Here is a 60,948-nt window from a genome sequence, read left to right on the forward strand (position 1 = left end):
AATTCATCATCCCAGCTTTAGATCCCTTTTAAAAGAATTTATTATTGCAAAATGCGTACATTGACATGAGGACCTTAATCTCTTTCGGGAAATCGAGATATGATATCTTTATGAGCTGTTACGAGTTTTTTTTTTTTTTTTTTGCTGAATTGCTTTGAAGTACCCTTTTTTTTTTGGTACATGCTTTGAAGTACTTTTGAACTTGTTCATAAAATAAATAGTAAAGATTAATATATATTTTTCATTCTGTGGTTGATATATCTGGATAGTGATAGTGTTATGGAGATGATTAAATTTTGGTCTGGGTCTTGGTTATCATGTTGGATGAAGGATTTGGGGTTCTCTTTGTAGGACTGGTATATATTGGCAATAAAATTCTTAAAATGTATGCAGCATTCTAAGGATGATATATAATGATTCATATAAGAGTTGGCTAATCAACTCACATAGTAGTAAGGATTGTTGATATATAACAGAGGATTGTTGGTATCTGGCCACTAATGGAAATCTAGGACATTTTCTTGGGAGAAGGTTACTGTTTTTTGAGTTGTATATTGTTGGCTTTTGTTATCAGGTCTGGAGAAAACAATTCATATCTATCTGAAAGGTTGAGGTACCCCTTGTACCTATATAAGCATATAATCTTTGTTGGCTGACCAAAAAAAACTGGATCAAATTAACATTCTTAATTTTTAAGTTTATTATGTTGTATATTTAATTTTATGCTGGAAATTGAAAATAAATATTATTTTAAATTTTCCTAAATTGCTCCTCGTTTTCAATATTGAGTAGCCTAAAATGACTGAGGATGATAGTGAAGAAGACAAGCAGAGGGAAGAAAAGTTCACCTTGAAAAAAAAAGAAGTTGAAGGGGAGGAAAAAGAAGGCTAATGTATAAGAATCTGAGAACATGTATGAGAAGATGCAGGTATTTTTTTCACCTGCATTGAACAGAGGATCTTCATCTCTTTTGGCAAATCGATATGTTATAAACAAATTACGTTTAGATTCCTGGAATTATTCTAATTCTATACCCTAGGTTTTCTTGGTGGTAAATGTATGCCTTGAACAGAGGATCTTCATCTTCATCATTGGACATAAATTTTAGTTGAAGTAATCAAAAGTTCAAAATGAGTCGGGGTTTTATATGCTTACAGTTGCCCTTATAATCCTCCTAATATAGTCAATCTGTGATTGGTATCTGCAGTTTTAATTTTGCAATTAATTCTTGTTTATAAGATTTATAAGTCATAAATAACCTAAAAATATATAAGAAAACTATGATTAAGAATTAAAAGGGGAAGTCTTTGAATGACTAAATGGAAAACAGTAGAGAAGCAGAGAGGAAGAAAAGAAGCGAGAAACTAGTGAGGATAAGGAAGTGAAGGAGAAATTCAAGAACAAGGAAAGGAGCTATGATCATCTAAGAGGAAGAAAGTAGGAGTTAATAAGTTAGGTTCCCAAGTTCCATACTCAACCTCATCGAAAAGAGGTGATAATTAACAACCTTAAAAACCCTTTTTTGATTGTTTGATAGCACCGTAATTAGGGCCTTAGGCTCTCCAGTAGTACCCCAAGGTATCCTCACAAGCTTCGGTCCTTTAAACCGGCTATGAGATTAATCTTTGGTCTGGAATTAGCCACAATTAAAGTTCTTTGCCCCTCCCCAAGAGTGTATTCTGCAGGGATAAAACTTAGCTTCTCTCCCACAAACTCAGCATGTGCTGCCAACTAAGGTACACTCATTGGGTCCTTAAAACCCCTTTGGTTAGGAATTAGGAGTGATTCATTGGTTTTTCTTTTGATTCCATTGAGCTATATATATTTGAACTTTTGCATGTTATTCCATCACGGATTTTGTATTCTCTGAGTTTTGAAGAATGCTATTTTGTATTAGTTCCCAAATAGAAAGGTACTCTTGAAACTAGCTTCTCTATCTGCGGTTTGACAGTCTAGTTATTCATACTTTGGTGTAAGGAGTAGCTCCAAATAGTTCAACCAGATTGAACTATACATGTATAATAATTAATAACCATTCTCCATTGGATATACTGAACAAGTATGCAAGTCAATCAAATCAGTTGTATCTTGTCTTGCCAAATATATCAACTTTAATCCAGTGCAAGGAACTTCCTGTTTGCTAATTTTTGTATCTCTTTTGAAAGTCTCCTTACATCACTCATAAAATTATCCTGGGTAAATGTATGTCAGATACACTGATTTAGATATGTGCAATCACTGAGCAAATAATTAGGCATGAAGACATAGGAAATATTGATTAATGGACATGAAATATAATTGTTAGCTAGATATTAGTAACTGACAAAGAAGTGAACCTTCACTGACTATTGTATGGGGCTAATTGCTGAGTTCTGTTAGTAGTAACTAATGGTTGAGAAGAGAGAAGACATTGACTCAAGCAGAGAACCAAAATCAATGATTCATATCCTTACTCCAAATTCAATGTATTGAACATTTTTAAATAAATGTCAAATATCATTTTAATTGCAAAAAGCTCAAGCTACAAGCAAACTAAGTATTCTATGTCTGTGCCTTAAAGTATGATGTCGTTAGGAGCACAACCTCTGAAGTATCCTTCAGAATATGATACCATTGGAGGAAATGTAGTAACACCTACACTGTGGTGTCTGGCAAGTATACTGGTATAATGACTAGGGCTCATTGGAGAAAAAATGCAAGAAGACAGAACAGAGAAAATGACATCATAGTAGATTAGGCTCCAAATGAGACAAAAATGGGAGCACAATGACCATGACTGTAGGGCAAAATAAACTAGCTCATACTCAGGCACTCAGCCTTTTGCCCATACACAATTTGTGAAGGAAAGAAGATAAGGTATGTTCTATGTAGTTCATAGTCAAGGTACAAACAAAATATAGACTATACAATAGGATTTACACATAGTTCTGGTAAAACAATCAAGAAATAATACGAGGAAATTGATACCCGCTTAGGCTGTTTCAAGTGATTGAGATGTAGATTGAATCATAGAAGCTGTTGTCGCCACAAGAGTTCAGTAACTGTAGAGCCTAGTGTGGTGTTCACTTCTGTAGATGACTTAGTCACAAAGGAGTGCTTCTTGCATGACCACTAAATGGGTTTGAGTACAGAGTAAACTATGTAAGCTGTGGTGGATTTCATATCAACGGAGTCCCAAGCCCAAATGCATGGATTGAACAGAGATGAAGTCCAAAGTCAATGGTTCCTTTAAGGTAGTGAAGAACCCATTTTGCAGCTTGCACATGTACCGAGAGAATTTGTTGGCAGAAAACACAATATTTGTCCAAGTAGTTGACAGAATCAACGAATTTTTGGTAGCCAAATTACAGGATGTGGAGAGTGGCTATGGACTTTGCATCAAACTGGAGTATAGTGATAGAAAGAAAAACCAGAGGCAGTGGGAATGATCTCGGTACCCCCAAGAAGCAAGCTGCAACACCATGGTCTTTTAAAGAGATTTATAGGCAAGATCTTAGTTTTCAGAATTGGGCCAGAAATAAAAGATAATCCACATACAGCAAAATATGCCAAAGTGTTACCACGATGATAGATAAATAAGAAACTATAAGCATGGAATGCTTGTTTCAAGCTTTATAAGGTTATGTGCAATTTACAAGCATGGTCAAGATACTACTGGTGTATCAACCCAGCTGGTTGATCATGTAAATGTCTTTTGTTCTTGAGTCATTATGGAAAGCATTATCTACGGCCATTTGGCACAATGACCATCCTTTAGAAGATGGCAAAGAAGATAATGAGCTATATAGTTTGCACCTTGTTGGAAAAGTCACATAAATTGTGGTCACCCGTAGACAAAGAAGGTGTGTTGAAAGTTTCACATGGCGAGTAGCCGTGGACAAATGGGGACATCTTGAAGTCCCACATCGAGTAAAGATACCGTCATGATAAACTATATAAGTGGAAAGCAATCCTTATCTTACAAGCCACTTTTGTAGTGTTGCGTTAGGCTCATAACTCACTTTCTGACACACCTCAGCAAAATGAGCTCTGTATGAAGCCATCAGTTTTGCATTTAGGTCATAAGACCCATTTTTACAAACTGCATTGAAGTGAGGAAGATAGGTGTTGAGTTAGGGTCATAACTCACTTTCTGACACACCTCAACAAAATGTGCTCTGTATTAAGCCATCAGTTTTGCATTTGGGTCATAAGACCCATCTTTTACAAACTGCATTCAAGTGAGGAAGATAGATGGAAAGAGATTAGGTTCTATTACATTGAACTCATGAAACATTTCATTTTTCCACCCAGGTTGCTGTAAAGATTTGGTAAAACATGAAGGCTCCACTGGATTCGGGAGTAAAAATTTAGTGTCTATATGTAGCTGTTTTGGCTTGAAATTGTTGTTCTTAGATCATGTTGCCATATGATAAATGGACCTATAATCCAGTGAGGTCGAGGGAGGATCAACCGCACAGGCAAGAGAGAAGACCTTGTGTACAAGTTGTTGTTAGGATGAGAACTGAGAAGATGATTCAATAATAGTGGACACAGGAGGAGTTGACGTTGGGCAATGAAATGTGAGATAAGAATTGATGGATGGAGAGAAATTAGGAGACAAGTTAGTTGGTGAGGATAAAATTTGAATTGGTGGAATCAGATTGCTTATGATGTGTGATGGAAAGTAGAGTAATGCCTTAAATTTTAAGAAAATTATGTGACTTTTGATATTCACCCCCACTACTAGTATAAGTTTTGATTTTGGCATTTAATTGATTTTCCACCAATGATTTTGAGTTATCTGATTTTAATTTAATAGGGCAAAGCCAAACATGTTTTTGAGAAATGGTCAATCAAAATGGCATCAAATGGTATCAATTTGTTTAAGGAATTGAGGCATGGTCCCATATATCAAAAGACAATTTCTAGCAAAGTACTAGATAGAGTAGACTTATGGAATGGTAATTTATAAGTTTTATTGGACAAACAATCAGAACAAACTGAAGACAACAACTGAACTTGAATTTGACAACTTTGTAATGCATGCTAAAGAATTAGAGATGCTGGGTGACCAACGGGACAGAGTCACAGGGTAGAATAAGAGGAATGAACATGATGAGCTTGAACAGAAGGTCCAAATGTCAATTTGTAGGCATGGTTTTCCTTCTTTCCACGCAGAAGTATCATCCGACCTCAAAATTCCAAGGAAAGAAATCGATTTAAACAAGGTTAGTGTGACATAATTGTGAGACAGAGATAAGATTTTGAGTTAAAGATGTTACATATATGGCATTGATGTGTTTGAAAGGAGTGAAAGATGTAAGTATAGAGGTGGAGCCATCCAAGATCACAAATCAAGCAACCAAGTGGGATCAGAACTGCTATCATGTTGTGACATGATTTGGAAGTGGCCACAACGACCTCAATACTGGCATGCACTGAGTGAGAGACATTACCCCATTGAGTGTTGTTGTTTGGAGGGTCAGAAGAAGTAGAGGAATTGTGACCATGAGGGTTGATTTGGCCATGAGTTGAGGATGTGTGAGAACTATTAGTGAGTTTGTAGTACTGGAGTCTAGGAATGGACTATTGCTGACATTCCTCATGCCGGAGAAAAATCTCTATCAACAAGTTTGTTGAAAAGTTCAGCAAACAACAAGGGAGAATCACATTCTCGAATGGAGGCAGAGAATTCCTGAAATGCAGGGCCAAGTCCCTTTAACCCAATGATGAGTAAATCAAGATCATCAACAAGACGACCAATAAGTGAGAGTTCGTCAGCCAAGGGGAAAATGGATAGCAGACGTTCAGTGACATTTAAGGTGTCTTTTGTTATTGAAGCAAGACTCTCCTTGAGGGACATGATGCGATTATGTGACCTACTAGCATAGTGCTTTTTAAGTCGGTCCCATGCAGCAGCAGAAGTAGCAGACGTCATAGGCTTTGGATAGAAAGTACCCAAGAAGGTCCTTGGCTTCAAGATCTGAGTGTGCTGGATGTGGTGATTATCAGAATTAAGTTTGGTGGGAAGGGATGACACTGTAGTTAGCTCAATGAGTGGATCGGTGGAAGCAGTCGCAGCAGCCATAGGAAGAAAAAGAAGGAACAATTCAAGCATTGAAGCTACTAGCTATATGATATTATGAAGTGAGATTAATGAAGATAACTGTTGTAAATATGTAATTAATTTAGGACAGAATGGTTTCCCAGAATTAACACTGATTAAGAACAGAGATTGATTACCAGAAAATTAGGAGATTTTATTTCCCTATTTTCAGTTATTCTTGATTATCAATGGCCTATATAAGCATAGTAGCAGACTCATGATTGTATTTCAATGTCAAGCAATAATATTCAAATTATTCCCTTTAATGTTTCCTTTTCAACTATAACATATGTTCTATATTTGTCAAAGTCATGGTACTAACAATATATAGGCTGGCTGTACATTAGGATTTACACATAATTCTGGTACAAGTACAACAATCAAGAGAGAGAATACAAGGAAACAGAATATGATAAGATTGTTATTCACTTAGGTTGTTTTAAGTGATTGAGAAGTTGACTCATGAACACAATTCATGCCATCAGAGGAGAGAATTTTTTTATGTGAACCCCATCACCAAGAGATTCTCCCCTTATAGTCATTGCTTTTTCAAAGTGTACTATTTATTTCCTATATCACTCTCCCCTAATTCCCTTTTCCTTAGTTCAGTCCATCCAAACAAAGTGCAAGTGCTTAGCAGTGAGTTCTAGTAGCCTGACTGGTAATTGAAAATTTCTAGACAATCTTATACTATCTATAATGTCCATAAGCAGTGAGAACCTAGTGGCGCAAGTGGTGACATGATAGCAAGCCAAATTTGATATATTTCAGGATTATTTGTTTTCTACATGTTCAAGTCCTAAGTTAAACTTATGCAAAGTATGATAGAAAAGTTACTCTCTTTGATATTAGATAGACTTGGGTTACCAATTTTATTTTTTATTTTTTTGTTGAAAATGGTCTTCAGAATTTGTGATAGCTAGAACATCATTACTAGATGTTACCCTTGTGTAGAGCTGGACCTCATACTAGGTTTGCCATATGGGGTGTTATTACCCTTTTGATCCAAGAAGATGAGGGTAATCTTCAGGTCCTTATTAAGATCTAATTCCAGTTCTAAGGCAAAGAGTGATGCCTGTGATGATTGGGAAATGAAGGGCCAAGAAGTATGGTCTTGGTCTTGGTCTTGGTAGATTGTGAAGGGATCCTTTCAATGAGGCATTTCTGGGTAGTTAATGGATTGTTAACATATGAATTAGATCTGAGATGGATCTATATGCAGATAAATAACGTGGATGAAGAAGAGCAATTGACATTATAATAGAATAGCATTTCTTTGAAGAAGTTCATACAAAATTTAGCCTTTTAAAACAACTTCTCAATGAACAGTTTAAATTATACAAGGGCAGAATTAATTTTGAAGCAAGATTTTAATGACACTGAACATGAATGATTAACACCACAATTTCATTCATGTAATAGAAGAACAATATAGATCATGAATTAAAGTAACAATTAGAAATTTCACACGCAAATTTTGGAGTAGAAAATTAGTGACTGTAGGATTGAAAAGGAGTCATAGTTGTTCCTCTCAAGTGCAAGGATTCAAGTGTATGTTTGGATAACAACCATAGTTATGAACCATTGTTTAGTAGTCCTTGGTGTTCAACTGGGTGAATAAACCTGTAACACTTCACCTGTGTTTGATGGTGTTTTTTTTTTTTTTGGATTACCATGCTATTTGTGTGAAGAATCATACTGTACTACAAGTTATCAAGCTATATATAGCTACATGACCATACCAGAGTGAAAAGGCAAAAAATCTTGAGACTTAATTAATCTTTTAGTCCCTAAAAATATTATGATTTTCTTGTTTTTGTCCTTTTTATGTTTATTGCTAGCATTAATGATTAAGGTAATGAAATGAATCGTTGTGTGCATAATCTATTTATGCACTTAGATATCCATTGTGGGTATTTCTATGGCTTGTTGCAGTTGAAAGTTCTCACAAATTTTTTATTCTATCATATTATCATATGAAATTTTTAATTTTCATTATCTATTTGACACTTGCAAGTAAAGGCGTACATTTGGATGAACATCGTAAGAGTGAACTTGTTTAGTATTTATGTCGTGTGGTCAACCTAGACAATGCTATGTTAGACCAATGATAGATGTGGTACTGTTTTAGAACTTTTATGATGTAATAACAAATTATGGTTTGACATTATGATTAATTAATGACTAAAATATAGTTCTGGTCTCCCATTTATTTATTTTTTGTTTTAGTTAAGTGCCCTAAATTTAGAAAGTTTTATTTTCATCCTTTCAAGTGTTTTTTTTTATTAAATAGGTCTTTCTATCAAATTTTTTTAGTACTAATAGTGTTAATTTTGGCTAACATGGCAAATGTCATATGACGTTGCATATATCTCATAGTGTAACAAACTGACACAAACTGACTGGAAAGACAAGTTAGTCTAACAAATGTTTTAAGAGACCAAAGTTAAATTTTAAAGACTTAAGGTACAGAACTAAAACAGAAAAATATTCACATGATTGAATAAAGTTATATTAGGCTTATATAATCTATTTCATCAAGACCATGTGAATGAGTGCTCGAGAGCCTGAAACTGATATTCAAACATAAATAATAAAATATTAAAATTGAAAGTGTATTATAATAATTGATTATTGAATCCTATTAATGAATTTTTAAAATGTGTCATAGAATAAAAATTTTGAAGATACAATTCTTTTTTTTACAGAATTGATTATTTTATTAAGAAATAAAAAATTGAATTTTTTTTGTATAAACAACAAATTTAACATTTTTTAAGTTAAACCATTATGAATTAAGCAACAGAAACAGAGGCTGATAATGCCAATACATCATGGTTTACTAAGGATTGGATTTGAGTTGGAACATCCTCATTTCAAACTGAATCAAAAGAAGAAAATGCTAGTCTTACTTTTGCTTGTTGAATTACCTTTTTATTTATCCAGTATTTCATTCTAGAGAACAAGACGAGGATGTCAAAAGTTTGATCCCACATTTACGTTCATATCAGTGAGTAAAATAATGATCGATCATTACTCATTAGTTAAGCACTTAAAAAGATAAAATAGTAAGAAAAAGGATCAAATTATATGAGAATAATTTTGAAAATTTTCTTATAACTTTAAGGATAATATTTTTTTAAAACTCATTGTTAGTTTCAAAAGTTAGTTTCTCATCAATAATATATGTAAAATTTTATATTAATTCAAAATCATTTGATATCCCGTACATATAAATTAAAATTAATGTAATATAAACATTTTAAAATATATCATTTGATTATATTTTTATTGTTATTTAATTTTAATAAAATTTGACGTAAATTATCTTCTTGAGAACACATATATATCATTCAATGATTAAATCAATAAAAATTACATTTTATATCAAATTATAAGATTCCTCCACACATAGTAAATATAGATACATGTGCTAAGAAATAATTAATAATATTTTTTTATAATAATAAATTGAGATAATTTTATAAAAAATAAGTCCATATATTTTTTCAACTATGATATTGGTCTGGAATTATTTTTACCAAAAACAATAATAATTTTTTTTTCATCAAAGCACACAAAATAAATATTCTTCTTCTAAATAATATAGAAATTGAACAACTATTTAATATAGACACAATTAAATTTTTTATTCATACTAAATTTAGAAATTATAAACTTAACTTACTCACATAAATTTAAAAATTATAAACTTAATTTTTAAAAAAATAAGAATAACATACATTAAAATATTGAATCACTTTCAATAGGATCGAGATTCATCATAAATTTTGAAATTATACACTTAATTTTAAAAATAAGAATAACACTCCATTCTTCAGAATGCATTAAAATACCGACTCACTTTGATTATGATTGGAAATGCATATGTTTAAAAAAATAAACATATTTCATTATTTATCTAATTATATATGCATATTAATGTGTGTAATTTCTTGTCTAAGATAAATTAAAGATAAACAATTTTAATCTAACTATAGTTTATATCTATTTAAAGACATTTATTTCTTATACATTTTAATTATTTAAAAACAAATAATATTTATGCTATGGCTAAAATCCTCGTTTAACTATAATTAATATATATATATATATATAATTACCTCAGCTGATGAGTTTAGGATTCAACAATATAGAATTGAGTTTTATAACTGTTTATCAATTAGTTGTAATTTAAAAAAAATGAAATGTCAACTAAATAATTATGTTACACCCCTACATACAGTCATACAGACACGTATAATTGTATAATAATATTAATATAATTTCCATTTTCATGACATATAAATTTAGTAATAATTGAAATTTATTTCATTAAGTGACAGTAAAATAAATTAAAATTGGCCAAAATATAACTAAATTATGTATTTTTTTTAGGGGTGGAAACGAAATTGTTATTTAAGCCTTATTTATTTAATTTAAATATTTATAAATCGTTGTTTGTTGTTCTGTAAACTTTCTAATGTTAGTTGTTCTGTAACGCATGCAAGCAAAACCCACGAAGATTTAGGGTTTCGCATTGCTACTTCGCGTTCGTTCATCTCTCTCACGCCTCGTAATCTTCTTTTGCTTTGTTTTTCGTTCCCTCTTTACTTTCCTGAATCCGAGTCCATTCCGTTTAGATTCTTCTGCGTGGAATTGCGAGCTAATTTTGTGTCGTGTTCTTTTTGTTGCAATTTAAAAAAAAAATTAGGTTTTAAAATTGGCTATTGTTGTTATTGTTGGTTTTGGTGGTGCAGAAGATGTTCAAGAACACATTCCAATCTGGATTTCTTTCCATTTTGTACAGCCTTGGGTATGCTCTGTTTTGGCGTGTTTGTTTCATATTTCTGTTTCTCATGTTTGCTGTGATGAAGGTACTGAAATTTCTCATTATTTGTTAATTTTATATAGGAGTAAACCTTTGCAAATATGGGACAAAGAAGGTACGTGCTTTCTTGTTTCCAGTTACATCAAGTGGTAATATTTTGGTATTTGAATGCTTCAGAGTGAGGGATTGTGATAAGGAACATGCACATGTATAACATAGTATGAAGTTATTACAATCTTAATTATTCATTTTCCAACCAATGATTGGACTTTATTGTCTGAAATGCACCCCTTGTGAGATCAAATCTTCTGAGCTTGTTTTAAAATTTAAATTCAATACTCTGCCTTGCATTGTCTGAAATTATGACCGAATGATGCTTAATTCTTGTTTTCAGAATTTTATTTATGGTTTTTGTCGTGAAGTATTAAGATTCCCACCGTGTGGCTGACTGATAGCAGACCTATAGTTAAACCAATGATTGGACTTTATTTTGAGCTTGTTTTAAATTCAATACTCTACCTTGCATTGTCTGAAATTACAACCAAATGATACTTAATTCTCGTTTTCAGAATTTTATGGTTTATGTCTTGAAGTAGTAAGATTCCCACCATGTGGCTGACTGATAGCAGACCTATAGTTAAACAGGTCAATGTTAGGAAGAGGAGTAAGCCAATTGTAAACATAAGTTAGTTGGGGTTGGTTAGGAGGTTTGCTATGGTCAGTTAAGGGGGCTATCCTATGTACCAGATGGTGGGAATTAATTGTCTTGTGGCTGAGAATTGTAAGACTAAAATCATGAGGGTTGCATGGTTGGGATTTAGGATCGGAGGCTGAGGTGTGGGTGATTGTCGAATGAGTGGGTTGAGGTTGAATATTTTGGATTAAAATCTAAAGTCTAAAGCACTTCTTACCCTTCATAAACTCCCCCTACCAAGGGCCAAAACGATACCATTTTTGTGGTGTCTCTTTTCACACAGTTATGGCCGTGAAAGGCAGAAAAAAGTTGTGTATTGGTGCAATTTCACACAGTTATGCCGTGAAAGGCAGCACAACCACTGACAGCAAGGCGTGACACCACCTTCAGGAGTGGGGATGCTTGCTCTCACAGCGTGACATGCTATTGATAACTATGGCTGGCACCCACAATCACCAATTTTTGTATGAAATTAGTTAGACAAAACACATGCTAGCCTTATAATGATTGGAGTTTGGCTGCTCCTAGGTCTTAGAAAATACGACACACTGGGAGTATCAAGTTACCTCAATTTCCGAACATCAATCTCCAGCCAATTTATTTTCTAAAAATTTATGGACACAATGAGACTGCTGGTTCTCTTACTTTTTCTTCCTAACATATTGCATATATATTTCAATGGCTTATTTTTCCCAATCTATATATTAATTCTTGGGTTCTTTCTCATGTGGTTTGCAAAAAGATTTCTACATCCAGATATAGTTTCTATTTATGATTATATCTTTCTCTGGGATGAGGATTTAGGGGTGGAACATTTTTCTCCATCAAGGTATGACTGATGGTTTTGCTGCACTTCTCCGCTGGTGGTATACTTTGATATTTGATGGCCTGGTGGGCCGGTCCAGGCTTGTAAAATAGTGGCCTAAAATGAACCAGGCCAATTGGCCTGGCTTAGTGGGCCAAACGGGCCAGGCTGGTCCCAAAAAATGTAAAAGCACTGGGCCTATTTGGTCCATTTTTTCTTAAAATTCATATAAATATAAATTGAAAAAAATAGACAGATCAATTTTGGCCCAGCCAGGCCAAGAAATACATAGCCTGTAGGAGATTCGGGTCGGGCTGGGCCTATTTGGTCCATTTTTTCTTAAAATTCATATAAATATAAATTGAAAAAATAGACAGATCAATTTTGGCCCAGCCAGGCCAAGAAATACATAGCCTGTAGGAGATTCGGGTCGGGCTGGGAACATTTCTGTTCTCATGAGTATTGGGAACATTTCTGTTTCTCATGTTTGCTGTGATGAAGGTACTGAAATTTCTCATTATTTTTTAATTTTATATAGGAGTAAACCTTTGCAAATATGGGACAAAGAAGGTACGTGCTTTCTTGTTTCCAGTTACATCAAGTGGTAATATTTTGGGATTTGAATGCTTCAGAGTGAGGGATTGTGATAAGAAACATGCACATGTATAACATAGTATGAAGTTATTACAATCTTAATTATTCATTTTCCAACCAATGATTGGACTTTATTGTCTGAAATACACCCCTTGTGAGATCAAATCTTCTGAGCTTGTTTTAAATTCAATACTCTGCCTTGCATTGTCTGAAATTATGACCGAATGATACTTAATTCTTGTTTTCAGAATTTTATTTATGGTTTTTTTGTCGTGAAGTATTAAGATTCCCACCGTGTGGCTGACTGATAGCAGACCTATAGTTAAACCAATGATTGGACTTTATTTTGAGCTTGTTTTAAATTCAATACTCTACCTTGCATTGTCTGAAATTACAACCAAATGATACTTAATTCTCGTTTTCAGAATTTTATGGTTTATGTCTTGAAGTAGTAAGATTCCCACCATGTGGCTGACTGGTAGCAGACCTATAGTTAAACAGGTCAATGCTAGGAAGAGAAGGAGTAAGCCAATTGTAAACATAACTTAGTTGGGGTTGGTTAAGAGGTTTGCTATGGTCAGTTAAGGGGGCTATCCTATGTACCAGATGGTGGGAATTAATTGTCTTGTGGCTGAGAATTGTAAGACTAAAATCATGAGGGTTGCATGGTTAGGATTTAGGATCGGAGGCTGAGGTGTGGGTGATTGTTGAATGAGTGGGTTGAGGTTGAATATTGTGGATTAAAATCTAAAGTCTAAAGCAATTCTTACCCTTCATAAACTTCCCCCCCCCCCCCCCCCTCCCAAGGGCCAAAATGATTCCACTTTTGTGGTGTCTCTTTTCACACAGTTGTGGCCGTGAAAGGCAGAAAAAGTTGTGTATTGGTGCAATTTCACACAGTTATTGCCGTGAAAGGTAGCACAACCACTGACAGCAAGGCGTGAGCGTGACACCACCTTCAGGAGTGGGGATGCTTGCTCTCACCATATTGATAACTATGGCTGACACCCACAATCACCAATTTTTGTACGAAATTATTTAGACAAAACACATGCTAGCCTTATAATGATTGGAGTTTGGCTGATCCTAGGTCTTAGAAAATACGAAACACTGGGAGTATCAAGTTACCTCAATTTCCGAACATCAATATCCAGCCAATTTATTTTCTAAAAATTTATGGAACATAATAACCACTTAAATTCGATCAAACTCTCTTTCTGCACCATCACTCTCCACATCCAAGATCTCTTAATCACTATTCACCTCAGTGATTGTCTTTTCCTCTGCAATCTCTTCAATGACTTTGGATTGTTCTTCATTTTGTGACTTATCTGTAGCAACCGTTGTCTATGATCATTTCAGACTCATCGTCAAACTTAGGTTCTATTCCAGATGGCATCCTAGTGAGTAGCGACGAGTGAACTGCACCATTTAGTGGAACACCAAGGTAAGAAACCAGTGTGTTACTATATGAGTGTTATTTAATTAAAAAGACTTGGACTGCAGCTTTTACAAGCAGAAAATGGAAACAAGTAACAACCCGAGATGAATCTCCTTGACACATTCTACCAAAGCTAATGCTCATCAATAAAAAGAATCCCTGTGGAAAGTCTAACCAAAATTCCACACTATCATGCTAACTTTGCCCCTATATCTTGCTATAACATGTCAACTCAGCTCCTCCTCACCCTCCTAGAACCCCCTTCCTTTTAGTATAGAATCCAATAGCAATAGGAGCAAAGGTCCTATCAGTTACACAAATCACTCAATTCCCCTTGCTTGTTCTCATGCACTCTGTTACATTAAGCATTTGATTCTCCTTGATTGCCTCTCTGCATTCTTTCCTAATCCTAATATAAACCATAGTGATAGGTGGTCACCTGACAATACTTTCCCCAGAAGCCTTCAACTTGTCTTCAAGGTAAAATGTAGGAAACTATTCTTGCAGTCTTGTGTAGATGTTCCCAAGAATTTTCAAAGTCAGGAAGGTCCTGTCATTTAATTAGGACCTTGGTGAGATCCTCTGTATTGATTCTGTAATCCAGCACCTTTGCTGCGTCAGGCTGTATCTCAAGCTCCCATTCATCACTCATCAGATAGAAAGGTAAGCAATGCTTGAATATCAACAGGAGTAGACAGCTGCTAGCAGGCAACATCAATTACATAGAACCTAGGACCTAGCTTTTCATTAACCTGCCTAACTAAATCTCCACATTGGTAGTATACATCCCCTTCTATGCTTGTCACCTTATGATTTCATTGTATTTTTGGCCAACATCAAGTTATGCTCGAGATCATCAACATCTGATCCTGTTCTGTCATTAAATGGTTAACCCACTCATCAGTTGATGGAGTTGTGGGACTTCTAAATAGTATAGAAGGGATTTAGGACCCACCCCTTTTTAGACTGGGTTAGATCTGTAAACAAATTACTCAAGAACGTATAGAATGACAGGGGGAAAAAAGAATGGAAAAGAATGAATCGTCTGTATTATAAATTAAGGGAAAAAGAAACCAGGTACATGCAGTGGTGCCATGATTATTGGTGTTATACCAATACTCAGCCCAACTGAGACAGTTGGCCATTGCTTACGCTTTGAACTTGTTAAACATTGCAAATACATCTCTATGCATCTATTGACAACCTTAGTTTGGCCATCAGCTTGAGGGTGGTAAGCCAAACTAAAATTGAGTTTGGTACCTTCCATCTTGAATAACTAAGTCCAAAATCAGCTGATAAGAAAGAGCTTGTCCCTGTCTGAGACTATTGATGATGAGCAGCCATACAGTTTGAAAGCTTCTTTAGTAAAACTTCGGACACTTCCTTAGCTGAGTAAGGGTGACTTAAAACCACAAAATGGGCATATTTAGTGAATCTATACACTATAACCATGATAGTGTCCACTACATTGGACTTAGTTAACCCTCCAATAGTCCAATGAAATCCATAAAAATGTCTGGCCAAACCCGAATGGGTACTGGTAGTGGCTGTAATAGCCCGGCAGGAGATAGGGTTTGGTACTTGTTTCTTTGGCAGGTGTCTCATGCTGCTACATAATTGTGTATTACCATTTTGAATGCCTTCAGATAAAAACAACTGAGTAATCCTCTTATAAATTCTGAAAAACCCAAATGCCCTCCTATGGAAAAATCATGAAAGCTGGCCTCATAGTTAGCATATTTGTGGCTTGTTTGATTATAAGAACAATCTTTTTCATGTTCAAGGTAAATATTATGTGACTGATTTTTCTTGAACTTTGTTTAGTTGTGAATGGCCATGTTAAACGACCACAGGATGAAGACATACAATCCAATGTACTGGAAATAATTGGATCAAATATTCAGTCCACATACATTACGTGCCCAGCTGACCCAGCTGCAACACTTGGTATAAAACTTCCATTCTTGGTTTTGATTGTCAAGAATCTAATGAAGTATTTCACATTTGAGATTCAAGTTTTGGATGATAAGAATGTCAGACGACGATTTCGAGCCTCAAATTTTTAGTGTGTAAGTCTGCCCATGTTTTTGTGTCTAATGGGTTTACCCACAACTTGCAGAATTTTAATTTCTTCCATATGTATTTTGTGCATGACTGCTTGCTTGTACCTAATATTATAGAGAACTTTGGTTTTCTAAATAGTAATGCTTTGGCATGATTCTATTTTTGGATCATTGTATTTTTTAGTTAGAAAGTCTTAGAAGAAGAATCTTGGTTATGTTCCTCGAGTCTGGTGAAATTCACATTTTTTTACTGCATCTACATTCGATTAGTTTGTATGTGCAGAATTGCATTGAGATTAAGTACAATCTTTCATTTTTAAATCACCGTAAGACTGGGGAATATTAGTGTTAAAATAGTTCTTATTATCATCCAATGTCATTCTTTAGGTATACTGTGATGTTTATAAAAATAAAAAGATTAGGAAAATTATAACAAACATTTTTGCTAAAACAATCTTGATATGGTTTCTGAAATACATGGATCCCATTTCTTTTTGAAATACTGTCAAATATGGATTACAAATGATTTCATGTTCTCTTATTTTCATGTCATAATAGGCTGTCACTCGGGTAAAGCCCTACATGTGCACTATGCCACTGAGAATGGATGAGGGGTGGAATCAAATCCAGTTTAAACTGGCTGATTTCACCAAGAGAGCATATGGTACTAATTATGTGGAGACACTGCGAGTTCAGGTACATGCAAACTGTCAACTGAGAAGGATTTACTTCTCTGACCGCCTCTACTCTGAAGAGGAACTCCCTCCAGAGTTCAAATTGTACCTTCCAATGCAGGTTAGACTTTAGAGATGCCCTCATTTGGAAGACTAGTTCTTTTTATGTTTATCTTTTTTTGTAAAGTGTATGTTATGAGTCTCTCTGTTTTGTTTTTTTTTTTGGTAAAATCTCACCTTGTGCTTATCATCATGCAGAAATCATGAAAAAATGGGAGTTTGGAGTTGTAGCCTGGAGAAATTGATGTGATTTTATATCCGTACTACATATAGTTCTACTAGTTGACTTTATTCTAAACTTTGTATCTATGTTGTGCTAGATTAATATTGCTCGTTCAAGTAACATTAAGTTGTGTAGGGTGTTCTGATGCTTGTCTAATATTCGAAGTTGACTTTGATGATGATTGGTGTCTTTGTATGTTAGTTTCTAACCAAAGAAAGGATGATAGTGTTATAAATGCATTGCATTAATAATAGATATGCCTAATATCTGGTTATCTTAAGAATAAAAAAAATAAATTCAAATAGAATAAACATTGAATATAAGTGGGTAGCGGGAATCAATAACAAAATACAAAATACGCTCTTGTTTAACTTAATGTAATGTTTTTGCAAAGTTCTTATTTTGAGTTTTCCTTCATTAAAGAGAAGTTGGGATAAAAACAATTTTATGTTTTTAATAATTAAAGCTAATTATTACATTTTAAGAGTATAGAAGTGAAGAAAATAAAAATTAAAGACTATTTACAAACAAATGAAAAAAAAAGTAAAATAGTTAATTTGGTGATTTTTGTTTAAACTTCAGCTACAAAAAAGTTGCTGTTTTTTTATACTAACCATTTATGTAAAGGGCCAAAACAAAAAGAAATAATATAACAAGAGAGCCAAGGCAATGTATTGTGCACTTTCATCATTATTGCATCGTATACTTCTTACTGCATTTTGTAATGGGCTTTCCTGGATGCGATGGAATGGTGGAAGTGCAGAAAATAAATGCCAAGAGACAATGATGTTTCTAAGTTCCACGGTGAAGGCTAAAAAAAATAGTGCTACAAAAGTTGAGATATAGTTAGTCATGTGGTATTGAGAATCAAAATGATTAAATGAAAGAAATATCAAGGATTTCAATTGACGTAAGATTAACGCATTAAGTTCGAGACTGCAAAGATAAAGAGTGATTGACTACATGCAGCCAATAGTTCTTTTGGTTTGATTCATTAACTAAATGACATCATGCAAATTAATGAAATGCATTTCTGTTTAGTTTTAAGTTTTAAACTTTTATAATGCAACAAATTAAATTGCTTATTGCTCGTGGAGCTCTTCTAGTTAGATTTAATTTAGGGCCTAAAATCGCATTTAACAATTTCAAAGCTTTGCAATAAAAGAAAAATGAAATAAACACTTTTTTAGACGACAATTCTTTATAAAAAAAATTGGGAACAAAATTCATCTGTTAAATATCTTATCTGACAAATAATTCAGACGTCTACACCCATGAATAAAATTTGGGTTTAGAAAATAATTATAGAGTATTTACATGGATTCAGATAGCTGAAGAGAGCCCCAAAGAAGTTAGAAGTATCATGAATTCACGATCATTAGTTTTAGAAGAAAACAAATTTGAAATTTTAGAAATGTACTTGCATGATGTAAGCTCTGGAATTAATAAGTCAGTGAATTCCTGATAAAAGCAATGCCCATAATCCTGTTACAAATTTAGCTGTACATAAACTAATGTTTAAAACAATTTAGAATAAGCATGCATCTCCCAGGATAGCAAGTAGCTAATCTGCATCTCATTAAACACCTGCACTCAAGGACTTTCAAAGGCACCAGTAGGACATTGGTCATCGTGCAATGTATCTTTTCCATGGACACAAGAAAATTTGAGTTTGACGACCTTCACCAATTTCCTAGTTTCCTGGTAATCAGCAAACATGACCAGTAAATAAAACAATGTATTTTGACAGAATTCAACTACAAGGTGGAGCACAATGATGTTTGAAATTGTTGCACGTAAAAAGGAATAGACAAAAGTAGTTAGTTTGTGAAAGAAAGTGTATGCATACATATGCAAAAGTAAATCTTATTGTATTAATCTGTTAATGCTTGGGATATAACATCTATTAGACTTCTGTAGATTTTTACTCAAAGTCATCCCTGATCTGTGTAAGTTAAGCCATCCTCCCCCATTAATATTAGTTGTCACTTATGCTGCAATTAGATGCTATCTAGAGAGTAAAAATGTAAAACATTTCCAATAAACAAGATTGCAGTATAGGGATGAGTAACTATATGTAACAAGTAACTATTTGATTAGAAACAAGTAACTATATGTACCAGAGTACATACCTTATTCAAAGCTAGAATATTTGGAGGCATTCAGTGGCTGGAATTTCTGATGATACTTTTGACGTACAAACTATTACTCCCCCAATATTGATTAATCTTCAATGTACAAACCAATTTGGAAATCCTGTACTAACATAGCTCCTGGTTGACAGCTCTTTCAATCTGATATCATAAATGCATTTCAATAATTAGATGAGAAGAATGGACATTAGTAGATTTTAAGAATCTAAGATGAATAAAACAAAAGATAAAATGTTGCTTCATTTAAGATTCTTTATAGTTTCTTCGAAGTTAAGGAAACATTTGAAAACAGAAAGCTACACAATATGTTATTAGGTTAAATTATGCAGTGGGTTCCTAAATTATTTTGGAATTTTCAAGTCCCTAAACTAAAATAGTAGGTGCCTCTGGTTATTAATCTCGCAGATTGAAACTGCCAGAAAATGACAGTTTATGGTAATTTTAAAAATCTTAGGGACTCGATTTAAAAACTTACATGATCAGGGAGCTAATTATTATTTTTTTAGTTTAGAAACCTACCTGAAAATTTTAAAATAAGATAGGGACCCACTGAATAATTTAACCATGTAATTAACAGAAAAACCGATACGTGGAAAAGTAACATGAGAACATCAAGAAAAAAAAGATGACAAGAGACAGAAAATGAAGCCCAACCCACATCATAGGAAGCTCTGCAAAGCAAGACTGAGTTTTCAATGCATAGTATGATTTTTGAATGCCTTTTCATATTTAATATAAGCAATATCATATTTCAAAAGCTACAAAGATACCGCCGAGAATTAGCACCTGATGAATAGCTACAAAGTTATTATTTTAAAATTATCATTTTTTTATCTCTCTACCTATTTTGACTCTCATTAATGTTTATAGAAAAAATAATTAAGTAAAAATATACAGAAAAAAATAATTAATACATCTAAAAATTAAAAAATAATCTTATAAAAAAAGACAAATAAATTGTTATAAATAATCTTATAATTCGAATCTGAGGAAGTATTAGATATAAAAGAAAAAAAAAAGCTGATGCGTTAAGAAGCATGTAGAAGTTTGACGATAATTCTTAAACATCAACATCATTACCTGATAACCACAGGCGTTTAATGTGAGCAATCTTTGGCCAGTCTTCGCCTTCGGGTTGCCGGCAACGTTGTTTGAGCAACTGACAGTCCCCCCAAATCCACAAAGATGAAATGGATTTGGGCAGACCCTCCTCTGGTAAGCATTGGAGCCTGGGGCACTCATAAAGAGTCAATTCCTTGAGAGAGGAGAGGTGGCAGATACCTTTGTAGTCCAGTCTTTTTAGATCTCCACACTTCCTGATCTCTAGAGAAACAAGAGAGTGTGGCAGTACACCTTCGTCAGGAAGACACTCAACATCCACTCCTCCAATCTCTAACCTTTCTAGAGAGTGATTGCCTCCCAAGGCACTTTTCAATAAGGAGATAAGTTTGTAACTACCACAGAGACGCATACTTTTTAAATTTAATGGCAAACCTCCTTCCGGAAACATTTGAACTTTTGGACAATCCTCTATCCACAGATCATCAAGAGATGGAAGGAGGACATGCATTCCTTCTGGCAATGATTCTAATTGGGGGCACTCTCCCATACTCAGACGCTGGAGATGATTATGAGCCTGCCCCTGTGAAATCCTCTGTAGATTAGGACACTTCGAGATATCAAGCTTCCTGAGTATTGGGAACATATCTAGCGGAAAGGTCGTTAGAGAGTCGCAGCCACCATTGATGTCCAAGCTTAGAAGGAAATCATAGCAACTGTGCATGGGAATATTGTTATTTGAACAAGAGTAATTGCGCCCAATCTGTTCGAGTAAGGCTGCCTCCACGTTGTGACCTTCAATGGTAAGCTCTTTCAAAGTTGTCCCATGATCAATTTGCAGCTTTCCACAGTCTCCTAGGGATAATTGATGAATATCAGGGGCACTGAGAGCAGAAGGTACAAGTTGTTGGCACCCATAAATCTTTAGATCATTTAAATGACATAGTTGCTCTGGCAAGTGCCCTTTCAGATTGGGACAACGCACTATAGAAAGACGTTGAAGACGTGGAAAAGCACCTGTCACACCTTTACATTCCCATTCTTCCCATTCCTTCATATCGAAGAACTCCAAAGATTCCAAGGATGTAAATGAACAAGAGCTACTCCCGAAAAAATCAGCATTAATACTCACAATCCCATCAAGCCATCTAATTGAAAGCTCCTTCAGAAATGGCAAAAGTCCAAGGGGAGGCAAACCTTTCAGCTTGGGACAACGCTCTATAGAAAGACGTTGAAGACGTGGAAAAGCACCTGTCACACCTTTACATTCCCATTCTTCCCATTCCCTCATATCGGAGAACTCCAAAGATTCCAAGGATGTAAATGAACAAGAGCTACTCCCCAAAAAATCAGCATTAATACTCACAATCCCAACAAGCCCTTCAATTGAAAGCTCCTTCAGAAATGGCAAAAGTCCAAGGGGAGGCAAACATAGGCAATATATACAGTACTCCAAGGTTAAGGACACCACATTCAATAATGAATTGTTGAATAACCACCTTGGAAATTGTTTACCCCTATAGTTCCTGATCTTCAACTTCTCCAAGTGTTTGGAAGGCTGTAGATTCTCGATTACAATTTCATCCCTTTCTTTTGTTGAATCATCAGGGTTCCTGTCTAATTCCCATTCCAACGTTACCTCCAGAAGGTGTGTTTTATTTTTTAAATCCACTGCCAATGCATCTGAGGGATTCTCAACATTCCGCAGGTCCTCAATTGATAGACTTCCATGAAGATTGAGTTCTCCTAGCTGCTGGATACCGAACTCCCTACTTTTGCCAACCACAAACGGACTCATTAATACTTGAAGATACTCCAGTTTTCCCAAATGTGCTGGTACCTTGCTCACTCCAGTATACATTAATTCAAGGCGATGCAAATCAGTGAGTTTATCCAAATTTGAGGGCAGCTCCTTCAAATGTCTACAACGATTTAGCTTCAGTATTTGCAAGTTGTAGAGTGAACATATTGATTCAGGTAGTTTTTCTATTTCAGTATCGGATAAGTCTAAGGAACGGAGATATTTGAGATTACCCACAGAGTCAGGCACCTCTCTTAGGTCATGACAATCAGACAGAGATAAGACACGTAAGTAATTAAACTTGGAGAACAATTCATGTATTGACATCTCGCAATCCCAATATTTGTTTCTTGTTCGCATATAAGTACGTAACTTTTTTGTGTCACATAGAGTTCCAAACCCATCAAAACATTTAACGTCAATTAAAAAATGACGGGTTGCTTTTGGTGTACCTTTTGTTTGATTCCCATCCAATCTGAAACAAATGTCCCCACAAATAAATCTTGCCAAATCGTTGAGAAGGTCATGCATGACAAAATGTGTTCTCTTTGTGTTGCTTGATTGTTGAAAGAAGCACCTTGATAATAGATAATTGAAGTATTGTTCACCAACTTCTTCTGGACTCTTACCCTGTTGAGAACATTGTAGAAATTTTTCAGCCATCCACAATTGTATTAAGCACTCCTTATCAAACTCATAATCTTTGGGGAATAAGGCACAATAAGCAAAACATCTCTTCAGATGAGAAGGAAGATGGTGATAGCTTAGTGCTAAAGCAGGTACAATATCACTACGCTCTGTGGAAAATTCCCATATCTCGCTCTGCAATATGCTTTTCCATTCCGTAACAGATGACTTGTTGTGTAATAGACTTCCCATTGTTTTCAAGGCCAGAGGAAGTCCTTTACATTTTTCAACTATCTTCATACCAATCTTCTTGCAATCTGGATTTGGTTGAATATTATCATCTTGGAATGCATGTTTAGCAAACAACTTCCAGCAATGATCTTCTTGTAATTGCTCCAGGAGGTGTTCTTCTGACCTCATGGTAGAAGCAACTTCCTTACTACGTGTGGTGGCAATAATTCTACTCCCCTGAGCCCCAAAAACAAGATGTTTTAGCACAGCTTCCCATTTAAGTCGGTTTTCGTTCCAAACGTCATCCAAAACAAGAAGAAATCTCTTCCCCGTCAATTTTTCTTTCAATCTTCCGTGAACCATCTCTAGGTCTCTACTATCATCAGTCGATTTAGTGATGGCCTCAAGAATTGTTCTTGTTACCCTGAAAGCATCAAAATCATCTGAAACACAGACCCAAGCTTTGACATCAAATCTAGCCTTCTCGATCCTAGGGTCATTGAATACATGTTGAGCAAGTGTGGTCTTACCCATCCCACCCATGCCCACAATAGAAAGTATCGATGGCTGGTTAGGATTGCCGTTGTCAGATGTCAGCCAATCAAAAATCATTTTTTTGTCTTTATCTCTGCCATAAATATCACTTTCAACAACTGAAGATGTTGATTGTGATATCTGTGGTACTGCACTACCCAATTCTGATCCAACGCCAACACCACTAGCATTTTTCAAGCCTAGATCATCCTTTTGGCTTGAGAGAAGTTCTAATCTATCAAGGATTTCTTCCATCCTGGATTTAATTTCCCTGTTAAAGGAACTAGCAGGAGAAGATTTGAAGAAATTTGGTACCTTGCAAGTGCAGGTTTGAGACTCAGCTTCAGCTTCAGCTTCGACCTGGCATTTGGAGATCTCATGTTGTATTTCATCCAAGATATCCTCTGCGTCAAACACAGCATCTTTGACCTTAAGAAGCCAGTTTCTGACAAGTGGATCTCTGAACTGCTTTAGTTCTGCATCATTAGCCAGAGCCTGTATGGAGTTCAGCTTGATTTCCAAGTTGTTGAGCAGCTTTTCATCAAGCTTTCTTCCACGAAAGAAGTCCCGAACTAGATGAGAAGCAAGCTTCTCAAATGCAACCTGAAGGAAAGCATTAAGAAGAGCACCACCAACCAATTCTAGTGCCATGGTAGGAAAGGGAGTTGAGTGGATGAATGGAAATGAGTAATTTGAAGTGCAGTGCAGGGTTCATGAACTGATCAAATCAGTGATAGGCAATTTTATGAAGGATGGCTTTAATTAAGATTGAGTCAACCAATAACTGTTGAGTCTTCCCAACAAGACAAACTTTGACAGCTGTATTCCATGAATTAATGCGTGGCTATGATTCTGCTGAGGCTAGCTCGTGGGATATTAACCAACACTTGTTAGTTTTAATTTTATGAGTAAAAATAGTAAAAAAAAATAAAAATTATTATTTATTAAAAATTAAATATTTAAATAATTATAAAGGAAGAAATTAAAATACTTAATTCTTGTTTTCAGAAATTAAATATTTAAATAGTTTTTATTTTAAATAAGGAAATCACAAAGTATATATAATTCTCGTGTGTTGCTTTTTTTGTTTACTTTAAGTTGTTTATCTTCTTCGTGTATATATATTTTGCGATTTCCTTATTTGTTATTTGGTATGTTGCGTTTTTGGATTATGCTATGATTTTGAAGTCAAAAACTGCATGACTACGGTTTTTGGTGTCTTGGTTTGTTTACTTTACATTGTTTTATGTATTTTTTTTGTTGATTCGCTTACTTGATGCGAGACCATTTGGCTACATTTTTTTTGTTGTGTTTCCGAAACATTTATGGTTATATCTTTGTGTCACAGTTGTGTCTTCGGATATTCACTTTACGGTATTTTTCTTCTTTGTGCGCAATTTTGAAGTCCAAAAAACTGCATGTGTAGTCATGTAAAATTTGTAGGGTCATTTGTTCGATATTATTTTTTCCTTTTATATTTGTAAATACTACACTAATATTAAAATAAAATTAATTAATATAAAATTAACTACCATTTACTTGGAGGAGGTTGAAAAATCACATTCTATATTCAACAAAATTGTCGTTCTTATTACAGTAATGTATATTCAATCCATATCTACGACCATTCACATTTCTGAAAATGATGTCATTGAAATTTGTGTGTGCTCAGTTACCATTGATATTAGTATTTTTTATTATATTATTTGTGTTATTATTAGGTTATAATTTCGGTAAATATTACATATTATAGTAGATATTAGATTAGATATTAAAGGATATATAACTAATAGACTAGGTGTCACATGTACAACAATTTCCATATGCCCAATAACTGTGTGCCAGTTACATCAAGGATCATATTGGGAGTCTAAAAGACATGTAGTTATACAAATAATGTATAATATATTACAACATAATTATCGGCAAACTAAATCATAAATCAATAAATTTTATGGAGAAAGTACAAGTCATTTAATTAATATGCATATTATAACAAATTGTAATTTAATTACTATTATCGGGAAATTAAAAGAATGTATTTAATGTACTAATTGTAATTATTATTACCAAGTTAGGTTACTAAATAGTTAAGTAATTAAAGAATGCCTATTAATTAATAAATAATAAATAACAAAGATTACGGAAATAGTAAAAGTCATGCATTTAATGTACCAATTGTACTTATTATTAGCAAGTTAGGTTACTACCTATTGATAAATTTAGTAGTATGCATTTCTGGGATGCGATGTGTATCAGAATCTTTGGTAAGACTGTCAAAGAATGTCGCCATGAGTTTATTGCAGTATATTCTCTAACTTACACTCATCGATTAAATTACATTGTATATTTATAATGCATTTAAATTGTTCTTTAATTCGTAGGGTGGTGACAAGATCAAGGTGTTTTCTCCATGTGTGGATGAAATGTTGGGTAAGACCTGGGTTGTCAAGTTCAAGTAGTGTTTGTAGATGCAACAATCATTTGTGTTGAATGTTAGGAAAGAGGACCATCATATCCACACGTTGACATCCACACTTGGTTTATAGGTAATAATCAATTAACCCTATGAGTGTATCACCTAAGGGAAGTCAGGAGTTGTTGGTACTAAAACTTCATCACATGATTACCATCCTACGGTGGGTATTTTTTTACGACATATTTTTAAGTATGCAATCAAAAAATTACTTTAAATGACATTCGTGTTTGCTAATAATATTTTTAATGGTTACACAGCCTTCATTGTCACGGTCAGCTGATTACGATCCTGAAAAGATTGTCTTTGTCACTCCTGCCAAAAGAATGAGTGGTGAATTAGATTATGATGAATACACACAATATGAGCTATCAACGAACTAGCATGTGAAAGCTAAGTAATCAACTGTTATTTTATTGTTATATTGTAATTGTTTTAATTGTCTATGTTTTCTTTTACATGTGGTTTATCATTTTCAATGTACCATATAGGTCCAAATGATCATGTGTTTTGTGATCTAGAACAACATCAATTACCCATGATCTATGAACACTCAATTGTATCAATAGTAATTGGTACCCTTAAAATCAATTACATTAATGTTTCCATCTAATAACTATAGTTTATATCATTAAGATGATAATGCACAATATAATAATGACAAAAACATTATTTTAGAATTGGAAACAGATAAGATATAAATAAAATTTACCAAGCATGACCAAACTTTACTGTCTTTTTTAATTTAAAATCAAAGCACAAAGAACAATGTTTTTTATCATTTGTTTTTAAGGTAATTATTTATTATTTATGCATGTTTCGGAAACGTGCATTCTATTTACATTTTTGTAATCGAGTCAAATTTGTGGGGACAATTTGTTCAATGCAATTTATGTCTTTTTATAATCTTACGGAACTTGCTTGGACCATTAATTTTAAATTAATTTGTCACAAATATTTTTCAAAAAAAAAAACTCTTACACTTTACGGAAGAACTTCTTCTATAAAAAGAAAAAAACTCTTACGGAAGAACTTCTTCCGCAAATTTTTACAAAAGACCTTTTTTGTAAGATTCTTACGGGAGAGGTTCTTTCATAAAAAAAAAACCTTATGGAAGAACCTCTTCTGTAAGAATCTTACGAAACGTAAAAAAAAACTTTTACCGAAAAACTTTTTCTATAAAATTCTTATGGAAGAATTTCTTCCATAAGAGTTACGAAACTCTTACGGAGTTCTTTCATAAAAAAAAAAAACCTCTTCTATAAGAATTTTACGAAAGAGATTCTTTCATAAAAAAAAAATTCTTATCGAAAAACTTTTTCTATAAGATTCTTATGGAAGAATTTTTTCCATAAGAGTTACGAAACTCTTACGGAAGAAATTTTTCCTTAAGAGTGAAGGACAAAATTTAAAAAATGAGAAATTGTAAGATACACCAGTAATATTGTTGAGTGCACCTAACAACACCCTTCATAGACTAAGGTTACTTCAAAGTACATGTTGCATCTCTTATTAAATTTTGAAAAGTCTAATCCCTAGAATGTAATGAGAGATGTCGAATGTAATTTTAAGATTAATTATTTATTATAACTATTAAATTTTAAGAAAATAAATAATGAAAATGTACAGTAATTCTATGAAATAACAGTGTTTAATTCGTCGTGTTGCTAAGAATGGAAACCCTATTAAAAGTTCACGCTCTTAGGATTAGAATTCAAAAGCTACTAGGGCCACATGATAAGGGGGAAATATCTTCAATATGCCTTATAAGATAATTTTATTGTCTCTGAACGTAACTCAAGACCCTGACCAGACATAAACAGAGCAAGAAAGAAAGAGACCGATTATGGGTCTGATTAAAATTTGCAATAATATAAACAAACCACCCGAGAATCATTTATACAAACGAAAGTTTCAGTTAAAGTGGAGCTTTGAGAAAATGGGAAAGTTGTTGTGTGTGTGTCAAATATGTAAATAAGAAAAAGCAGCAAACTAGCTAACGGTTTCAGTTAAATTGTGCATATAATTTTAGGAATCTTAACTATTGTATCTCTCCACCATAGAAAAGAGTTTGAGATATTTTCTTTGTTTGATCTTTCTATTAAGAAATCACTTGAACAAGCAAACTTGATCATATCTTATTAACAACTTAACAACCTCCAACGAATTAACAATTTTTTAAGATTAATCACTCTCTGTGGCAGGTTTTCAGGCAACATTATACCTCCCATTAGCTGAACTACCCTCACTAATCACCGGCCAATTATATGTTGTTGATTAAAAAGCATTTGCTACACTTTGTTTTTCTGTGACAGAAATCTTTGCTACACTAATCTGACGCAAATGAATAATTGAGGTAGCTACATACGCAAGTCATAAATCTAAATTTTGAGCAATTAATTAATAGAAACAAAAAAGAATGAAAAGAAGTCAAACCTAAAACTTACATATGCACTTAAATAGCTATTTATATTTGAGTTTAATGGTCAAATGTTATCATTCAATCACAAATCTTCATTGATATAGCTTTTAAAAAATTTATCCTAAAAATCAATAAATATATGATAGATAATAAGTTATGATTAAATAATAATAAAAATTATTTTACATTTCAGTCTAACATATATTTTTTTTAATTGTTTGTCTAATGAAATCATTTGAATTATATTGTTCTTTTAGTATTTCGTGTCTATACATTCGCTTAATTAAACAATCTAGTTCCGGAGTGCATGCAATTTATTTATTTTGATCAAATAGACCACGAATGAAATAACCAAGGAAAGCATGGTCTGCGTATTATATAATAATCGCCATGTTTTAGTTGTTAGCATTCCCGAAATCACGGGGTGTTGGTTTGGAGATGGACAAACAAGTTGTTATTATAATAGGCACACGTTCACATGTTCACATTACAATTATACTAAGCACTATACTTGCGACCAATAGACAGTAGTGAGTGAATGTCGTACTTTAACGAAGTGATTGTGCAGACATGACTTATTATTGCTTGAGATTAAAGGTTGAATTATTGGAATACTAGTTTGATTCTTAATAAAATAATTATTTATTTATTTTTAAATTTTGAATTAATCAAATTCTTTTTTATGAATTGAATAATTAAGATAAAAAATACCTAGTTATTAACTACAAGATAGTAACAATTAAAATGATTAAAAGGAAAAAAGAATAGAGGAAAATATACTCACACCTTTTTTCTCATATTACACTTCATTATTTTTCTTCTTCTTCTATTAACGTTTAACTAACGTCAATTGAAATATGTAAACAGATGAAATTGTCTTAACATTTTTGTTACACTTGCATCTCCTTTTTTTTTCTTTCAAATTACATCCAATATTCCTCTCTTTTTTACATTTTTTTTACCCCTTTTGTTAACGTTGTTGACTAACGTCAATTGAAATGTGAGTAGATGAAAATGTCTTAACGTCTTTATTAAATACTCAATAATAAATTAACAATTGATCATCTAAATGGATATTTCTTAAGACAATATCAGTTTTTTCTTTTAATATTTAATTTTTACTTTATTGTTGCTAACACTTGAAGAATATGTAACTTTTGATTGAGACATTATATCAAACACTTAGTCATCAAAAATAAATATTTCAAAGAAAAGAGTTAAAAACACAAATATATGAACAAAACACTAAAATTTGAAGCAAAAGACCATATTCAATCCACATCGTTGCTTTATTAAAAAATGACTTAGAAAATGCAGCTTACTACATCGGTGCATACATCAGCACCGATGTAGACAATAAGGGATCAACAACGTTTCTTAATTAAAAAATGATGTAGAAACTAGTCTTACTACATCGGTGCCTACGTTAGCACCGATGTAGAAAATAGGGGATCAACAACGTTTCTTATTCAAAAAACGATGTAGAAACTAGTCTTACTACAATATTTCTTAATTAAAAAGGATGTAGAAACTAGTCTTACTACAATGTTTCTTAATTAAAAAACGATGTAGAAACTAAGCTTGTTGACTTAGAAACTAGTCTTACTACAACATTTCTTAATTAAAAAAGGATGTAGAAACTAGTCTTACTACAACGTTTCTTAATTAAAAAACGATGTAGAAACTAGTCTTACTACAATATTTCTTAATTAAAAAATGATGTAGAAACTAAGCTTGTTAACTTCAACGGCGTATTTCTGACTAAGGTTTCTACATCGGTCAATAATATAGCACCGATTTAGGAAAAAAAAAACAGCGTACTACAACGTTTGTTTATGGACCGTTGTTAAAATTTTTAAGTTTCAATATTATTATAATAAAAAACGATCAAGTACCGTTGTTGAATCACGATTTTGACCAATGTAGAATACGCATTTTCTAGTAGTGACACGTCTAACAAAAACATAACAACCAAACAACTCAACATGTACTAAAAAAAATTGAACTTAAAAAAAGAAAAATAAGAAAAAAGAATATTAACACATGCATACCAATAAAATGAATTTACGTCTAAAAAGAAAAAAATTGAGTTCACTAATATAAATATAAAGTGTAATTTACTCAAAACACTAATATAAGGAAGGGTACAGCTGAGGATAATTTAGCAGCCGCCGATAGCTAAAGACAACTAAGTATTTATTTTGCAAATTGCTATAATACTACACTTCAATGTTGTGATCTTGTAATAAATGCAACTATTTCTATTAAGATGGTTAAAAAATTATATAAGATGGTGTTAAACATTTGTATATTACTATAACTTATAATTTTTATTTTAAATAAGGAGATGTTTACACATAGATTAACAATACTTATTAATTAGCATCAATTAGGGTTCTTTTAGGAAAAAAAATCAATGAATTTTAAGTATATTGTTTCCGTTTTATCTTTTTTATTGTCTTAGATTAGGTAAATTAGAATAGCCATAATTTTAGCTTTGTAACAATTTCAGTGATGAAACTTAATAACCACTTTAGGTGCATGGGATAGAGAATCTAGTAATTTAAAATTAACTGAATACTATTAGTAATAAATATCAACTCTAGACAAGAGGCAGGAGTAGTGTGAGTGCAAGACTCAAATATTGAGTGCTATTTGGGACACTTGTTATATAAGTTGTTCAGTGTCTGCTTGTTAAATTTTAGTATAACTATTTCAATGAAATTGATTTTAATCCATTAATTAAATAATAAAATTTAGACGTGTCTAAAATAATCTATTAGATGTAGATTTTATATCAAGATGTGTTATGAGATGATATAGCACAGGACATAATTAACACGACTACTGTCACATTCACTCATTACAGTCTCGTTGATGCTCCAAATTAAAGATGAAAATATTGGTCAAATGGGCATCGCACATAAACAAAGGTTCAACACTGCACTGTGTGCTGCGCATGGTGGTCCGGGGATAGTAATAGTGCATTGTTTTTAGGCCCGAGGTATCTCAAGATAGGTGGTTTTCCTTTTACTCTTTTTTCTTTTTGCTAAAATATATACATCATCCCCTAATTGATTTTTTAATTCTAAATTAATGCTCTAACATTTTAAAGTTATAAAATGATTCCCTTATTTAATTAATGACATGTTAATTCTTTTAAAAAGTTTGTCATTTTTTATTTTAAGACATGATTTTAAACCTTTTATTAGATAAATCAAGATATTAAATTTGTCTCATTAAATTTGTCTACAAAACAACTTTGAAACAAAAAGAGTCATAAACTTAGTAGAAATTACATGAAAAGTAAGTTTCATCAGCAATAAAAAAACAAATGATATTATATATATTTTTTCAATTATTCATGGGATCTATTTTTCATGTAATTTTTATCTTATTTAGGTTCCTTTATGGTTGTTACATTAGTTGGTTCTCATAATTTTCATGTTAATAAATTTAATGAGATAAGTTTAATGTTTTGAATCAATAAAAAAAGTTTAAAAATCAAAATTATACCCAAAAATTACAAACAATAGGTTTTTTGAAAGGACTAACATGTGAGGGAATCATTTAAAAACTTTAAAAAATTATAAAAAAAACAAATTAAGGGATCATTAATATATTTTAACCTTATTTTTGTTTTAATAGAGATTTATGTTTCAAATGTAATGCCATCATTTGAATTACTATTGAAATTATGTTAGAGAAAGTAACTTTGTATACATATAATGCTAAGATATATGAATGGTCCTTATGCAGTAAATCTTTTTTCATTTTCTATTAAAAAAAACTAAATTTAAATTTTGAGACTTACTTCATCTTCTTGACATAGTCTTCATTTTTTAGAATTTTAATTTAATCATTTTAGAATTTGACATATTCTAAGCTTATTTAAAAAGATACTTTATAGTAAGATATTTTCAATGGACAAAAATATAAATTTTAAATAGATTAATGAAAATGATTTTTTAATAAATTAACAAGTATATAACTTCAAAATAGTGTAAGCAAAAATTACAAAATAATATTATTATTATCATTATTATTGTTATTATTATTAAATTGTTGATATTTTATAAAGTAGTCAATATTTATGTAAGCAAATATCAGTTTATTGGATAAGATATTGGAACAATATCGATTAAGGAAAGGATTATCAATATTTGCTCGTATTAAATATGTATGAAGAAATATTAGAGTGATAGCCATTTATGAAAAATAGATAATGTGATTTGAACATGTATTAAAAATGTCATTGAAAATACTAATAAAAAAGTAAATTGTATGAATTTTAATTTGTAAGAAAAAAACCAAAAACAAGACATTAGGAAAAATCATTAAAAGATATCTCATAATAAATAATATATTTAAAAATAAATTTAGCCTTCAATTCATTCAATAGTATTGTCATGTTATGTGATTCATGTAAACCTAGCATAAATCTTTTGTTGTTATTATACTTAAATAAGTCAGTATGTTAAATTTTAAAAAAATCTAAAATATAATATTTTTAACTAAATGAGTTTAGATAAGTAATCTAAAATTCTATTATATTAATATGAATAAGGATGATTTATTTAATAAGAGAATATGTGTTTGATTTTTATTATATATAAAATTTTCTTGAACGAAATTAATTCCAATGAATTGGGAAAATAAAGATAGGTAAAATTAGGTCTAACTCAAATGAAGTTATAGGCTTGCGGCGTGCATACAGATTACAGACATGCACGTCCACATAAACTAATCATTATATTAGATTAAGTATTAGTTTTAACTTTTAAGTAAAATAAATCCCCTGAGGATTCCCTCTCCTTTACACGACATATTATAAACCCTGCACCACAGCCATTCACAATACTATAATATGATTTGGTTCTGCCTCCAAAATCCCAATATGCATAGCAACTGGATCAATTGAAGGAGATGTTCAGAAAATTTAACTATAAGAAGTTAAGAAGTGAGCTTTCCTTTTTCATAAAAACAAAAACAAAAAACTGATCTTTCCTAATAGCAAAAATAACGGTGTTTGCTTCCACTTGTACGAATTGCTACTCATACATTTTATATTTTTAATACTTCTTTTACCTTTTTATTTATTTATGGAAACAGGGATAAAGTTGTTCTAAGTTACCTTACATATCTGTCATTCTTTAAAATTATGTCAGTTGCAATAATTAATACATTTAGTAATTTTATAATTTACCCATATATTTTCTTTCATACAGCACTCAATTGTGAACATAAAAAAAAATGTTTAATTTGATATTTTCCTCTTTTTTTATAATGCATTTTCTTGTTTTTTTACTGATTTTTTTTTATAAACTCCTTAAAAGAAAAAAGGAAAATAGAATTGCATTATGTATGATGGTGCTTACTTTTGAATTCTTCATTGCGATCATGCATGTGTGGATCACGAACACTTCACATGATTATGTGAGTGTGTTTAAACCATACGTTGACAATTTGTTAATTGACAATTGTGACTAAGATAAAGATCCAATATCATATATATATATAGGGTCAATTTCTAGCCGTTACTATATTATGCAAAAAAGAAAAAAAAAAGGAAGTAGAATAGCTTGAGAACTTGGAAGAGAAACAAAGAAAGAAATAAGAAAAGGAATCCCTGTTTAATAGCCTCCATTGAAGAAGAATAAGATGATCATATTTTTTTCTAATGATAAGCAAAGGGAAAATTTTTCTACTTTGATAAATCAGACTGGACAATTTTATTGGTAAGCTGGGTTCTGATTAAATTTCAGTATCGGAGGTAATATGATATTTGTATGAATAAAAATGAAAAAAAAAATAAAAAAAAAATGCTTATTCACAGAAAATAATATATTTTTGGTTATACACATTAAAAAAATATATGAAAAAGGAAAATGACAATAAACAATATTTATTGGCATAAAAATAATATAACTTAAATATTTTTTACAAAATAGTATAATTTAATTAAATATTAAATGAGTAAATTACTATATTGATACTTAAAATTATGGGATGTTATTGTCATAATAGTCCTTAAATTAAAAAAAAGTCAAATAAATTATTGAAATTAAAATTATTGTTATTTTAGTCCCTCACATGTTATAACTTTTTTTTACAGAACTATAATTATAACTCTTAAGTTTTATAATTTACTATTATTAAAGTTCCTAACAGAACTGACAGCAAAGACTAATGACTAATAAATTTTAATTTCAAAATTTTATTTTATATTTTTCTAATTTCAAATACTATTATAATAATGCTTCAAAATTCCAGAATATAAACTAATAACAAATTGTCTCGATATTAAAATCAAAAGAAAGTGCTCCTCTGCAATAATATAATACGTGCGTGTATTTATGAAACATCGTCCAGGATTGAAATTGGATCCTAAAACAAAGACCTTGACACAGACATAGTTGTAATTTTGTAATCTTGTCTTTCTTCATTAACTTAAGCAGAACAGTGTTTGTTGATCCCTTGAATTTAGCATCCTGTGGACTATAGTGGACGCCACCTCATATTTTGACCAACTAGAGGAAGGAATTAAGTTTTTTTTAATTATCATACTTAAGATTTTTGACTTACCAATTAACTTAAAGTATTATCCCAAGCTTTTTGATCATTTGAATTAATTATATGTTGGTTTGAATTTTAGTTATTCTCAAAAATTTTCGCTCATTCTTAGGAATGTATTTTACGATAATCGAAAAAAAAACCTGTTTATGGAGCACAACATATTGGTAGTGTTGGGACGTGGCTTGCACGCAACTAAACCAACTATCATCCTATGAACGTAGCAATCATGGTTGGAAATTGGTGCATATATGCTGGCCAGATAGTATTATACAATAAACAACTTTAAACCTTCATCAAATGTTTACTAGTAGCATTTTTATAACGTATTAAAATAATTTATTGACTAGGTGGCAGCAATTCATTGAACAAAGATTTTCTCCACAGCACCTAACCCAATGCTCATAAACTTTTTAAGATTCGTATTCTCTCTCTCTCTCCATGGCAAATGCTTAATTATGAATTTTGATGACTCAAACAATTGCCACTTGTCAATGCGCATTGTACTAGTATTTCTTAAGACACCAAGCATGTGTCTCAATGGAGACAATGGACCACACGTTAGTGCTCTACAAAATTTTAAGAACTTAGGATAGTCAAAGAGGATATCACATCATATTATATTGTTAGAAGGATTTGCCTGGTAGGTTAACATAATTATCGATAGTGATGAAAAAATAATCCGTCGCCACGAATATTTATATATAAAATTTTTCATAAGTAAATGATGAATACTTTAAATGAATATTTATATTTATTATTTATGGGTATATGTATTTTTTTACTCACTTATTAATTAATGAGTAAGATATAGATATTATAATACTTTATTTATAAATTTTTATTATTGGTAAAGTTATAAAAATATCATTATATATATATATAATTTATTTGTTAAACTTATGTTTTGAAATATTGTAATTTTATTTATCCTTATATTTATTTTTATGTATGCTTAAGATATACTTATTTTATGTTTAATTCTATTGTTTTAATGTTTTTTTTATTTTTGATTTTTAATTCATTAGTTTTACATGATTTTGAAAATCAATTTTTTTTATAATTTGAAATGTTCAAGATTTTTCATGAATACATGCGAATATAAAGATATTTATGAATATTTTTCAAAAGAATAACTAATGGATAAAGAACACAATTTTTCTCTAACCAACAAATAGAGTTAATCCCTATTCATGCCTGGTCCTATCCGGTCATTAACATTCCTAATTATGATTTTCATTTGTTTTAAGCAGTTTTTTTTTTTAGGAAAGTCTATTTTTCAATCACACGTTTCTAATTGTTTGAATTTTTATGCTCAAACTTTCGAAGCAATGGAGTTTTTACTTTTTAAGTAACCATGCATATATTTTTTTGAAAGGCATGACTAACCATGCTTATGAATGCTTTTATTTTATGAATTTTAATTCATTTGTATTATGCTTAATCAAATAAGTAAAATTATTCTTCATCTTATTTTTTCCTCGTGTAAGGATATTGATGCGGACCTGCTATTACGTACATGCTACGACATAAAAGCAGCTTCAACTTATTCTTAATTTTTGGAATCAGCTGGAAATTTATAGAAACATTGTCAATATTTATTTTCTTTACTATTATTCTCGTTTTCCACGCAGCATGAGAAGAAAAAATATTTTTGTACATTTTTCTTATATGTACAAATAAAAAATATTGTGAAAAAATTATAATAATTCACATATCTTACTTTATCAATTAATTATTATTTTTAATTTTTTTACAAAAGTTTGAATGCCTTTCTATTAAAATAATTAAATAATTTATAACTTTATTTTCAGTTGTAAACTTTTTAATTTGTTTATTGTTTTACATTTAATCTAATAATGACAGCACATATTCTTTTGGTTAAAAAAAACACAGCATATATTCCTAGCTTAACGATGAAAAAACAACTCTTAATTTATTTCTAAGATCTACCAACCACTACTAATAAATTTGAATTTTTATTCTTAAACTTTTTGTTTACTTTGAATCTTGATACATTATATCAAATAAAGATATATTTTTTCAATATTATTTCAATTTTAATCAATACTAATTTAATTATTTTGTGATATTATTCCAATAAAAATGATGTGTCTTAATTAAATGATCTATTTATATAATTATTTATTTTAAAAGTTTTCTATTTTTAATTTTTAAAATATAATATTCTTTTTAATAATAATATATTTTTTCTTTATAAATTTTAAGTAAATTTAAAATGGAAAACTTAGTAGCTAATAAGTATCCAATTCAAATCTTATATTAGGAGTGTTATATGTTTAATTTTTAAATAATAATTCGCTAAACTTGAGAAAATTATAAATAAATAAAAATAAAGGAAAATGTAATTGGCAAAATCAATAATAAAACACAGAGTCAATGCATTTAAGTGATAGAAATACGTAATTCCATTTATTTGAGTCACATAAATTGAAAAAATAATTTAATATTCAAACATTGACATTGTAAAATTTTTATTAAACAATAAAAAATATTATTATTGATATATTTTTATGGTAATTATTATAAAAATTAATAAATTTATTAAATATGACAATTTATAATTAGATAATATTATAATTTTTTTATATTATCAATGTATATACTACTATTATTTACAGAAAAATATTTCTTAAAAATTATTTCATTAAATAACTCCATCCGACTGAATTAATCATTGGCTTTAATTAGAATAAATAACAATAATGCTAGTACTAGTATCAAAAAAGAGAAAGCAGGGGAAGGAAAGAGAAAGGAAAATGGATGCAAAAAGTACAAGAAGAGAAATGAGGGTGTGATGGGCACCATGACACAAAAACATTTCTTATTTTAAGTGATATTACTTAATATTTCCATCATTGATATTTATAAGATCTGAATTATTAAATTTGTTTGTTTATATTTTTATTGATTGTCTTATGTATTAATTAATTTTAAAATAAAAAGCTTATCAATCATAATAACTACTTTTTTTTATTAATCTTTTGATGAATTAAATAATTAAATCTAATATAATTTAATGATATAGTAGTATTATTATGTCCCCGTGACCTATGCTGATGTAATTTTTAAGGTTTCACTTTCACAACAGTCTTTAGTTTCCTCAAAACCAAGGTTGGTACTTGCTAGCTAGCTTCCAATAATACCCCAAAATGCGAAAGCCCCTAACCCCACGCATGCATATAATCATACTTTTCTAACACTGTTCTGTTCCAACGTGCCCTTTCCTCACTCTTCCATCTTTCTCGCTCTCACCTTACTCCTCTCTCTGTTTCCCCTCTTCATTTCGATTCTTCTGCATCTGGGTATGTCCCGTGATCTTCAAAGTTTCGTCCTTTTCCACTTTTCTTGCACACCCTTTTGTTTTTCCCAGGTTCTTGTCCACCCCCATTGCCCCTTTCCTTCCTCTGTTTCGTACATTTTCTCTGCTGGGTCCAGTGATTTGATTCAGGGGAAGATCTTGAAATGTTAGAAATTTTTTCACTTTGTCTTGTCTCGGGAAAATGATGTTTCGATTTGTGACGCCAATGAAATGAAGGTTTTTGCGGTCTTTTTTATTTTATTTTATTTTGGGGTGGAAGTAAAACTTTACTCTTCTTTATGTGGCGATGCTGAATGAAAGTTTAGATGGGTTAGATCTAATTGAAAAGCTTAAGGGGTTGTTTTCTCTGTTATTTTATATGAAGATGTTAAAGAATGAGTCAATTTCTTCTTTTCACCGAAAAAGTATTTATCTTGTTTTAATATAGCAATTGGACTTTGCTTGAGAAGAATGGAGTTTTGGTTGTTTTGGCTAGCTATGGATTTCCCCCTGTTTTTTCATTGTCTTTTTCATGCGATCCTCGTGTCGGTTAAACCCAATGCATGCAGCTCTGTTTTCGTGTTCCATGAGGTGCTTATGTGTTGTATCATGTAATGCCAGTTTTGGAATTTCTTTGATATGTGTCTTTTGTTTCTGTTTTATGAGGAGGTTTGGGTGGTGCTGAAAAGTGTGTGTGGATTAAGCAACTTGTGATCATTGCCAATACTCTAAGCATGTTTCTCAAATTCACATGTATTAGCTCTTTCTTGTCACACTGCTGCATGTGCATCAATATCTCACTACCCCTTTTGTTAGTCCTCAATCTCCTACACAAAAGTGACTGTAATTATGTATATGGCATTTAGTTCTGTGCATTTTTTCTCTGTTTTGGACCTTCGGGGTTGAGTTGGCCAGTGATTAAGCTCAAGAGTCAAAAGCAATCCTTTTCCCTTTACTCCCGTGTGTTTTGTACGATGAAATGATTTCTGATACTTTCTATTGCAGCAAGCAGTTTGTGATGAAGATTGAGTAAGAAATTCATTTTTTCTATGAGGTCAATCAAATCATGGAGGTGGCCCACGAGAAAAAGGAGTTTCTTGCCTAATGGTTTGTCTTGGTTTCTTTGAAGTCATTACTTTTGATATTTCTAAGCAGAGTATCTTGTAACTAGATTTTTGTTAAGGAGTTCTGTTTGTAACTTCACTCTTTCATTGTGGATTTTCTTGGACCAGGGAAAATCAAGTTTGAAGATGACACAACTGCCTTTTATGGCGGTTGTTTGTATAGTAATGTTGTTTGTTGTGTATAGGACTCTAAAGTATCAAAGTTACCAAGAACAGGTAAGAGATTACATGTCATAACTTTTTGGGCCAAAAATGTTGATTAAATTTCTGTTCTGCATTTGGTTAGGGATCATTTACTGCTGTAGTGCTGCTTTATCCAGAGTAGTATAACAATATCCCTATTCTGGTTAGGAAATTTGTGTAGTGGTTTTGAAAAACAATAAACGATCAAACTCTTTGTTGTCATTAAGTGATATTGAAAAAGTATATCAGCATAAAACCCTATAGCCTTGTTTGAAACTTTTTTCCAGCTCCTAGTATGGACTATGGTGTACATTCAAAAGCCACTTTTTTTGGCAGGTGGGGGCTACATGGCTCAAGTTTACCTTTCTTATAAAGCACCAGTTCATGACTTTGTATTCTTGTTCTTCCTGTTCTAATTTGAAATTTACTTTGTTTTCATTTTTTATTTTCAGATAGACAAACAGTGGAATATCAGGGAAGAGGAAAAGGTATACTCTGATGCTAATCAGTTTTCTTACTCTTTCTAAATTTAAGCTTTGGTGCATTTAGAACAAAAGCTTTGCGGGTTATAGTGAATGATGGCTATGGTTGCTTGAAAATTTTGACGCACCTGCCTACTTTACAATATTAATTTGATAATGTAATTTGGATACATATTCTTTTTCATGTGGGTGCTTTTGATGCCACTGTGCAGGCATATACCGAAACTTCTGGAAACCTGAAGGGCTTACCACAAGGTATAATACAAGCTACTTCAGATCTTGAGTTAAGGCGTTTATGGTCGCCAAGTAATTTGAGGTCAAAGGTCAGCATCTTTGCAATTTTGTTTATTTTACATTGTATAGTTCTATTTAAACCGATAGATGATGGCCGGATTTGTAAACTGCAAGGGGCACACCATCAGTTATCAAAGCTGCTTCACCTGAGCTAGCTAATTTATTGCTTGCTTGCTTGGTGGTAATTATTTGATTGCAGGCTAGTGTTTACTCCAATCGCAACTTACTGGCAGTTGCAGTTGGTATTAAACAAAAGCATAATGTAGATGTGATGGTGCAAAAGGTATTTTTGATGATTCATTGGGTTATCAAAATTGTTTGAATCAGCACTCCTAATCTAATTTCATTGATTTCAGTTTCTTCCAGATAATTTCACAATTATTTTATTTCATTATGATGCCAATCTGGATGGGTGGTGGGATCTTAGTTGGAGTAGCAAGGCCATACATATAACTGCTCAAAACCAAACAAAGTGGTACATATCTAGACTGACCATATAGACTCTTTTTTCTGCCTGAAAAGCTTATATTGTTTATTGTATGTTAATTGAATGGAGTTTGCTTTAAATCTTCTCTTAAAACTAGGAATATATGGAGCATGTCATGTCTATATCACTGAAAGGATTTATTGAAAATCAAAATATCTTATGGACTTTATTGAGTCAATTAAGCTATGCAAACATCTTTAGAAGTTGGGAGAAAATTTTAGTTTCTCGCTGTCAATGTATTGAAATCAAGCTCTTTATTTAGTTTCCTTTTTCTTTTTGGGAACAGCCACTCAAATTGAATAAACATCACAGAAAAACATAACACCTCATTGAAACCATGTGAATCTTCTAGTTGTAGATGAGTTGGGTAATATGCCACTGCATGACCATGGCTGTTACGATTGCTTGGTTATGTATCCCTTTTTGGTCTGTACTGTAGTGTTTCTGTGGATACCAGACTGCTGGTTCTCTTACTTTTTGTTCCTAACATATTACATATATGTTTTTATTTAAATAATTGTGAATGTATATATTTCAAGGGCTTATTTTTTCCCAATCTATATATTAATTCCGGGGTTCTTTCTCAGGTGGTTTGCAAAAAGATTTCTACATCCAGATATAGTTTCTATTTATGATTATATCTTTCTCTGGGATGAGGATTTAGGGGTGGAACATTTTTCTCCATCAAGGTATGACTGATGGTTTTGCTGCACTTCTCTGCTGATGGTATACTTTGATATTTGATGGCCTGGTGGGCCGGTCCAGGCTTGTAAAATAGTGGCCTAAAATGAACCAGGCCAATTTGGCCTGGCTTAGCGGGCCAGGCTGGTCCTGAAAAATGTAAAAGCACTGGGCCTATTTGGTCCATTTTTTCTTAAAATTCATATAAATATAAATTGAAAAAATAGACAGATCAATTTTGGCCCAGCCAGGCCAAGAAATACATAGCCTGTAGGAGATTCGGGTCGGGCTGGGCCAGCCCATTTGACAGCTCTCACGCACAATAAGCTCTATATCATCCTTACTAAGGTCACATTTGATTACTAAGTAATCTTTGTTTGTCTGGAAAGGTAGAAAAAGTGGTAATTGGTTTGATTTATATTCATTATCTTGTTCTTCTCTTAAAGACAAGTCAATCACCTCATGACAGACTTGTGCTCTCAACAAAGAGAATGAGTTAACATGGGCACCTGTTTTTTTCTTCCAGATACATTGAAATTGTGAAGGAAGAAGGATTGGAGATATCTCAACCAGCCCTTGACCCAAATTCGACAGAGATACATCATAGAATTACAGTTAGAGCTAGGACTAAGAAAGTTCATAGGTGACTTATCATTAGAGGCAATTGATATGTACTTGCTAATCAATTTCATACTTAAGCTTTGAGTTTTTGTACATGCAGGAGAGTCTATGAACTCAGAGGCAATACTAAGTGTTCAGACGCAAGTAAAGGGCCTCCATGCACTGGGTAACTGTTACTTTCCTTGGATCTGGTTGTGCTGTGTATTTTTTCAAGATGTTGTTCATTTTGGATCTTATTCACGTGGTGTTATCATCCTTTTTTCTGCCATCTATAAGGCCGATGTTTAAATTTAACCAGTCAATGTATTGAAAATGGAACTTGACAAAATCAATTAACAGTTGCTGTTTTGGAGTTTTATGATATTTTTTTTTTGGTTGTATCTATATTCCTGTTATAAATGACACTGAAATTTCAATACAACTTGGCAGGTTTGTGGAAGGTATGGCTCCTGTTTTCTCTCGATCTGCCTGGTATTGTACTTGGCATCTTATACAGGTAATTTTCATGGTCCATACGAATTGTAAAAATTCTAACTACAGACTTTGCCTGAAATTCGTTCAAAATTATTTAAAGTTTTGTCTCCTTTAAAAAACAATTGTGTTATCTACTGTGGTGTAATGCTATAAACTGAGAGATTGATTGATAGTAAGGTAGGAGACTAGATAAAAATATGAAAGTATATTCTGTATAACTATCTCCAGATCTGGAAAATTCTTGGAATTCAAGAACTGAGAAGGAGAATCACATAAGAAGAAATAAGTAAATTACAGAATTGAGCTCCCAGCCTTAAGAGAGGCTTCTCCTCACTCGGAACCACTCTTTACAATTTTATCTTCTCTCTACTCTTTTGTGTTGTTCTTTTAATCTTTCACTACAATTACGTTAGGCTCCTCCCTCTCTCTTCCTTCCAACCTGTCGTTACTTCTTTTTCCCACTGATTAATCCCTTCATGTCCCTTGATCAGCTCTTGTTTCGACCCTTCAACGATGATGAATACTACTACTCTGCCCTGCTCCTTATTTCCATTAAAATATAATGTATTGCTTAAGCATTCTAGAATTAACTTTGGTCATGGACCTAAAATATACTTTTTTTTTGTTTTAATGAAATTCATTATTTAATATATTCAACCATTTAGTTTGTCAATGTTTTAGAATGCTTGCAAATAGGTTTTTGGAGATGAGGTTGCGGATTAACTTTCTGCCCTTTTCTAGTAATTAAAAATTAAAACTATTCTGATTCTTTGGATTTTAATATTTTATTTTGGTTGATGTCCTTGTGGAGTTTAACTTTGTCTCTTTTGTAATTTCAGTATTCAATTTGTTTTTTATTGGATTAGTTATAGATCAAAATAGTCCATAATTTTGATAACATCATTATCCTTTTCATTTTCTCAGAATGACCTTGTCCATGGATGGGGATTGGATATGAAAGTAGGATATTGTGCACAGGTGAGATTTATAAATTTTCTGGACAAGATTTTTAATTATTCATAGTTCTGGAATGCTTCATGATTTTAATTCAACTTGTATATCAATAGTTGGCTGTCATTATGCTAACTGATTTGCACTTCTTTCTTCCTCTCTTTTTAAATTCATTTACTACATGATAAGTATCATTAACAGTGAAATCAATGTCATTTTCCAGGGAGAACGCACTCAAAATGTGGGAGTTGTTGATAGTGAATTTGTTGTTCACAAGGGAATACAAACTCTGGGTGGTAGCGACGATCCAACTAAAGTATTTTGCTTCTTTCTCTCCTGTTTGAATTAATTTTGTATCCATTTGCTTCCTTGCATACAAACTGTCTTTGCTCCCCAGAAAGAGCATTAGTTTGCAAACTTCATTAAAATTTGTATATATATATTCAATGGTCACAAGCAATCCTGTATTTTTGGCCAAATCCCCATGATTATACATAGGAACAGCCCTTAGGAGCGAGCATTGTTAAGGACACATTTTTTTAACTTCCAGTTGTTTTTCAAAAGATGTTTCTGTTGCTCTATATTCATTTTGTCTGGTGAAATTTATTGGTCTGATCTCAAGCTCCACTAAAACTTGTGTCAATACTCAATAGCATGAACACATTGAGTTGATCATTAGAATATATTCAATGGCTGCAAACACTCCTATAACAACACCCTCTCCCCCCTCCCCCCTCCCTCTTCTTTCAATCATTAGCTTTGATTTTTAAGAATCTTAACCACTTCAAGCTTCCACTTTGATAAGTGATAATATATCATTATCAACAAACAACTAGGGAACACAAGAATTAACTTAATAGGATAAGTTGAATAGCAACTGGACGTCAAGAATCTGCAACAATAATTTTTCTTTTTGGTCTTTCTTTTTGCAGGTTTCAAGTCAGAAAAGGAAAACTCCGGTACAGTTTTAAATGTAATCCTGTTTCCTTTACTAACACACTCAATCCTAACTTCATTTTCTTGCATTTTGTATACCAATCAGAGACACGGTGCAGCGGCCTTTGATCAACGAGTTGAGGTGAGACTTTTTAACCGCCTTTGAATCCAAGCCTTGTATTTGATCACAAGTAACTTGCAAATGACCTTGCTACATATTTAGCTGCTTTTGAAACCAAGTATTGTAGTTATTTGTTTTGATTGCAAATGACATTGTTTACATTGCAACATGGACTAATCAGATACGAAGACAATCAACATGGGAACTTGAAGTCTTCAATGAGCGGTGGAATAGAGCTATTGCTGAGGACAAAAACTGGGTTAATCCATTCAAGAGTGATAAAAAACGCATTAGACAAAGGCAGAAAACCAACCGGTTCTCTTAACCACTTATTTTTGTCTAACCTGGTTTCATATGTTAGCCCTTCTTCATTCATAGGGCATTAGTTTTTTCATTTTTTTTTATATATAGGCTTAATTTAGTTTTTGTAGCTGAATGAATTCTCAATTCATTCAATTTTGGAACCTCAACATATTTCTTTATATTCTTTTGTTCTTTTCTTCATGTCACAAATGCTTCCCTTTCTCTTTTTTCTTTTTGCCATACGAGTCCTCTGATATTTTTTATTTGGATGTAATTATCATATTATATGCATCCTTAGTTTTATCATAAAATATATAATGAAGAAGCTTCCATTCTTGTAGTGTTTTGGTTTTGGTGGTTTAAGTTTATTAGCTAAACCATACTCACCAATGTAAATTGCTTCTTATTTTCAACAGAAGCCGAGTTGATCAAATTTTTCAAACTCTAGGTGGAATTTTGTGAGAAGACAAGCAAATTATATTGCTCAAATTCTTGTAAGGACATTAAGATTTAATGCTTGTAACCATGATTTTTATTATATCCCATCATGTATTCACTCTTTTTATATGCAATGAAATGACAGTCTTATTTCCCCTTAAATAAAATGAAAAAAAAAACAAACTGAGGCCGAGTTTGATGTTATTGCCAGTGTAGCAGCCAATTGACATTTTCTTAGACGATAAAATTGGAGATATATAATAATATTTTACAATTTGAATTCATCATTAAAAAATAATTAATGAAAAAAAATTCCATGCAAATTAAATTGGAGATATGTAATACTATTTAATCATTAATTACTTTAAAATTTTCTTTGCATGAATTTTTTTTCATTAGTTATTTTTTTACCTCAAGTTTTAAAATTTCATCATTTTATAATTAATTAATTCTTATTTTGTTTCATACTAACACTCTTTTTCTTTTAAGCTTAATTATTTATATTTATAATTTTTACTTTTTAATTTTTTTTCTTAACAATATAAGTTGTTTATATTTTTCCTCTTAAATGAAAAATATCCTTGTAATAACAGAATACGAAAGGCCGTAATCGATACGTTTGTGAGCCCGTCAGTCAAGGTTAGTGAGTGATCTATTCAAAAACAACCTGCAAATGTCTACTCTAATCTCTCAAACAACCAATTGATCCGACCGATATTATATTTGATTTTAAGATTTTGAGTTTGAGTTTTATGAAAAATATATATAATTGAGAAGATGATATTTTTATCCTGTAAAAGTGATTGATTTTCGGATGAAAACTAGCCATCAATAATGTCAGTAAATATTTTGTATTAATAACATAATTAAAAAAAATATATGATATATGATGTAGTATGTTTTTATTTCCAAGTGTTACTAGAATTCTTTGTAATGAATTTTCTCTTTTATAGAAAGTACGAAAAAGGATAACATTTTTATCCCCCTAATAAGCTCTTATATGTTATCAGGTTGCAACAAGCAACATTACCATCCCACCTAGAAAATGACATGATTTTGAATTAAAGTTCTGTTCTGGAGGATCTGAGCGAACCCAAATTTGAAATTTTGGCTTCCTCTAACAGCAAATGCCAAATACACAATTTGAAAATTTTGGCCAGTTTTCAACAACAAATACACAAGTCCTATTTGGAAAAAAAAAGATTGATTACCTTTTTCATTTTACCACGGGTAAGATACAATTGCTTAAAAAAAATAAAAAACACTTGATTACCTGCCTTTGTCGTGAAATGCGGTTCTGTTTTTAGGATGATATTACCTGCCAAATATAAATGAACCACAACACCAACCACTAATCCATCCAATTAATATTTGAATTTTCTATTATCAAATATAAATGTAAAAAATAACAATATCAATAACTTGGAGCAGCTCCTATCCAATTCTATTATTAATAGTTGAATTTTCTTATAATTGAGTTAGTTGGAATACTATTAGAACAAATGAGTTCTTAAAAAAATTGCTTATGTAAGCAATTTAAAAATAAAATCCACTAAAAATAAGTTTAAAATTCAAGTTAGATTCTATTATTAGAATGAAAATGGCAAATATTCTGAAATCTTATATGACACCAAATATCCATTAAAAAAGATTAAAACCTCAAATTGAGTTCATGTATTAAAAATAGTCATACATACTATTGCATATTTTTTATATTATATTAAAAAATATTATGAGTTTAATTTAATACTTTATAAGTATATATTCTTATATTGTAAAAAATAATAATTTAAATATATATTTTAATTAATTATTATAAAAACAGTAAATTTATCATACATAAAACTATCTAATTAAGTGAATAGTTTTTTATGCTATAATTATATTTTAGTTATCTGTCAAAAAAATATACTCTAATTAAATTTAAATCTTCTATAATGTCACATTAACAAAAAATTATACTTTTTTTCTTATTTTTTTTCCGAATATCAAACCCTCCAATTATATTTATAGTTTAATTCCTATTTGTTTTTTCAAATATCAAATCCTCCAATTATATTTTTAGTTTAATGTGTGGGAAAGCAAAGTTGAAAGCAGAGTCAATGTCTTTAAATTTTCTTCTGTATTAAGCTGACCAAAGACAAATCCTTTTTGTATCTGTAGCTGGAATTTTCTTCCTTCTTACTTTACCTTCGATTGTCACCTTCTAATTCTGCAACAAGTTCCAAACCTTCAAATCTCACTGCCCCAAAAATCCTTTCTTTTTTAAATAGCCATTTGACTTCAGCCTCTACAGCAGAGTCCCAGATCTCTGCATTCCAATTCCCATGGCAGGTCGCTATGACAGTAACCCCTTCGATGAGGAAGAAGTTAACCCCTTCTATGTAAGTCCTTCTTTTGTTGCTGCTTTTTTTTTTTTTTTTTTTGAGATTTTGTGAACTGGGTATGCTCAAAGTTGAGATTTTGTGAACTGGTTATGCTCGAAGTTGGGATTTTGTGAACTGGGTATGCAATTTTTTGTTGAACTTGATTTGATCCTGTTTTGGGGTGTTTCAGCATGCTATTTTGGTCAAATTATTGTTTTTGAAATTTTGTTGTTGTTGATTTTCGGTTGACTTGTTTGATACTATAATTGGATGTGGTCGAGGAAACCGGATTCTTTGGGTAGTTAGTTATAGATTTTGTTCTCTCTGCTTCTTCATGTAGGGTTTGGTGTTTTTTAAAGATGTTTTGGCCTTAAGAACTTACCTTTAGAATTCAGCTCAATATTTCTGGCCTTTAAAAAAAAAGCTCAATATTTCTGGACGAATCTCTTGCATGTCCTTGAGATTTGCTTGCAGATGCAGATACTAGTATTGTGTTTCCTAACTTTAGAGTGTCTAATAACTTTTAGTGAATTGACATGAAGTATTTGTCCCTTCAGGGTTGATGGAATTCTATAAGTTTTTAAATCCATTCTTTATTTAAAGAAAAAAAAATGTGAAACTCCTGACCACATAGGATTAAATATTAACTAAAGACTGAAATTCCTGGTAATGGTTTATTTGAAAGAGATACTGAGAGACAACTCCCCTTTGATGGAGGATAAATTGTGGTGTGTGTGTGTGTAACTATGATTGGAAAATATACGGGTTATATTAAGTAATTCCATATGTTACTGTGTGAGAGGGTGTGTGTGTGTACAAGGTACAAACACACACATATTCTATTAATTGGACTTTGGCTGGCTATGCAAATCAACACTGAAAAGTAGAATTTGATTAGAAACAAAGGCATAGCAAATCAGGAGCAGCTTAAAATATCCTCAATGGATGGAACATGATATAATTACAAAAAACAGAAACTAAAATGCATGACCATATACCTCTAATCCTGTTAGATACCAGACAATGTATTTCCTTAAAGCAACCATCTGTAAGGGGAAAAGCATCAAGCCAGTCAAACTTCAGTGGGGTGCGTTTTACACCGCAGTGAGTTTATTAATCAAGCATCAGTGAATAATAATTATTTAAGTCAATCAAATTGGTTTTTGATGATTTAAAAAGTCCCATAGGGCCATAGCCTGTGATCAGTGGTGTGTGTAGGACTGAAGGATAGATGGCACACAGCTTTTATGCAAGTGTGTGAACACTGAATAATATTCACTTTTTTTAGAATATTCTAAATTTATGATTCAGAATTTTAAAATTGTATATAGTTTTAATGACTGACATTGCATAAAGAAAAAGTATTGTCAAATATATCTTAACTTTTTTATTTGTTACATATTAGTTTTGCAAATGCAAAGATTTAGGAAGTAATATAAGCCCACAAAATATTACCAAAGGTCTCTAAAGATCACAAAATAACTAAAAATGCAATAATGCTATTCAAAGCTATGCTGTGTGACGTTTTATAGGTGTATGATTGTGATATTGACATTTTTCCTTTACATGAAATGGACTGATAGATGAGAGAAGAAAATTTAGATATTGTGATTACTAGTGAAACATTTGGAGAGCAAAAATTGAGGAAAAGGAAGAGGTGAGTTGGGAGCACTTGCCCTGCTGGTGCCTCCTCCCACATTTAAAAAAAAAAAGGAAATTTTGAGTTTTCAGTTTTCACTACCTTGTCATGGCAACATCCTTATTGTAGTTGAACTCTAGGGTCTATGTTCATGACTAGCTTTATTTATTTATTTTTTACAATGTACATTACATATCAGATGCTGATAAAATGCTATAAATCTTTTGCAACTTACTTAATGTCTTGTAATGTTTTTAAAATGTTAGAATCCTGGAAGTGTTCCCGCTGCCACTAATTCAAGGCTTTCACCTCTGAAGCCAGAACCTGTTGATTATAATTATGGCTTTGGTGCGACAGTTGATATACCTCTTGATTCATCAACGGTATGTATATAATTGAGGTTGTTAAAATCCTCAGGTTTTTTTTTCTATTTATATTGTGCTGTTGCAGTATTGAGTGTGGTTTTGCTAATTCATTTCAACATTAGGATTTGAAAAAGAAGGAGAAGGAACTTCAAGCCAAGGAAACTGAATTGAGAAAAAGGGAACAGGTATATGATGGTATTTCTTGTTGTCTCTATGTTAGTTGAGAGTTCCCTTAGTTGATATTTACTGAGATGGGAACATTTTCCCCTTGGAGAGGTCTTCTTTCCCCTCTTTCAAGAGTTCTGTTCTCATTTCTTCTCATCCCCTTCAATTTCCAACTTCTATGTTTGAGATGTCTTCTTGTCCTCCATGATATAATCTTGGTTCTCTTGCATTATCCCTTTGAAAAAATGTACTAACAGTTGAAAATACATATGTTTGGTAGAGTTACAATTTGAAAAGTCTTGGAGAAAGCATTTCCAGTTTAGGAACAATTTACTGGATGAGTGGTTAGTTGGTATTGCATAAAACAATACAACAACAACAACAACGCCTTATCCCACTAGGTGGGGTCGGCTAAATAAACTACCTATTCTGTTAGCTATTCTTATATATATATATATATATATTCCTTTTACTAACTTTTTATGGACATCAAATTTTATCAATTTAATGGTTTGATTAAAAATTCTTAAAAAGATCAAATATATAAAATGTTATACAATTTTAAAACTAGTTGATACTTAATCAAAAAGCTTTTTTTTAATGTATCATATGCTTTTTAAAATATAAGTATCGGCTAAAAGATTACTTACCTATAAATGTTCAATTAATCTAAAATTTGGTGTGCATGATTATCGATACAATATCATATGATTTAATGGTTTGATTTGTTGAATTTGTATTTTATAAAAATATATTGAGTGGAGTAGGTGTCTAACACTTACTCCCAGGGTAAGTGAATCATTTCCCATATTACCTGAGTCTACAAACATCAAGAATTTGAACTGAATCTGATTGATTATATTACCTGACTTTGGATATGAATATCTGTCAACTGCAAATGCCTGAAAATTCACATGTATTTTTGTTTCTTTTTATTTATCAAATCCAGGAAGTGAGACGGAGAGAAGAAGCTGCTTCACGAGGTGATTTACATTTCCTGATTCTGTATTTGAAGTTTTTTACTAGTTTTTTTTTTTTTGGTTCTTTTGGGGAGGGGGGGGGGGTGATTTTTGTTTGGGTTGGCATTCAATTGCATAGAGGAAGTGTCTTGGAATTATATGCACTAATTTAGGTTCTGCTTTAGTACTACTAGTAGGTATTTATATTTTTGTTTTGCAGCTGGAATTGTTCTTGAGGAGAAGAATTGGCCGCCTTTTTTCCCAATAATCCATCACGACATTGCTAATGAAATTCCAATTCATCTTCAAAAATTGCAATATGTTGCATTTACTACACTGTTAGGTATGTTATCTGATATATATATATATATATATATTATTTATTTATTTATTTTTGGGGGGGGGGGAGGAGGAACTTGGTTCCTATTATGGCATTGTTTCAGCATTCATGCACATTTATTGTCAGTTCTTTCATTTATTTTTCAATTTTTTCTTTAGTCAATTCTATTTCAAGGATCCTTTTCTTAATTATCTTTTAATTGGCATCAATGTCAAAAGCTTTACACCTTATATTAAAAAGTTGCAATTTGGAAACTTTATTCTTTTCTACTCCCAAATTTTTTTCTGATAAAACATTAAATAATTTTAGGCCTTGAAGAGAGGAGAGATACTCTGAATAACTAGTTTTGTCTGAAATTGATTGATTTGAAACCATTAACCTGGATGCTTCGAACTAATCTGTTTTATTGAGTAAGATAATGGCCTGATAAATACATTCTCTATTTATTTGTTCGTAGCATGATCTCATGTTTTGATTAATTATGGTCACAATAAATGTATCTATCAGGATTCATGAGTGATTTGTAAGTCATGTAATTTTATACCCAAAATCAATGCAAGTATGAGATTGGTTCACTGTCATTGATAAATAGTTCTATCATGCAGGATTAGTGTTGTGCCTTTTTTGGAATGTTATAGCTGTTACTGCAGCTTGGATTAAGGGTGAAGGTGAGTTTAGATACAGAGTATTTTCTTAGGTTATTTTACAGCTCAAATTACAAATCTGACATTTCCAAATTCCATGCATTTGGAACTTGGCCTTGTTTGTTGCAGGTGTAAAAATATGGTTTCTTGCCATTATCTACTTCATAGCAGGGGTTCCTGGAGCATATGTTCTGTGGTATCGCCCATTATATCGTGCTTTTAGGTAAAAAAGATAATTCTTATGTGCATTTATTTGTTTTATTTTTTCTAATGTATTATGCAACTTCAATTTGTGAGCATTTATTTTATAACTTGTATACTAAGACTAAAAATTGTTTTCGAGAACAGATGCATGTTTGGGTTTTAGTGATTCAACCTCGGGGCTTTATGAGTGTTATCATGTTTTATCACATTTGGTTGTGTCCATAATTAATGTAAACAGTAGAAGTTTTGAATTCTTGAAGTAAATAAATATTAGAATTTGGGCAGAGGGCTTAACTCCAAATAATTGGCTTATAAGGTGAGGTCTGCCTAAGCTTTATAAGGATTACATTGGCTATATCTCTAGTTAATGTGGGATCTCTACACTTGAGAGCCAATGATCTGGCGGCTGCACTCTATGACGTTTCACTCAACCTTTCTAGTCATTCTCTCCATAGGTAACCTTTTTCGAGATACTGGAGCCATCTCTGCTAAGCCGTAATAATGGCGGGATGTAACCACAAATAAGGCAGCTTTCCAACAATAAATTTAATGTAGTTGAACCTTTTTCTTCCATTTATTTTTCCTTCTATCTTTTAATTCAATAATGGGTTATTCTTCCAAGTGTGAGACATTGCTGTTGACAATTTATTATGAGAGACATCAAGTACAGAAAATTCTGCCTTATGCTTTGAAGCATTCATGAGAACAATAGGCAACTATGCATGCATTTCCTACAACATGGACTAGCCATGGCTGATGGATTGAGGGCTAAAAGATGGAAGTGGTGGTGGTGGATAGCTGTCACGTGGACTATTTGGCAGCAATGAAATAAGCTGATATTCTCCAATGATGTTTTTGACAGCAACAAACTCATGGATGATGCAGTCTTCTTACTTTGGACATGGTTGCGGAATTTAGAGAAGGATTTTTCCATGCATTTTAACCAATGGTCTAGTAACATTACAGCAGGGTTCATGTAACAGTAATATTTAGACTAATTCTAGCTTGCTCAAATCTGGGGTAGCCCGACTGTGGTTCAACTCCCGACTCCATTTTAGTCTACTTTGGAACCATTGGCATGGGCAATCCAATATCTGTAATTTAGTACCTCTGGTACTCAATTAATATATAATATTTATTTTTGCTGAGCAAAAAAAAAAAAAATTGGTCTTACTGTTGATCTTGAATATGCTGTTCTTTTTTGCAGGAATGAAAGTGCTTTGAAATTTGGATGGTTTTTCATGTTTTATCTGGTAAATGGATTGTACTTTTTAATGTGCATAAGCTATGCTTAAAAACTGTAAGAAATCTAATCATCTTCATTTCTTCTGCTTACAGCTTCACATAGGATTCTGCATCTTAGCTGCAGTTGCTCCTCCTATAGTTTTCAAAGGCAAATCCCTGACGTACGGCAATTTCATATATGTTCTCTATTTAACATGCTAATATTACTCATATAGCTTTATTTTTGTCACAAGAAGACTAAGCTTTCAAATTCATTTTCTTTGCACAAGATAGGTTTCTTTTTTTTCTTTCCCTTTTCAAAAGTAGAAGTAAATGACAAATCTATTAGTCATTGATATTAGTTGGTTGGGCTGACATTGAGAGGAATTAAGGCATATTACCTATAAATAAGAGGAGAGATTGAGAGAGAGGGGATCATGCCATTTGTGAGGAAATCAGGGGCATTGGGAGGTGTTGACCCTCAAAGATATGTAGTGTTGTAATCAAGTAACGGGTTTCTATTAAAATCTAAGTTGGCATGTTGGTGAGTATGGTATAATTTGGATTTTAAGGGTTGTTTCATATCTTCAAGATGCTTAAGTTATTCCCATTTTTTAACCTAGTGATGGACACTGTCTACTCATTGATACAGGGGCATTCTGGCTGCCATAGATGTGCTGGGCGACCATGCTTTGATTGGGGTAAGAGTGTCTATCATGAATTATTTCTTATTCCTACATACTATTTAATTGTCAATGCCGTAGCAATTTGATACATGTTAAGTCATATGTTAATATAAGACTTTCTGCATGGCCCATAATGCCTCATCCTTTTGCAAATACTACAGAATGCAACCTAAGCAATATTCTGCTTCTGAATGATTGATCTTTTATTATGATTTTCTCCATTTGCCTTGTAGATCTTCTACTTCATTGGATTTGGATTGTTCTGCGTTGAAACTTTGATCAGCATTTGGGTTATTCAGGTTTGACTACACTTCTTGAACTTTCCAATCATCTTAAGCACATGCACCAGCATTTTGAATGCCATGATTTCCTTATCAATTACCACATACCAACTCACTATTTCTTTGGTTTGCTATACAGCAAGTATACATGTACTTCCGCGGCAGTGGGAAGGCCGCTGAGATGAAACGGGAGGCCGCAAGGGGAGCACTGAGGGCTGCAATATGATTCATCAGTCTTGTGGAGAAGGAAGTGTGGATAACTTGTGTATGGATCAATGTTGTATATTAGAAGCCACACACAGAAATTGTGAACAAAAATATTTCACTGAGCATGATTTTTGTTTACAGCTGTTATTTGTTTATTTATTTTTCTGTTTAGCATGCTACCTATTAATGTGGTTTGTTAGTGTATATCGAAAGCTGAGAGCTTGGACATACTAGTGGCTGGTAGAAACATGCTATAATTTATGGAAATTAATCCTCTATATAGTTAAGGTTCACTTGTCTTGTTCCAAAAGCTAGTTCTATCAATCTATCTTGAATGACCAATATCAGACTTCAATGCCCATCTTACTTTGGGGATAAGAAATTGGCTTAATTGCATTTTTTTTTACCATTGGCTCTTTAATTTTTAGCAAATTTTACCCCAATAAATCAAGATTGAGTTAAGGTTATTTAGTGAAACTTGCATGAAATTCAACAACAATAAAATAAGGAGTGCTAACAACATACTCTTTCCAACACACTTTCTTTTATTAATTAAATTTTATTTAAAAAAATACAAAATTATGACTGAGGTTTATCAAATGAGTGAAATTTACACAATTTTGTGAATTTTATCAAGATGATGAATCTTGATTTAACAAAGTGAAGTTGTGACTGATGATTGATTGATTATGGGTTCAAATTTGGAAACAGTCTCTTTATAAATGTAAGAGTAAGGTTGCGTATACTAATCCTTTTCATACCTTCACATAGTGAGGAACGTTCTAATATTGGGATACATTAGTTTTTCTGTAAATTTACCAAATTTTAGTAAATTCTAGCCTAATAAAAAATGTGTTGAGTTTTTTAAATTCTAGCCTAATAAAAAATGTGTTAAAGAGTATATTGTTAACATTTTTTATAAGATTATGTTTTGAAGAGGGTTTTGAAAGGAATGTGTTGCTGCAAACACTCCTCTTTGGGTCAATAGGTGTTGATTACACTTGATATTTAAATGTCTAGCATTCACTAGCATATAGTAGTATATATATATATATATATATATATATATATATATATATATATATATATATATATATATATATATATATATTTTGCTAAATGTCATATAGTAGTATAGTTAGACATATAGTTGTACGATAAAATATGTCTTTGAGTTTGGTAGATACTTTGTGATCACAAATAATTTTTGATGTCTTTCTCCATTTAAGTCATTTCACTTATATTTTGTGTGATATTCACATTAATTTTTCTATCATATTGTATGATTGATTCCAAATATTTAAACTTAAAAAATTTAACATAAATATCCATGATTGTGGTGGGTACTCAAGGTATCTAAGAAATTCTTAATAAAATGGAAATAAAACATAAACCAAGTCTCAAGCATTGAGGTCTTAATGGTAAAACATAAATCATTAAGTCTATGCAACCAAAAGCTGTAAAAATCTAAGCTAAATCATTTCCCTTCTCACAGCTGAAGGCCTCGTAACGTGTCAAACTGAAATATAACTAAAATAATTCCTTTCCCTTGCAGTACATTGTACACTGACTTACCCTCAACTGTTTTGGATTCTAACTAGAAGTTAAGCAATTTGACATATTCACATTAGTTATTGGTCTATGAAGCCCTTTTCAAGAGGTGTCATGCCTTAGTAAATTCCATTCAGAGTACAAAGTAACAGACATAACCTTTTTATTCACATAATTTCAAACAATAGTAATTCAGCCTAGCAAACTGGCACCAATACATCAACAATAACTGATGTTTATAAGCTGGGTTTTTCTATGATACTGTGTAAAGCAGAAAAGACAAGATTATAAACATTATTCACATAATCACAGTATATATCCTATATAAATGTACATTATTAGAAGCAGTCTCAAAGACAAGAAGAGGCCCAGCTAGCATCAACAGAATCAATGATCTTTTCATGTAATGTGGGTCCAGCACAAGCAACTATGCCACGATCAAGCCTTTCTAAATATAAACCTTTTGAGAATTCCAAGGGATGCCCCCTAACATCTGTTACTATTCCTCCAGCCTCTCGTATGATGATAGCACCAGCAGCATGATCCCATATTTTCTCCTTGTAACCAGCCCTTGCAAACTTCATGAAAACCTCAGCATCCCCACAAGCTATTGCAGCATATTTCATCATGTTGTATACTCTTACTGGCTGATTACTGCATATAAATGACGAATAATATACCTTATAAACTATGCTAGAAATTTATGTTGTCTTTGGTGACCTTTACCAAGTGACATTTTAAATATTCAATCTTTTTCAAATAGACAAATAGGAATTGTAATTTGTAACTAGTCATTAAGTAAGGAATATGCAACTGCAAATAACAGTTTTCACCTTGCTATCATACTCTAAGAATCCTTCTATCCCTATAGTATTAAATTAGCAAAAATGACTAAATTTTATCAAGAATTTAACAATGGATATCATGCTAAGTTGCTAACTGAATACCAAAAAGAAAGAGAGAAAAAAAACAGAAAATTAAAGAGCATAGGAATAAATCCCATTTTTGAATGTCTAGACACTACAATCACACATGGTAAAAAAATTTAAAAACAGAGAGGGGGGGGGGGGGGGGGGGGGGTGACTGATATTGAAATGGGATGAAATGAAAATGAACCTGAGACCAACACTGTGAGCCAGTCCTTCAGTGAAAGAGTGACTTGAATTAGCCTTCTCAACTGGTTGGCAGAAAGTGGCCATTGCTAGGTTGTCAATGGAAGAGACAGAAACTTGTTTTGCATGGTTTGGCCACACAGACTTGTTATTGACATGGAGCAGTGGTTGGATCCAAGCCTTGCCACTACCCCTTTTAGCATAAATTATACAACCTTTATTCCAAGTTTGAGAGGTTGGAGGAGTCAACTTAGATATCATCCTAAGATAACTATGATCATAACTAAACCAGTCCTTTCTCATAGGGTAGTTAGGACAGCCAAGAACTCCAACCACCACTTCTCCATCCTCTATGAGGGATAAAGCTACAACATGTTGATCACCACATGAAGACCCTCCTCCATCAAGAGGACTAAGTGTCCAAAATCTTCCGGAAGGACCTCCGTTGCAGCGACTAATGATTTCGAGAACCTCTGAAGTTCCAAGAGCTGATTTTGGTTCTTCAAATCCAAATCGAGGCACTTCAGCTAGACATTCATTCACAATTTTAACCACAGCTTCCAATAGTTCAGATGCATCAGTACTGGATAGTGTCTGAACCTCTTTTTCAGTTACAATTGAGACATTTTCATTCTCTAAACACTCAAACAATATCCTGCTGACAATTGCTTTGACACTCCAACCTATATAAATAACGTATTGAAGAGTACAACTCAATCATGATTGTAAGTATGAATAAAATTCAATAGCTGCCACGAATAGACTGATCAGTCGTGCTCTCCAAAAAAGAAGTTATATTCACAAATTCCAGAGACTAATAAGCATCAAGTATCTCGTGACCAAAATTGTTAAGAAAATATAATGAAAAGAGAACACCATAAATTTGACTGTGGCTCAATCTGAGTAACCTACGATTAAGCATATATAAATATTTTTCAAAGAGCAAAAAGCATAAGGTATATTATTTAAATTTGTTATCATGTTATGGAGACCTACTTAACTTTTAGTGAGGATATTTGTCCCTACTTTCCCTTCTAATATAATTTCTTATTTTGTAAACAAAATTGAAAAATAGGTAGGTTTTAATATATATATATATATATATATATATATGCACTTGAGAGCAAGAGAGCAGTGAACAACAAAAGAAAAGTCACATAGGTTTTTACCTGAAGGTAAACAATTGAATTCGGTAAAATCAGTTAGCTTATGAAACAGGACAAGGCCATAACAGTACTTACATGATAGCACTGCTATTACTATAGTCCAAAAAAAGAGTTTGAAGGTCAGCTTAATTTAGCCGGCACATTATTTCCTTTTTTAGATCTAATCACGAGTTTTTGAAAGTCCATGAAACCTCCAAATTTCATAGTCACTTTTCTTACTAATAATTTTTCATTGACTTCAAAGCATTTTAATTTTAGAGTCTAAGTAGTATTAATTTTGATAATTATGTCCTTTTTGTAGCAGACAATGTTTGTATTCCTCTCTCTTGTCACTTCTAAGTTCTAACTTCTAAGCATCAATCTCTAAGAAGTCAGTTGCCATTATTAGATGGGATACAAAAAAAAAAAACATAAACAAATGTTAATCAATGCCAATGTAATATATGTAATATAAAAAGAAGAAAGAAAGAAAAATATTAATCAACCTATGTAATATAATAATATATATGATCTTCTACTGCTTATCTAGGTGAACACACATGATAAGAAATATTAAATATATATTATTAAATGCTTGAAATTATTTAAAAAATAAAATGACTAAATATAATAAAATATTTATTTGTATCGTTGCATGTTTATACATACATAATAATATGAAATTCTATATAAAAGACAAAGCTTATAAGCTTGTTTATATTTTTACAATCAAGTTTTTAAATTAAATTATGAGACGCCCATATATAGGAGATGTACTCAGTGTCAGAGTCATTTTTATACCAAAGTGAAAAAAGTAAATTTAGACAATATATACAACCATATATAAATTATCGAAATTAAAAGTTTTTTGAAGTTGAAAAATCACTTGTCTTATAAAAACTCAGTAACTTACATGTTTTAATATTAACCATTTTAGATAATATATAATGATTAATATTTGCTCATCTTACACTCACACATCTTACTCTCTCACACAGTCTCATTAAATATGCCTCATGTGAATAGTATTTATTTCCCCAACTTATTCTTAATAAAAATTATTTAAAGATGACGGTTAGAATTAAGTTACAACATAAAGAACTTGGTACAGGTTTTGTACGTGTGTATATAAAAATAAAAAGGTTAAGCAGATTACGGGGATTAGGAAAATTCACCTGCAACTGTGAGGGGAGAATTGAGATTATTGTTGCTCCGAGACTTAGAAATCAAAGAGTCTTGAAGTTTCTGACAGAGGAAGCATGCCACCTGAACTGCTCTGACTGCAGCATCTAACTCTTTGCAATATTCCTCTTGTTCTGAGGTAAGACCAAACATTTTGTGATCCTCCTCCATCATAGGAGAAGAAAAACTTTGATCAAATTTTGACACAAAAGCAATGTGGCTAGGGAGGGTGTTAAGGGATTTATTGTGGAGAGACATGAAGCAAGAATTTGCTGTTTCTATGTGACTATGTGTGCAGTTTTCACTTCTCCTCACAAATCCTAAGATACTTGGGATTTTTGCACCCAAAGTGGAACAATATAAAGGCATGTCAAGTACACCACTTCACCCTTTCTTAATTTGGTTTGTAATTGGTTAATGGTTGTTACCAATAGTGTTTATACGACCTTATTTGTGACGTTTGAAAGGAGAGAATATATAGCAAATGGGAAGGGATTGTCAAATTATGGGAATAACAATAATCAGCCTACGAGAGTATTTATAGGACCAATTTTACTAGCAAAAACAAAAAAAGCAAACAATCGCTAGCTCACTTCTCTTTTTTCTTTTAATCAAAATAAAAGGGCAAATTGCATTTAGATGGGATCTTTTGTATTGATAGATGTTGTGCAATTAAACAAGGAAAAAGGACAAAAGTCACAAAACACAAGAAAAAATATAAGAAAAAACAAGGACAAAGGACAAGGGTTCAAGTCATAAACTTATCATTTGTGAAGAAGACTAATCTTTGTTATTCCTCATTTCCTTGTGATCAGAAATTTTGAATCATGCATCAAGCTTTAACGGGTGTAGATATACTTTCAGATTGTATGTTTTAATAATATCCTCGACATATATGTCTTGTAATTTTTAAGTAGGGTATTGTAAATTAAATTTTAGTGTGATAAAAAACTTATGCTTGAAGAAGGCTTTAGGTTTATACATTTGAGTTCAAGAGTTTAATTTGTCACCCATATAATTTTTTTACTTGAGTAAGATTATCATTGTCACAATTATTACTATTATTATCATTATCATCACCAGAGTCACTTTCATGATTATTAAATTACTTA

The 60,948-nt window shown here is 32.0% G+C and overlaps 5 protein-coding genes and 1 long non-coding RNA gene across 10 annotated transcripts; 4 read left to right on the plus strand and 2 right to left on the minus strand.

Annotated features, from left to right (window-relative positions):
- Positions 1–10,558: 10,558 nt before the first annotated feature.
- On the plus strand, positions 10,559–17,726 carry LOC114373259 (cilia- and flagella-associated protein 20-like; the record flags this gene model as incomplete). The annotated part of the gene is made up of 5 exons (XM_028330764.1): positions 10,559–10,664; positions 10,803–10,904; positions 11,003–11,034; positions 17,075–17,311; positions 17,449–17,726. Coding segments are annotated over 5 exons (486 nt in total), but the record flags the coding sequence as incomplete, so codon positions are not given.
- LOC114373945 lies at positions 14,466–16,361 on the plus strand. The gene is made up of 2 exons (XR_003658494.1): positions 14,466–15,116; positions 16,278–16,361. It is a non-coding gene; the product is annotated as an uncharacterized LOC114373945 (long non-coding RNA).
- A 976-nt stretch (positions 17,727–18,702) lies between the features above and the next one.
- Positions 18,703–24,697, minus strand: LOC114376333 (putative disease resistance protein At3g14460). Of its 2 annotated transcripts, XM_028334415.1 has the most exons (3): positions 20,707–24,694; positions 19,606–19,767; positions 18,703–19,174 (listed from the first exon to the last, which is right to left on the minus strand). In XM_028334415.1, the coding sequence occupies exons 1-2, from the start codon at positions 24,527–24,529 to the stop codon at positions 19,763–19,765; spliced, it is 3,828 nt and encodes a 1,275-aa protein (XP_028190216.1). In that variant the 5' UTR covers positions 24,530–24,694; the 3' UTR covers positions 18,703–19,174; positions 19,606–19,762. The 2 variants fall into 2 exon arrangements, with proteins under 2 accessions (XP_028190216.1, XP_028190217.1); XM_028334416.1 differs by lacking the exons at positions 18,703–19,174; positions 19,606–19,767 and having other exon boundaries at positions 20,672–21,648; positions 21,883–24,697.
- Positions 24,698–38,523: 13,826 nt separating this feature from the next.
- On the plus strand, positions 38,524–45,534 carry LOC114373624. Of its 4 annotated transcripts, none has more exons than XM_028331125.1 (16): positions 38,524–38,675; positions 39,677–39,778; positions 39,904–40,011; positions 40,431–40,466; positions 40,673–40,783; positions 40,954–41,037; positions 41,111–41,229; positions 41,829–41,930; positions 42,449–42,565; positions 42,644–42,709; positions 42,973–43,039; positions 43,942–43,995; positions 44,192–44,284; positions 44,901–44,927; positions 45,011–45,046; positions 45,207–45,534. In XM_028331125.1, the coding sequence occupies exons 2-16, from the start codon at positions 39,776–39,778 to the stop codon at positions 45,348–45,350; spliced, it is 1,167 nt and encodes a 388-aa protein (XP_028186926.1). In that variant the 5' UTR covers positions 38,524–38,675; positions 39,677–39,775; the 3' UTR covers positions 45,351–45,534. The 4 variants fall into 4 exon arrangements, with proteins under 4 accessions (XP_028186926.1, XP_028186927.1, XP_028186928.1 ...); XM_028331126.1 differs by having other exon boundaries at positions 38,535–38,908; XM_028331127.1 differs by having other exon boundaries at positions 38,535–38,743.
- Positions 45,535–47,865: 2,331 nt separating this feature from the next.
- Positions 47,866–55,139, plus strand: LOC114376876 (secretory carrier-associated membrane protein-like). Its single transcript, XM_028335188.1, has 12 exons — positions 47,866–48,150; positions 50,038–50,154; positions 50,259–50,321; positions 51,251–51,284; positions 51,481–51,603; positions 52,206–52,268; positions 52,374–52,467; positions 53,656–53,701; positions 53,787–53,854; positions 54,325–54,373; positions 54,592–54,657; positions 54,779–55,139. The coding sequence occupies exons 1-12, from the start codon at positions 48,094–48,096 to the stop codon at positions 54,863–54,865; spliced, it is 867 nt and encodes a 288-aa protein (XP_028190989.1). The 5' UTR covers positions 47,866–48,093; the 3' UTR covers positions 54,866–55,139.
- A 1,364-nt stretch (positions 55,140–56,503) lies between these two features.
- On the minus strand, positions 56,504–60,328 carry LOC114376875 (PAP-specific phosphatase HAL2-like). The gene is made up of 3 exons (XM_028335187.1): positions 59,830–60,328; positions 57,514–58,192; positions 56,504–57,051 (listed from the first exon to the last, which is right to left on the minus strand). The coding sequence occupies exons 1-3, from the start codon at positions 60,203–60,205 to the stop codon at positions 56,748–56,750; spliced, it is 1,359 nt and encodes a 452-aa protein (XP_028190988.1). The 5' UTR covers positions 60,206–60,328; the 3' UTR covers positions 56,504–56,747.
- Positions 60,329–60,948: the final 620 nt, after the last annotated feature.

The sequence above is a fragment of the Glycine soja genome, chromosome 11 (genome assembly GCF_004193775.1).
Source record: "Glycine soja cultivar W05 chromosome 11, ASM419377v2, whole genome shotgun sequence".
Lineage (NCBI taxonomy): Eukaryota > Viridiplantae > Streptophyta > Magnoliopsida > Fabales > Fabaceae > Glycine > Glycine soja.

Excerpts from the sequence above, each read along its gene's own strand:
- LOC114376333 (XM_028334415.1), bottom strand. The coding sequence starts at position 24,529 with ATGGCACTAGAATTGGTTGGTGGTGCTCTTCTTAATGCTTTCCTTCAG.
- LOC114373624 (XM_028331125.1), top strand. Across the intron at positions 41,038-41,110 it reads TAGATGTGATGGTGCAAAAG|TTTCTTCCAGATAATTTCAC; the intron begins GTATTTTTGATG and ends CATTGATTTCAG. Across the intron at positions 45,047-45,206 it reads CCTTTGATCAACGAGTTGAG|ATACGAAGACAATCAACATG; the intron begins GTGAGACTTTTT and ends TGGACTAATCAG.
- LOC114376876 (XM_028335188.1), top strand. The coding sequence starts at position 48,094 with ATGGCAGGTCGCTATGACAGTAACCCCTTCGATGAGGAAGAAGTTAAC. Across the intron at positions 51,285-51,480 it reads AGAAGAAGCTGCTTCACGAG|CTGGAATTGTTCTTGAGGAG; the intron begins GTGATTTACATT and ends TTTGTTTTGCAG. Across the intron at positions 54,658-54,778 it reads TCAGCATTTGGGTTATTCAG|CAAGTATACATGTACTTCCG; the intron begins GTTTGACTACAC and ends TTTGCTATACAG.
- LOC114376875 (XM_028335187.1), bottom strand. The coding sequence starts at position 60,205 with ATGCCTTTATATTGTTCCACTTTGGGTGCAAAAATCCCAAGTATCTTA. Across the intron at positions 58,193-59,829 it reads TTCTCCCCTCACAGTTGCAG|GTTGGAGTGTCAAAGCAATT; the intron begins GTGAATTTTCCT and ends TTATTTATATAG. Across the intron at positions 57,052-57,513 it reads GCTCACAGTGTTGGTCTCAG|TAATCAGCCAGTAAGAGTAT; the intron begins GTTCATTTTCAT and ends ATTTATATGCAG.